Source organism: Mirounga angustirostris, unplaced genomic scaffold, assembly GCF_029215605.1.
Source record: "Mirounga angustirostris isolate CCGP_5_RB_7025 unplaced genomic scaffold, mMirAng1.0.hap1 SCAF_8, whole genome shotgun sequence".
Taxonomy (NCBI): Eukaryota; Metazoa; Chordata; class Mammalia; order Carnivora; family Phocidae; genus Mirounga; species Mirounga angustirostris.
The window spans coordinates 116,462,672-116,534,760 of NW_026991716.1; the positions used below are offsets into that span (position 1 = coordinate 116,462,672).

General features: G+C 42.5%; 1 long non-coding RNA gene across 1 annotated transcript; it reads right to left on the reverse strand.

Moving 5' to 3' along the window:
- Nucleotides 1-22,400: 22,400 nt before the first annotated feature.
- On the reverse strand, nucleotides 22,401-31,629 carry LOC135365504 (uncharacterized). The gene is made up of 3 exons (XR_010413446.1): nucleotides 31,271-31,629; nucleotides 24,610-24,944; nucleotides 22,401-23,639 (listed from the first exon to the last, which is right to left on the reverse strand). It is a non-coding gene; the product is annotated as an uncharacterized LOC135365504 (long non-coding RNA).
- Nucleotides 31,630-72,089: the final 40,460 nt, after the last annotated feature.

Sequence of the window (72,089 nt, forward strand, 5' to 3'; positions counted from 1 at the left end):
AATGTGCTAGTCCATGTTCTGGGTAGGCTTCCCACTTGTTTTGTGCCATCATATGCAAGAATGCAAATACCACAAGAGGCAGAGGAATCTCCTAAGGGAGGCTTTGAAACAGAAACAGGTGCTAACATCTGCCATTAATGTGCATAGAAGGAAACTGAAATCAAATAGATTTTCTTGGAATTTCAGATTGGCTACCTCAAGGTGTGTATGAACTAATTTGGCATTGTTGGAAGACCAACAATATGAAGATCCTAAGGAGGCAAGACCGGCCTTTCATTAATAATGGTGACTCATTAAAAGCAAGATGCTTACTTAAAACATTCCACAAGAATGCTATGGAAACCTCTTCTACATGCTACTCAAAGTTTAATACTTAACCACATCATGGTCCAGTGCCTTCAGGTCTGTCCTGCCCTACAGCATGTACCCAAGTTTCTCATAAATTAATGGGTCATTCATCACACTAGAGCTCACCCAATTCCCTAGAATTCAGGATTTACTGCTAACATTCTCACTCTTCCACAAAATTAATATAGCACTATTAGGACCCAGTGTACTCTGAAAACATCCAGCAATCATAATTCCACATTTAAACATTTGAATCTAAGAAATATTAATTAAAAAGATAAAAGGTAGAGTAAAAGAGACCACTGTATATAGTTCTAATTAATCTATCTTAACTATTTCCCATTTCCAAACACTTGAGATAGTGACTCAAAATAAATCAAGTATTTAGAAGAGTAGGAAAGAAATGACCTTTTAATAAAGACTTGTTTTTTCCAGCAGCTTTTCATAAGCTATCCAATTTAATTCTCCCAAAGACCCTGCAAGGTATGCATTACTATCCTTACTTTACAGGCAATGAAATTGAAGCTCAGGGAAATTACCCCAACTTAAATTTACTAAATGGATATATAAGCACTAAAAGCTACATATAGAATCAGGATTCAAATTCAGGAACACCCAACCCAGAACTTTTCCACTAAACACATATTGCCTTCCTAAAACCAATTGATAGTACCATTATTAGAACCATCAATCAATATTTTCCCTTTCATGTGAATAATAAAATTAAATATACATTACTGACAGTGCTCACTCTTAAAGGAGAAATTTTCAAAAACCAGTAGTTCTACACCTGGCTAATCACCAAAATTACCTGGAGAGCACTTAAAATATTTCCTAGGCCCTATTGCAGAACTACTGAGTCAGAATCTCTGAAGAGGGGCCCAGGAATCTCCATAAGTAGAATGCTCTCAAGACAATTTTCATAATCAGTCAATTAGGGAAACATTGATCCCTACTGCAGTAGAAACAAACTTGGAGACACACACATTATACTTTTTCAAAGTATTATAACATTCTTTGTTTCATCTCATCCTCATAAACACCTGCTGGGCAGGATGTGGGGCAGATATTTTTATCCTCCTTAGATACAAGCAGAAACCAAGTTCAATAAGGGCGGGAAACTTGAATTATCTTCTTCCAACTTCCTAGGTAAAAATGGATCATCTAGAAAAACCAAACTGGGTTTGGATATACAGCATTAAGAATAAAAATGTCACTGTATTTCCCTCCATCTTCTCCTTTCTCTGGGATAATTGGTTGGATAGTGTTAGAGGATGGAAAGTATCCTCACAAAATTCATATGTGGATTTCCTAACCTCAGTACTTCAGGTTATAACCTGATTTGGAAGTAGGGTTCTTGCAGATGTAATTAGTTAAGATGAGGTCAAACTGGAGTAGGGTGGGCCCCTGATCTAATATAACTAGTGTCCTTATAAGAAGGAAAAATTTGGACACACATGGACATACAGAGAATACCATATGAGGATGAAGGCAGAAATTGGGATGACTCTATAAACCAAAGAGATGCTAAAGATTGCCAGCAAACCAACAAAATCAGAGGAAGGAACAGATTCTCCTTCACAATCTCAAAAGGAACCAACCTTGTTGACACCTTGATCTTAGACATCTAGCCTCCAGAACTGTGAGACAATAAATTTTGTAGTTTAAACCACCCAGTTGATGGTACTTTGTTATAGCGCCCCTAGGAAATTAACAGATAGGAAATAACTCCCACCTCCATGAACAGATTTCCAGTTAATATTTCCATTAGAGGAAAAAATCCAATAAATAAGTTTACTTATCAAAATATTTTTGAAAGGCAATTGTGATCGTCATAGTGCTTGGAAGATGTAAGTATCTCTACAATGAATTAACTCAAAGAATAGCTTGCTCAATGTAATTTTTTTCTTATTTGGTGTCTTGAAGAACAATACTAGCAAAAGAATGAAAATGTAGAAAAAGATGTCCTTACATATCCTACCCTTAACATTTTTCTCCCTACTATTTAGTAGAAAAACATCAATGTATAGGTCTCTACCATGGTCAAGGGAGTTGTATAATATAGATAATCATGAACCAAAGCTTCACTCCACTTACCCCCAATGTACCCTGCCACTCCCAGGCTTCTGTGATAACAGGACTCCATGTTTGTTCCTATCTCCCACTCGGGGGTGTAGAAGTAGTTACTCTTTGATTATATAGTAAACATCACATGATGGGTCCCAAAGTCTATGTCGATGTTTCAGAAAGAATTTTGCCTCAAGATACAAATTATTTAATAAAATAAATTGAACCTAACGTATCTTGGTTCAAACAAAAATACTCCAGAGTAAGAGCTGGAGGGGTTTGTCAAATATTTGTCAAGTTCTCTCTCTCTCCCTCAGATAGCTCTGTATGGCTTCTTTGCAACCACACACCCATTGCTTTGGTTGACAAGTCCTTTGGATTGATTTCTCTTCGGATAATAAGCATATTTTCCAGTGTTTAATAAAAATGTTTTGTAAAACCAGCATTTTATGCATACGTGATAATTCACATTATATAACCTATTTTGAAGACACATCTTATGAGCGATTTTTATGATGCAAGTGATTTTTATGATAAGCTATGTAACCAATTAATAACACCTACAGTGTACAAAGATGATGTCAACATAGCTAGTGTTCAGTCGATTATATAACATTTCCAAATACCTGAATGTTTGGCATTATGTTGACCAAATATACATGTGCTTTCTTTTAGTTTGACATATCATAGTCATGTTGTATTTTAAAGGAACCCAATATGAATTACTAAATCAAAAACACAGTTCACCCAATTCAGTGTTTGATCTCAAATGATGACATAGCAGGGAGGCTGCATAGGAGTCTCAGAACCTGGCTTGAAGTACAAACACTCTCATAATATCACTTCAATCCAGAGTACATTCATACTATTTAATGCTTTATACTTACCTGTGTAATGACAGATCAAGCCTAAATTAGGAGAGCATGTAGAAGAAAAAAACAAAAGAAATAATTTGGAATTATGCCACTGATTTAACACACAGTCCACTGAACAAAGTAAAACTTTCCCATGGAAGAACATAGTCCATGTGTATACAAGTGCAGTTAAATCAAACAGAATTACATTTTTGGGTCCTGGCTGATTCACTGCTGCTTATCTACAAAGCCACAGGATGGCAATAGAGAAATTCCTGTTGTGCAACTATTGTCCAAATGGTTTTATGGAAAAAAAATGTGGCCAAATGCTTTGGTTCTAGTCCAATTTGCCTGTGATCTGGTCATATTCAAGTTTTGGGGAAGCCCATGCTCACGCTGACTACAAGTGCATATAACCATAGTCTTTCATGATCTGACTCTCTCTTTTCAGCCTCCATTCCCACCCTGTCAGTAACCCCTCCCTTCCTCCACTCTCTGGCCTTTAAAAATTAAATAAATAATGGGGGATCTACCAGGAACCAGGAACTATTCTGTGTCCTGGAATTATAAGAGAGATAAACAAAAATATCACTTCTCCATAGAGTTTCCATTGTAATGAAGGAACACTGAACCTAGACAAGTAAATGTATAATGCGTGCGGTAAAGATGGCCTTTTGTCCACCAACATTTCCAGAGCAGAGTTGTCACTGGCAGGCAGAGGCCCTGCCCCTACATTTCACAGCCTCCCTTGCATCTGTGCCCACATCACTAACTTTTTCCAATATCATATGAATAGAAGTAATGTGTATCATTTCCAGGACAGGGTTTTTAAGAACCTGCTATGCCTTCTCCACTTATTACTCTTCCCCTGGTTCCTGCTGCACACAGAAGACTCTGAGGTCCTGAAAACAGAGCCTCAAGATGAAAAGATCCAGGCACCTGAATCCCAGGTGAAGGTAAGCCACCCACTATCTAGAATGTTAGCATTGAATTGTTAAGGGAGTGTGTGTGATGCACCTGGAATATAGTAAATTACAGAACTGTTGGGACTAATATTTACAGAGTTTATCATTAATCTAACTATTATAGTATATCAGGTGCCATAACGCTATTGAGAAAAATAATCCACAGATGGAGAATGAGGAAGGCAACAGGGAAAGAATTGTTAATTTAAACAGAGTGATTGAGGAAGACCTCGGTGATAAAGTTGCATGAGCAGAGACTGCAAGTGAGGGAGCAAGTCTAGGGAAGCTCTTGGGAGAAGTTTTTCAGAAAGAAGGAGTAGTGAGAGCAAGGTTCTGAGAGGGGAACATGCCTGCTATGTCCAGGGAACGTGCACGATGTGAGTGTTCAGGATGCCTGAAGTAGAGGAAACCATGGGGTTTCTGGTAGGAGTTGAGGTCAGAAAGGAAACAGGGGGACCAATTGTATAGGGCTTCACAGGACATTATAAGATCTTTGGATGTTATTCTGAATGAGATGGCATGTTATTGGGAAATTTTGAACAGGAGAGTGACAAGATATTATTTACATTGTGCAAGGATCACTCTGGATGTTGAGTGGAGATTATGTTGTGTAGAGGTGGAAGCAGTTAGGAGACTGTTGCAAAAATCCAGGTGAGAGACACTGATGGCTTAGACTAGGTTCATGGCAGTGGAGGTTACAAGAAATGGTCAGATGTTTGGGGATGTGGGGTCAAGAGAGAGTTATTTTTTTAAGATGGGAGCTATTATAATTTATTTCATGTTTTAATGGAGATGATTCAGTAGAGAGGGGGAAATCAATAATAGAGTAAAGGAACAGAAGAATTGATGGAGCCATGATCCCAAAGAGGAGGAAGGACATGGGCAAGGGCAAGGGAGCTAGCTTTTCACAGGACCTGGGTTGGCAGTTCATCCAGAGCAAGAGGAAGGAAACAATCCTACGGGCTCAGATCCTGGCTTCTGAGTAGATGTGATGTGGGAGCATGTGAGACTCTCTTCTGATTATTTCTGTTTTCTCATTGAAACAAAAGGCTAAGTCATCCACTGAGAGTGAGGATGAAAGTGTGCTATTCTGAGGAGAGAGTAAAAGGTGAACAATGGTCATTTGGGAGGGGGTGGAGTGAACGGTTAAGAAAATGTGCTAAGCTACAGGGTATTTACCCCAAAGATACAAATGTAGTGGTCCAAAGGGGCACATGCACCCCAATGTTTATAGCAGCAATGTCCACAATAGCCAAACTATGGAAAGAGCCGAGATGTTCATCAACAGATGAATGGATAAAGAAGATGTGATATATATATGTATATGTGTGTGTGTGTGTGTGTGTATATATATATATATATATATACACACAATGGAATATTATGCAGCCATCAAAAACAATGAAATCTTGCCATTTGCAACGATGTGGATGGAACTAGAGGGTATCATGCTGAGCTAAATAAGTCAATCAGAGAAAGACAAGTATCAAATGATCTCACTGATATGAGGAATTTGAGAAACAAGACAGAGGATCATAGGGGAAGGGAGGGGAAAAATGAAACAAGACAAAACTGGAGAGGGAGACAAACCTTAAGAGACTCTTAATTTCAGGAAACAAACTGAAGGTTGCTGGAGTGGAGGAGGGTGGGAGGGATGGGGTGGCTGAGTGATGGACATTGGGGAGGGTAGGTACTATGGTGATCGCTGTGAATTGTGTAAGACTGATGACTCACAGACCTGTACCCCTGAAACAAATAATACATTATATGTTAATAAAAATTTTTTTTTTAAAAAAAGAAAGAAATTGTGCTAAGACCGCCAGGCTACTCTGAGTGCTCCCTTGAGTTCAGTGATCCCACAGAGTCCCAGAGCCCATGGACATGAGTTTTTCTCCAGCTAAGAGCAGCTGCTCAAGCAGAGGGTGGAGTAGGCAGACTTAGAGCTAACCAAGGTTGAGAGTCATTGAGTCTTTAAGACAAAGTTAGAGAAGGGCAGTGGAGTTGAGGGTTTATACCAGGAAATGATGCTAATGATGGCTCATGGAATTTAGTTCAGACAATTGAGGACACTAGGGGAGTGAGACAGTGAATATCTGTGGAGGTTGATGGATTCCTGCCCCTGGTGTGATCAAAGAATTACTGAGGTCCAGATACTAGAGGCAGCAATTTGGAAGCATCAGAACTGGGTTGGAAGGAGTGTGGTTATTGGCAATGAGGCAGCCATATCAGACTGCTTACCATTCCCATTCCCTGAGGTTCAGGGCATTTCAAACTACCTTTCAATTTGCACTTGCTATGCCTTCTTGTTGGAATAATTCTGAATCTCCTCTTTGGTCCTTACTCATTTTCAGGGCGCAGATCAGATACCTCCTCGTGCAGCTCCTCTGATCCCCCAAGTCATAATTAATTGCCTTAGCCACTGTGCTCACATCATGGGTCTTACCTTCCATATGAAGCTCATCACACTGCATCATCCTATCTGTTTACAAGTCTGACTCCCACAGCTTGTGATCTTGAAGAGGATGGGATAATATTCTACTCACCCCCACATTCCCAAGTGATGGCGAGAGGTTGGCCCTAATCGTTTAATCACCAGGGGCCGCAGGCATGCTTGCCCTACTCTAGTCCATTTTCCAGACTCCAGTCAAAGTGATTTCCTTAAAAGCATAAATCAGACCATGTTATTCCCCCTGCTTAGAACCCTTAATAGACTTTCCAATTGCTCTTAAGATAAAGACCAAATTCTTTCCATGGTGCACGTGGACCTGCGGGACGGAGTTTGAGCTCACCTCTCCGGCTTCGTTGCTCACCATTTTCCCTCTGCCCTTTACACTCCAGCTACCCTGGCTTCTCAGTACTTCCAAAGTGTGCCATGTTGCTTGCTGAAATCAGGGGCTTCTCATGTTCATTTCCCTCAATCTGCCACCTTTTGTACCTTTCAGATGTGAGTTCAAATAGCACCCCCTCGGGGATGTCTTTCCTAACCCCTAGCTCAGTGGGGATGACTTTTACATACTCCCCAAATACCCTGTGCTTTTCTCATAGCACTTGGTGGCATTTGTAATTACATAGTCACGTGGATGGTTATTTAGATTAACATTTGCTCTCATTCTAGTCTGCAAGGCCCATGAAGACAAAAATCACCTGGCTTTGCTCCTTACTGTGTTCATAGCACCTACCACCACTCCAGACACATAAAAGTACTTCATAAATATTTCTTCACTGAATAACTTTATTAAAGTACTAAATCAATGGTTCTGAAGTTTTTCTTAATATTCTGTAAAATATAGCCAATTTGGTTCTCCAAGCACTTAAATTTTCTGTACGAATAGAAAACACAATCAAGGGGTGCCTGGGTGGCTCAGTGGGTTAAGCATCTACCTTCGGTTCAGGTCATGATCCCAGGGTTCATGTCAGGCTCCCTGCTCAGCAGGGAGTCTGCTTCTCCCTTTCCCTCTGCCCCTCACCCTGCTCATGCTCTCTCAAATAAATAAATAAAATCTTTAAAAAAATAACAGAAGAAAACACAAATTCGCACACACACACAACCAGTTGTAATGAGTTTTCACACATCTTTAAAATACATAACCAGACACGAGAGTTCATGGCTTATAATTTATAAGCCATACATAATTATTAAAATGAAGACAATATGTAGGTGGCTATACCAAAGGGCTATTCCCTCTTGAATGAGTTATCAGGAAATCTTGCTGCACTGAATATTTCAGGATATACCCCAAGGTTAGAATCAATGCTCACTGGAGTTTTCCTGCATAAAAATGTCAATATAACGCAAGGCAAGTGTGTGTACATTTGTGTGTGTGTATTTAATTAAGAGCCATTTCCTAAGTCTATTGCATAAAATGGAAAGTGGACTCTAGTTGTCTACTTTCCATATCTTAATGGAATTTTTCAGATCATAAGCACTAGTGTAGTAAGAAAAAAATACATAATGTCTTTAGGGAAAATCCTCATTTGTTCATTTTGTTTCTCTTACACCCTAGAAATATAAATACGATGCAACTAAAATGTGCAAAATAGGCAAAATAATAGGCATCTATAACTAAATCTATTTCTCTTTTTTAAGTTGATTTTCAATGAAGAAAACCAATGAGAATACAAGAATCCCTTAAATCATGTTCTTTTTATTTAAAAAAAATTCCTAGGAACTACTTTGGAGAACTAGTTTAACTTTTATTATAGAAAATTTTAAACAGCAAAGACAGTATAATGAACTCCCTTGACCAACCACCAAGCTTCCATAATTGTCAATCCTCTGCCACTATTTTTCCTCTGAAAAAAAATGTATGGAAGGTGAAATACTGGTAAATTCAAAAAGTTGTTTAAAGTTGCCCGAAACGCCTCCTCATTCTTCATCTCCACCACTAGCACCTCCCTGACCCACCAGCTTTTTGTGAAACAAGATGGACCATGCAGCCATCATCACGTCAGATAGAAGAGGATTTTTCAGGGACCTCTTCAAGAGGGTCCCCTAGTTAGAACATCTTCAAAATAACTCCACTCTTTAGCACAAGACTCATATCAGAAGCATCTTGAGATGACTCTGACATGAATATATTCAAGATCAGTTTTAGAAATTGATGAGCTCCTCACAGTCTGACATAGACATGCTCGTGGCTCATAAGCTCTTGTTGCCCAGGTTGCTCTACAAATCCATGCAAAATGCAGGCCACACGCAGCTGTTAAAACTTACAAATATACTTCCTTTTTATGATGCTGAGTTTGAAGGTAAGTTGGTAATGTTACTTGTTTTTATGTTTAAGGATGATCTCATAATTTATATACTTTGTTTTATATTTTAGGAATTATTCTGAACCCTGGCTATTATACTGATTTTTTAATAGCTTTTGGCCAAGCACATGAAAAATTTGTCTTAACTAATGGAAGACAGAAATGAATATTTGAATCACCTAGCTTTAAAGTAACTCAGGGAGGAGGCGCCTGGGTGGCTCAGTCGGTTAAGCATCAGCCTTCGGCTCAGGCCATGATCCTGGGGTCCTAAGATTGAACCCCACATCAGACTCCCTGCTCAGTGGGAAACCTGATTCTCCCTCCCCCTCACCTGCTCCCCTTGCTTGTGCTCTCTTGCTCTCAAATAAATAAATAAAATCTTTTAAAAAATAAAATAAAATAACTCAGGGAGTAAATATATTTTCTGCATTGTTCCAAGGGTAAAGAGAGGTCATTGGACCTTATTTTGAACTCAGCCTAGCATCCTTATTTTGAACTTGGTCCAGATAAAAATGGTCCTGCTCTGACCTTGAAGTCCACACCAATGGCTGGGCTGTACACCCTGCACTCCAGATCCTAGTGACTAAATCCCTGGCAGGCGCCCAGTCTCCTCACCACTAATGTTGAGTGTTGTGCCTCAGACTCAGCACTCTCACAGCTCCCTGATGCTTTCTTTTGATTAAATGCATCTGCAGAGATGACCTGCACTGATACCCACTTACCCGTACCTTCATTTGAGCTGTTAGAGCCTTTCAAGCTCAAGGTGCTCCTGTCCTTATCCATTAGAAATTACTGATTTGGTATTCACTTTCTTGAGTTGCTACTGAAAATTTCTTCTTATTTAAATCCTTACTACAACACACAACTGAGCTTTCAACACCTCTTGAAGTCTCTCCAGACTTTGCAGATATACCCCAAGCACCTGCGTCTTGGATAACATGAGGCTTAGAAAGTCCCAAGCCCTAGAGAGGGTCCTTCCAACATCTGCTTGTTTATTCATCCATTACTGGGAATATGTGCAAGGCACGAGATGCTCACTGTTCTCCACTTGACTCTCTAGCAGCAACACGACCTCTTTGCCATAGACTTTCTCGTGGCCTTCTGAGTGAGGCTGAGGCCATGCTGCTTTGTCCGGAAGATAACCTTTCAAGTGGCTAGCTGTTGCCATTTCCACAGCTGTCCAGAAACGACACCTAATGTGGCAGGTGTCCCTCCAAGCATTCCCCAGGAATGTCAGCCCCCCACCGCCACCCTAACCTTGCAATCTCCCCTCTCAGAGCATCAAATCCGCTTGGTCCTAATGGACTGGGGCACATTCTTTATCTCCCTGAACCTCTGGAAGTGAACACATTTTCCAATATACATGGGAGGGCAGAGTGTGATGATTCAAACAGCCAGTGTGGATGGAGTGCCCCCCATGGTCTAGAGGTGCGGTCGGGCTGCCTTCCTTCCAGGAACGCAGGTCCTGGTGGGAGGGGGGCACCAACCAGGGATCGGGAGTGGATTCTGAGTAACACTGTTCTTTATCTTTTCTCAAGACTGCAAAGAACACAATAAGCACACTGAACTCTCTATCTGGAATGTGAGCCAAAGAGCAACCACAGAACTTTGTCCTCTTCCAGGTTTTGACTCCCTCCCAGCCACAGAAGTCATTGTCCCCAAACCTCTTGGTCCCCGTTGAGGGAAAGAACCAGGCAAGGCGGCAGGTTGCTGGTTTTCTGGAGCTCTGAGTCCTGGCTGAAACAATCTCTGTCACCTGAAGTGTTCCCTCTAGCTCACACGCTTAGAAAGCATTGCCAAGTACATATAGATTTCTTGGATGATTTTCAATTACTAAGAGAAGGTACCAATTGTTAAAGAAAACTAAAAAATACCCAAAATGACTGTGAAATCTTTTCATTCCCCGCTCTTTAGGTAATTTGTTCTGATTGCCACTATTTCAAAAGACAAGATTACACACCAGGGAGGCAGAAAGATAAAAAAGGGAAATCTGTTCCCCCGCTGAGGCCCTATCAGAGCTCAGCTCGTGTTTGGAAGCAAAGGCAAATTTTTTTCCGCCCTAATGAAACCTTGTTAACTCTGAACACTGCAGCTGAACTGATCTACTGAGAGGACTTGCTGGGTCATTGGGAGGTTATTAGGTTATCAGAGGTCACTGCCATTCTTGGGTTTCTTCTTAAAGGAAGAGAACTTAAATATTTACTAAAAATTATTCTCCTTTTGGTATATAAGGAGAGTGGGAGAACAAAATTGAGGCCCATCATCTTTTTCAGATAAAAATCCATATCACCCACCTTTGTAAGATACAGACTAGAACATGTGAGTTTTCAAACCTTGATTCTCACCCCCCCACACACCCCATTTTGCCAATTCTAATAGTCAGGAATTGTCTTGTCTTACTAGGAGAGTGTTTTAACTATTTTTTGTGGGTCAGGGTATGCTATTTTATTTACAATGAATACAGTCACCATAAGAAACAGCAGACAAATGACCTTCAAGACTCGCCAGAAAGAGTAGTGAACGCTTCTGGGTGTTAAAATTTTCTGGGCTCCACTAAGGGTAAGCAGGAGGCAGAGACATGGAGCTGAATACTTCCTCTGGATTGGGGGAAGGAAGGGGCACAATTACAGCATTTGATCTCCCACCATATTCTCGCCTTGGAGTTGAATTCCCATACAACTGAAAACATCTGAAGCAAACACAGAGCAAGCACGGCTTTCTAGACCCCCGTTCCAAGAGTAGGCAAGAGAAATAGCTCAAACACAACAGCTGGGAGTTCCATGTCATCCATTTATTCAGTGATCCTGGACATTTTAGCAGGGCTTTCAGAATTCATGTGTCATATATAATAAGAGCCTACATAAGAAAATGTAGTGCAGAGCTGACCTGGAGGACAAGTACATAGTTCTAGAACGTCAGCCTCTCAAAAGGAATGATAACAGAAAAAATAAGATTCCCCCTCCCCACCCCCCAAGAAGCTTATGCTTAGATATCAGACAGGAAAAGTAAAGGATAGAACTGTACAGCCTCTAAGATTCTTTCTAGGTCTATAATTCTTTGAGTACAGACCTAAGATTTAACATGAGATTCTTGTTTAGGCCCAGGAAGTATACCAATTCACACAGGCGTGCCACTGTGCATTTGATATAGTATGTAATTATCTAAATGAGATTTGGCTCAATAAAAATATTTGTGTAAAAAGAGCGTGCTTACATAGAAGGCATCTCTAAAGTTTGAATTTTAAAAATAAACAACTGATCCAAAAAGTCATTGAAGAGGCTTCAGAAATCACCAGTCTGGGATTTCTTTGTTTTACAAATGAAGACTCCTTGGAAAACTCAGAGGTTCCTTGCCTCCAGGTCTCTTAGTGAGGGGCAGAGAAGGAACCAGATCCCAGGCCAAGCCCCAGCTCTGGCCTCTGCAGTGTAGGGCCTCGAGGGGGACAAGTTGCTTTTCCCTAATGAGGAAACAGCGTCATCTAGTGGCAATTTATCAAAGTCATCTAAATGAGCTCTGATTCAACCCTCCTATCCTGCTCACCCATTTCTGCTGTTCCTGGCTGCCCAAGACAACACTTTGGGACATTTTCCCTTCCCTAGATTTTCCAAAGCCCAAGCGTTTCTCAGCAGGACACTTCCTACAACCCCCTTGCTCATTTGTATTTCTCAGGCTTCTCATGCCAAGCTTTCAACAGGCATCAGGAATCCTTCACCTCAGGTACCATCCCCAGGTGATGTCCTTTGAGTGTTTCCTGATTCAAGTGTTCAGCAAAATAACACTCTTACCCATGATTTCAGGCCTTCTGCCAATTGATGTGTTTAATCAGAGAAATTTCCTCCTTTCTTCCGAAGATCTGGGTTATGCATTTCATTCAGGCGTGCTGATAAAACACTTGCTTTTCCCCTCCTACTGACAGATAAAGGACTTTTTTGTTGCCTTTGAAATAGTTCTGGGTATTGCTCAGGACAGTTCTGTGAATAAGCATGTAGACTAGTTTCAGTCAAGTACATCTATTCATTCATCTTTCATGTTCTCAACCATTTACTAATCTCTTAACAGATTCCAGAGGCCAGACATGTCCCCTGACCTCAGGACCCTACCTTTGGAGGTGAAAAATAAAATATATCAACAAATAATTGCCCTGTATGACAAATGCTGTATTATTAGTAAGCTCAAAGGGAAGGGGAAAATCATTCTGCTGAGGCTAGCACGAGGAATGGCAGAGCAAAAGTGCAGAGTCAGGAAAGTACATGGTATAATAAAGGGTCAGCAAAGAGTCTACCATATTCACAAAAAAGAGCCCAAGAAGAAAAATGGGAAGTGATGTGACAAAGCAGTTAAGAATTAGAACACAAAGATGCTTAGATGCTATCCTCGGGAGCGGGGGCTTTATATGCAATGAGATACCATCACATTATGTGCCACAACAAAAAGACTGTTTTGAGATCTCCAAGAAACAAAGTCCTTTATTTATTCCAGCCATTTTGAAGTTTCCTAAAATGGCACGCTCACTGAAGAGCTGGTGTAACTGAGACTCTGGATGAGAATTATTTGTCATGTTAGGGCAAAAACTCAGACCTATTGAATCTCAATCCATTTTTTTTTAATAAAGAGCTAATCAAAAGCATGAGATACTTATTAGGAAAATAAAATAATTTTAAATTAGAAACTTTCTGGGGTTTCTTCCAATTTCGTTCTTGTAGAAATCCTCTGAAAGCACATTTAAATATTCACAATGTTTCCTTCTAATCATATCATCTTCATTCACCATGTGCTGGCTTTATAAATGAAAAACTAATTTGATAGGCATTCTATTTTGAAACAGTCATAAGAGAAATAGAAACTTTTCAGACTAAAGATGTGATAAAGGAGAACAAGGCAAATGTAAACCACCACGAGCTAAAGAATAAAAGACGGAGAAAGGTCATCTTAAGCATCAGAGAAGCACCGCTGTGTAAAGATTTCTAGAAAAGTCTATTTCCCTTGGCTTTGTGAAGACACCCGTCCCATTGGTGTTAGAGGAAAAGATAGAATGCCAGTAAGTATCATTACAAGACAATCTTGGCAACCAATTCTAAGTTGGTAATTAAGAGGTCAACGTTTCTTTTCAAGAATTTTGTTTCTGAACTAGCACCAAGGTTTTCTGTTTTGCTTATACAAATAGTCGATCTACCTACTGAAATCTTGACTCAAAAGATAACCCCGCTAATCCTGCTATTGTTTCTTTTATCAACTATGCTCATTGAAGTGTCAGGTCTTACAAAGCTCTTCTCCATTTTCCCGACCTTTACGATAGATAATAGGAGATATGTGTCTGAGCTGACATTCTTCTCCAAATGAATGCCACACATTTCACATAGAGCTAAAAGCTCAAGTCATATGATACAGTGCATTGGCCAATGCTGTTACCATAGTATTTTATGTTGAGGCAGACATTCCATTCATCAAATGAACACCCAGTGGGACTGCCATGCTTCAGAAGCTGCCAGACCACAAAGAATAACTGGACTTACTCAGCTTCTCCTTGGCCCAGCTCAAGAGTCAACTTGTAGATTTGGGCGTGTCATTTCTAAATTCCCCTCCCAGAAAAGTAGTATCCAAGTGGACCACAAGGAGGTGAGAATAACCTACAGCCAGGCTGCCTCCCAGCTTCCCACTCTACTAGGACCAGCTCCCTTGGCACTCTGCCCCTCTCAGAGCTGCCTCAGAGGCCTGAAGCCGGGAATATGTAGACGTCGGCCTGTGGCCATGTTGGCTCACCTCCGTCAGTTGTAAACAGAGCCAGACCACGGAAGCCTCAGCTGTAGAATTTCTTCTCCATACTTGGGCTTCCAAGAGAGGGTATCTGCTCTATGGTTTTCACTGCCTAACAAATAAGAAATGAAAACTGTAAACATTCAAAAGAGAATGTGGGACTGAGGGTAGTGAGATTCTGTGTCTGTTGATAGCCCTGGCCCTACATGATAGCACATGACAAGGCAGAGCCTCCACACCTCAAGGGTGGCTGTGACAGGATGGGTGTCATTGCTAAGTAGAATAGTTCACATTCACTGGGACAGCCTTTTGTGAGAAACATTTGTGGGAAATGAGTTCAACTGAACAACTGTAAAAAAAAAAAAAAAAAATCCAAACGTAAATGGACATCTACCACGACCCTAGCACTGTGATCAATGTCTTGTTCTCAAACTTAGAGGTCGTATACAGCAAAAAAAAAAAAAAAAAAAAAAAGGAATCTGGCCTAGAGTCTGAATCTACTGATCTACTCCAGAAGACTTGGTGTTTATAAACAGACTAGGAGAAAGGGGTAGAGGGAACCAGAGTCCTTAGGGCACAGAAACAAAGGGATGAATTCCAGAAATTATTAGATGTCTTTGATTGACCTCAGCAGGATGGCCATTCTAGAACAGCTGACATTCCACCTGTCTGCCATTATATGGCCTGCTTACCTATACAAAATATGGCCCCAAAACACTACTCAATCAAGTCTGATAGCATATTTCTCAGGGGTAATCTGGAAGGGGATTGTAGTATCTCAGCTATCTGCAAATTATAGATTTTATAGATTACCACCTGATTTTATAAATAAATTTTATAGGAATACAACCACACCCACCATTTACATATTCTCTCTATGGCTGCTTTTGTTCTATAACATCAGAACTAAGTAGTTGCCAGAAAGAAAGTATGGCCCATAAAGCCTAAGATATTAATTATCTGGCTCTTTTTGGAAAGTTTGCCAACCCCTACAATGGCTGACAGACTATGTGAACCAAGTTTATGAAATGTTAGGAAGGCATTCTCAAGTACATCATGGCCCTTCAGACCAGGAGGTCCTATGCCAAACATTAGGCATTGAAGACTCTCAAGGGCAAGCAACCTCACAAGCTGCATGTTTGCTTTAAGAGATGGAGCGCATGATGAACCCCCTCCATGAGCTGGCACTCACATATTTGTGGAAGGCATCAATATCAGACTCAGAAGAGTATATCCACTAGCAGAAAATCCAGCCAGAGTATAGTGTCATTTCACAATAGCACTTGGGACAACCAGTCAATTTTTCTTCCTCTACAACTTATGAGAGACATGCTTGACCAGGATACCCTGGCATGATAATTTCAGTGAGGGTGGAAGCTGCCTGGAGACAGAAGCATCGTTGATGACAGAGGCAAGGATATGGGACATTGGAGGGATAAGACAGAAGCATGGGCTGCTCGTGATTAAATCCTGCAACATAGTTTCCCCACAGACCACTGGTTTCCTCACACAGGAGGTAATGGGGTCCATGGCTACCAGCAGGTAGAAACAAAGTCTGACCAGACTTTGGTCAATGATGCTACTATTGTTTCAATGCAATGGGACACACCTCTTCCTGACACTAAGAACTGGGGTATGACCAGGGCAGGAACCATGGAAGTGGGGGAAACTCCAAGGGCTAAGCAATGAAAAAGGGACCCTTACCCAGCAGAGACTGGCCACCCAGCATAGCAAGGGGTCCCTATTTTGGGTGTCAGAAGGCTGTGGGCACTTGTAGCCAGCAAGAAAACCCCTTGTAAGAGGAGAAGGAGCAGGGAATCACCATGCCAAGAGGGAGAAAGGGGGTCAGGAAAAAGGGGTCATCACGTTCTCATTATGTGAGCTTTGGAAAAGCTGGGAAGAAGGGGGCATTGGACCACTCTCTCCGAAGTTTTCAGGAGGTCTTCCCAGGGCTTTACTTATGGTCCCAGTTTGCATTCAATTTTTATTTCAAGGCTTCATGCCATGGTAATGCATCTGTGCATCCCTGATGGAGCCTGCAGCTGGTATGGTTAGCCATCTCTTGTCAAGGTGAGCCACGGCATTTTGTAGTATTGGAAGCAGCTGGCTGCCCTGTAACTGTTAGGTGCTGGTAAGCCCCTGGCAGCATGAGTTCTATCTTCCTCTCTGGCTCCAGCACAGAAGGGTGGGGATTACATGCCTTGGGTTCCCTTGAGCTTAGAGTACTCAGCTACGCGCAGAACCAGCCAGGTTGAAGGGACTCCAGGCAAGGAATGCTACAACAGCTGCCACAGCCCCAGGCAGTAAATTATGATAAATTCACACAACTGGTGATTCAGGGATTGAACATCTGAACTTCCCTCCTGGACAAGCAAGAGTCCAGCTTGCCAGACACAGGCTATGTAGGGCCAGCAGTGACTTGGTCCTGACCCACAAATCATAGAGCTAAGGAAGACCAGGGCCAAACCAAACACCAAGCAGGCAGTCCATGTGAAACAGCAATTGAAATGGCCAAGGTAGAAACGTGATCCTTAAACATTCAAGGCAAGAGGTTAGAAATCAGACACCAGACGCTGGAAGATAGAGCTAGGAGAGCCTTCCAACCTCTGGGGCAAACCTGTGGCCTTCTCCATAGATGAATGGGCAGGCTCTTAGGGGCAGGGCAAGCCAGATATCTGGGTGAATCATGATCTGCTAATCCTACCTGACATCCTGGGTGTTAGTAGTAAAACTAGTTTCCAGGAGAGGCTGTTATGTGATTTTGGAGAAAATTCTGGACTGTGAATTGGGCTATCTGAGACCTTTCCATACTTACCAGGGACTCTGCATGTCTCACTAAACAAAGAACTTCTGAACCCCGTCTTCATGGTTTCTGACACAGAGATTCAGCCTCATGGGGAAGCTTCACAGAAGATGCAGTCAAGAGTGTCTAAAGGTCAGCTGGAGTGAGCTCCTTGGAGACTTGCTTTTTATTACTGAGCTGTAAGGTTTTATATGTGCATCCAAGGTTCAGATTCTGTTGGTGAAAGATTCAACATACTTTCTTTGCAAAAGGAGTCAGAAAACCTCCCTCTGCCTGTGCCCTCTTGGGGGATTAGGTCCCCCAACTTCCAATCTGTGGTCTCTTCCAGGATTAATATCCTGTGATTATTCATAAATCAATCTGTAGGTTATGATGGAGCATGCTGGCAAAAGCCAGGCCCATATGGGCTTGTACAATTCCCCTAAAATCAATTATTAATGAAGTCTTTGGCTGGCAGATGTTGTATACAAGGACTGGTCTGGTGCCCACAATGTAATCTTCTGTTCCCATGAACAAATCAAGGCTATTGTGATCAATAAAGCCTTGTTAAACATTAGTAAGGGAGTGGGCAAAATGGTGCAGAGTTAATAACCTATTACCCATGCTACTGTTCTTCCCTTGATCCAAAATGCCCCTTTCTTCCTCTGTTGGATCTTGCTTGTAGCACTTGCTTGCACTAAATATACCCTTACCTCTAAAATTAGGCACTATTCATTTATTTATGTTAAAATTCAAAGTTATTTCACATTGATTTCCCGAATAAGCTCCAGTTTTGTTACCAGAGTAGTAATTAGGAGTTTAACCAGCTCAAAAAAACTGGAAAACTTGGTGTTTTAGATGGAACCTACATGTTAACTAGAGTGTTTATTGGCTCATCACGAAAGCAATTCGTTGAACAAGAGTATCGTGCATTTCGTTATCTGTTTAGTCAGAAAAATCATTGTCCACTAATGGAAGAAAAAATTCTCTGGTTAGTCGGTCTGTATTCGGTCTCACAGACTACTGAGGGTTAACTCGGACCAGCCTTCTTAGTAGACTCTCATTCTTCAGGACTCCACAATCCAAATGTGTGGTTACTTGAATTCTGTTCAAGATGCAAGGTGAACTTAGTATATGCAAACGTCCCGGTGACATAAAAAGTAGCCAACCAATAGAGAGAGGTTCCCTGTGTCGGGCCTTGGTCTAACGGCTCTACAGATACGTCTTGTTGAATCCTTACCACAACCCTATGAGATGCATTCTACTACCCCCCATCTTATACATGTGGAAATTGAGAAGTTAAGTACCTTGTCTCCTAAATAGTAAACCCAGCCAGCCTAGTTCTAGAGCCCCAGAACTTAGACAACGCCTTCCTAATGTACATTTTTTTTTAAGATTTTATTTATTTATTTGACAGAGAGAGAGCAGGAGAGCACAGGTAGGGGAAGCAGCAGAGGGAGAGGGAGAAGCAAGCTCCCTGCTGAGCAGGGAGCCCGATGCGGGACTCTATCCCAGGACCCTGGGATCATGACCTGAGCCGAAGGCAGTCGCTTAACCAACTGAGCCACCCAGGTGCCCCCAGATCAGGGTTTTAATAACATCATCTGTGATAGAAATCAGCTCCAAAAAATTTAGAAACCAGTGGCTTTCTTTTTTTTTTTTTTTAAGATTTTATTTATTTATTTGACAGAGAGAGAGAGCGAGAGCAGGAACACAAGCAGGGGGAGTAGGAGAGGGAGAAGCAGACTCCCTGCTAAGCAGGGAGCCTGATGCGGGGCTCGATCCCAGGGCCCTGGGATCATGACCTGAGCCGAAGGCAGACGCTTAACCGACTGAGCCACCCAGGCTCCCTAATGTATATTTTCACTTTGTTTTTGTAAAGTGCCTATTATAAACGAATCTTTACACATTTAGAGGCCCAGAGATTTTGTGTTATCTAACAGACTCAGACTATCTTTGTGCTGAAAGTCTCCACATAGAGCATCCTGTCCAGTCGCCACCACATCGCCACCCCCCCAGAGGGAGCAGCTGCCCTCTCTCTGCTCATCCCCAGGGATGGGAACTCACTAGATCCTTCAGCACTCCTACTTCCAAGAGCTCGGATCATTAGAAGGGGCTTCCTTTCCTTAAGCTGAAATATACTTTTTTTTATAATTCTACCTGTTGGGCAGAACTCCACTCTCTGAAGCCACAGTGAAGACACGTAACCCCTTGCTCACAGTACCCTTCAAATATTTACAAGAGCAGTTACACACCATCCTAAATTTTATCCTTCCTGGCCCCTTGCTCATCACGCAAGTGCCACTATTTCGAGATCCAATTATCCTGGTCATTCTTCAATGGGCTTTCTAAGTTTGGGGCCAATCTCATTTGAAAGGTAGGGCCTACAAACAAAGACAGTTGTCAGAAGCCCTAAAGGGGCCTCCAGGATTGCCCTACATCTATAGGACGCTTCCCGATGTGCACTTAGAGGCCTGCCCTGCAAAACTGCTAGGCTCCTCCCCACCCTCCTCCCCCTCCCCCCACCCTCCTCACTCACATCTGAGGGGTAACCCACCTCCAGTCCAGAGGGAACCTTTCTTCATATTAAGCTCACATCAAATCAAACTTCCCCAATTGTATATATTTTTAAGCTGTCTTTTTAAACACAATGTAGGATTTAATATTTATCACTAATGAATGGATCCTTCTCTAAGTCCACAGAAAGAGATCCACAGAGACAAAGACAGGGTGATATTACTGTGTTCAGTCCACCCACAGATCGTTTCTATGGACAGTAAAAAATTCAAATGGCCTGTTAATTAGTTCACAGATACAATGAGATATTTTAGAAGGGATAAAGTAAAAAATGCAGTATTAACACAGACCTAAACTGGACCCTAAAATATAAAAAAGGCCAACTGAAGTGAAAGGTCTGGCAGCTTTCAGAGCCTGGGGCTCTTTTCCTATATGGTTTCCCTTGTGGAAAAGTGATCAGTTAGAGGCTATAATTTTAGACATTTGTGGACACAAGAGTCAGCCCAAATGTTAGAGAGGCCACCCCGAAGTTTGTGGTCTGTGGGGTCACAGTTGTGTCATATGTAACACTGTTTCCAAGAATAACAGGTTGAATGTGGGAAAACTCATTAATTGATCTGCTCATGAGGGCTAAAATTCTAACCAAAAAGCAAGACAGAAAACTAGGCTTATAGACAATAAAGTATTCCTCCATGACAGTAGTACCAATGAACTTACAACTCAAAAGGAAGAAAACAATTTTTCATATTTTAGACAATTGTTCTTTATGTTTCATAAACTTTGTTTACATAATTCATAGCTACATAATCAAGATCCCACACACAAACGACAATGGATTTTATCTGTGCATACCAAAGGGGTTTAAAATATTTGAAGTAGTGTATTTTAAGATGTGGTTTTTTTTTTTCCTTCTAAATCTTTTCATATTCTTTATATCACAAAACAGATTTCAAGTTTAAAAATCAACAAAGAAAAAAAATGGAGCATAGATTTTTTTATTATGTTATGTTAATCACCATACATTACATCATTAGTTTTTGATGGAGCATAGATTTTAAATAATAAAGAATAAACTGCCTACCATTTAGAACAACAACCCCCTTTTCCTCTCCCCCTTCCCCCCCCCCCGCCTTTTTTTTTGGCCGCAGGATAGAACTGGCTTGTTGCAAAGCCAAGAGCTAACACTAAATTATGGTGTTAGTGGTTTTTATTAGATATTTTGAACTTTAGTGAGACAATATGAAATGTGAAAGATACATTACAGAAAAGATCTTACTACTGTGTAGACCATTCTAGGTATCAAAGGCATCTAGGTATCTAGCTGACCTTAGATGCCTGTAACTCCTACTATCCCCGAACAAGAGGGAAACTGAGTCAAATACAATTGCCTTTCCAAGGACACTTAAGAGGTTTGTGGAGAAATTATAATGTGCATCTATTATTTTCTGACACCTCATTGTCTTTCTTCAAGGACATTTTGAATAAGGAGTTAATAAAGCTTAACATTCCCTTGTTGAAATAATGAAAGGAACAAGATCACCACCACTGCTGAGCTGATAATCAGGAATGAGTGGTGGGACAGGAGAGAGGCAGCTTTTCCCATGTGTCCCACAGTGATATCGACTAAGACATCAATCTCCTTGGCAAAGATGGACAACCTCTGTTTTCTGTTTCCCTGGGGCACGACGGCATCAGTGTCTACGCCATCCCACTGGTCACAGTAATAAAAAGGAAGAAAAATGAGAGTAGTACTTAACACACATGATTTATTATAATCATTTAATACAGTGCTCATAAATGTAGCTGGAAAAAAGGAAAACTGTCTTGCTATTATCTAGAGAATTTAATGATCATCACATGGAGGAAAAGATGTACTGAAAATTCATGGTATTTAACAAAAGGGATAGAAGCAGAGCACTTTTCCCTAGAACAGTCTGTCCGTGGGCAGAGAAAGAAAGAAAGAAAGAAAGAAAGAAAGAAAGAAAGAAAGAAAGAAAGAAAGAAAGAAAGAAAGAAAGAAAGAAAGAAAGAAACAAGGAAGGAAGGAAAGAAAGAAAGAAAGAAAGAAGAAAAAGAAAGAAAGAAGAAAAAGAAAGAAAGAAAGAAAGAAAGAAAGAAAGAAAGAAAGAAAGAAAGAAGGAAGGAAGGAAGGAAGGAAGGAAGGAAAGAAAGAAAGAAAGAAAGAAAGAAAGAAAGAAAGAAAGAAACAAGGAAGGAAGGAAGGAAGGAAAGAAAGAAAGAAAGAAAGAAAGAAAGAAAGAAAGAAAGAAAGAAACAAGGAAGGAAGGAAGGAAAGAAAGAAAGAAAGAAAGAAAGAAAGAAAGAAAGAAAGAAAGAAAGAAACAAGGAAGGAAGGAAGGAAGGAAAGAAAGAAAGAAAGAAAGAAAGAAAGAAGAAAGAAAAAATATATATATAAATTTTCTTTCTTATATATATCTCTCTCTCTCTCAGGAAAACAGCACATAACAGATAATACACATATATAAACAGACATAAACATATATCAGAAAAACAGCAATGCATATATGTTTGTACTTTCTATTTAAGGTTATCCAGCTTTCTACTCTCACTTGTTCTGTCAACCTTCCCTCAACATCTATACCTACTAACTCCACAGGAGCATTTCATTTTAGATACATTTAAGTATCTGAACACTGTCCTAAAGACGCAAGTCAGAAGTAGATTACAAATGCAGCTAGCAAAGCTCTTATTTCCAAAAAAAAATTCGTGGACCCAAAAGTGGTAATATATATATACATATATGTGTGTGTGTGTGTCCTAGTCATCTCTTCATATTTAACAAATACATCTCCTTGAGATGAGTGACCTATGAGAAGTTTTGTTTGCTGTCCAAATGATTTAGGGCCCAGGAAGGAATGCCGTCGGGGGAGTTCTTGGCAGGGGTTTCTGAGTACAAAACACAAAAGCACACAATAGGAGTCGGAAAATATTTGGAAAACTCAAAAACAACAGCTTGTGTTCATTCTCGGCGGACCCGTCACTCTTCACCTGCCCGAGACGGAAGGCGGAAGGCAGCGAGGCTCCCGGGACAGGTGGTTTCCTCCAAATCCACTGTTAAGGGGAACCTGGACCATGGCGGGTGAGATGTCTGTTTATCAGGAAACAGAAATCGGTGGCGGTGAAAGCGATCTCATCTGCAGTTAAAGAGCAATCGGGCACAATATACCAGATTTACCAATTTGCGTCTGCTGACGTCATCCACATCTCCCAAGATCGGAACAAACAGGACACAGAACAAACAGAACCGCGCAAAGAAACACCCTGTAACGCAGGACGGCAGCCACGCACGTAGAGTTAACAAAACATATCGCAGGGGTTACTGACATTTAGACTAGTGATTTCAGAGGTAATAAAGCTCCAGAGCTCTTTGGGAAATTCGCACTGTAAGCCCGGTGCTGGAACAAATAAGCGTAGAGGTGCTGTGGTCCGCTGAGCAGAGAGCTGGCCCAGAACTCGGCCTGCTCAGGACTCTCTTGTTCGCAGCGGAGGCGTCGGGGGCCCTAAGACGGAGGAACGTGGGTCAAAGAGCCATTGGTTTAGAGAGATTGACCTGGTCAAAAGGATGGTTGAAACATATGCCTACAACATATGCAAAAAAATAAATAAATAAAATTAAAGAAGGTTTTAAGGGAATGATTTTAGGCAATTAAATGAGTACTTAAAAAAAAAAAAAAATTCTCCAGCCTACAATTGTCTCTGGATCATTATTACTCATGAAGAAATAAAACCACGTGCCCCAAGCTCAGTTAATGGCACCAACCTCCAGTTTTCTTCCACATCTCTATGCTGGGCCCACATTTCTTCGCTACCATGTTCTGTTTGTTCTACCCTGGAGTGTCTCCCAGACCCACCCCTTCTCCATTGACCCAGCAGCTGTCCCAACTCAGGCCCTCATCAGTTCTCCCCCCAGATTCTAAGGTGCCCATTCTACAAGCCAACAACCTTGATCCCTCACTCACTTGCTTACACTCGCTCCTCGAGCGCTCCGGTGTTTAGGGAGTCAAGCCCACACTGCTCGGAGTAGCCCAGATCCGTCTGCACTGGACCCTGGCTATCTCTCCAGGTCTCCCTCCGCTTGGAGAGAGCCTTCTCCCCCCGCACTCCATGAACCCTTTGTATTCATGCTCTGGGTGCTTTAAATGCCCTTCAGTCAAGGCATTTCCACAACCTCAAGTCATTCTCCTTCCTCCCTTATCTGCTCCGAGTCTACACATCCTTCAAGACTCAGCTCCTATGTCCTCTTGTAAAGTGTCCTCAAATGTAGTAGAAACTTCCTTCTTCATGCTATTTACACGTTACATAAAAGCCCTTTCATAGCATATATCTCATTGTATTTAATCCTCTATTAACCAGTTTGCTTCACTCCCCTATCCTGTGTAGCTCTTCAAGGATAGGAGATATTTTTCTTCACCTTTTCATCCCAAGAGTTAAGCTGGGGCTTAGCAGCACTCAATACATGTTCAAAGGCGAAATGAATGAGAGAATGAATGAATACAGGTGCTGGAGAAATCCAGGCACGGAGTTTACCGGGTAAAAAGTAAAGACTTACATCAATTCACTTTAGTGCAGCTGATGGGTAAGTTCAGCCCTGACCCTGGTTCCACACTTGGTTCATTCATGTGCGTACGCATTCAGTTAACAAACATTGGTTGAGTGTCTGCATGTTTCAGGTGCTGTACCAGGCCCGGGAGTTCCACAGATAAAATCTGCTTGCGACTCTCAAGGAATTTAGAGCCCAGAGGAGGTGCCAGATGGGTGAAACATCAGCACCATAAAGAGCCGTGGGAGCTACAGTGGGGAAGAGGCAGCAAGTTGGAGGCCGAAGAAGGGCACAAGTATCCCGCCGGGGAGGCTTCCTTGTGGAAGTGCAGCCTGGGGAGCAGCCTGAAAGGTAGCATGAGGACAAGTCAGAGGAAGGCGTAGCCAACCAAGGGAGACGGCTCATGTCAACGCCATGCAGGTGAACAAGTGGGAGACAGTTAAGAGAAATGGACATCATTTAAGGAAAAATTATTACAAACCCAGGTACTAGAAGTCAGGCCTGTATTCAAATTTCAATACTCTACCTGTGTGACCTTGGGAGCACTACACCTGCTGCAAAAGGGAAGTAATGATAGTATCCCCCTGATAGGAGTGTTGTGAACATTAAGCACAGTTAAGTGAAAAGTAAGTGAATTAGTATTTGGAAGGTCCTTGGCACAGTATCTAGAACACAATGACGGTTGATTGCAGGAACTACAGCACAAAGGCATAGTCCAAGACGTGTCTACATAGGCAGGCCTGGCTCCCCTGCAGGAGCATCTACATCATGTCATGGAGAGTGGACTTCAACCTGTAGTCACTGATAGAGAGTCATAGAAGAACTTTAAGTAATAAAGTGCAAAATAATCAGATCTGCATTCCAAGCTCTCATCCTGTGTGAAGGACGTAGTTATAAGTAGCACAGGATGATTGACAAGAGCTGGACCGAGACAGCAGCTGGGGGATGGCGGGGCGGCTGTTACAGATGTAGGACAGCAGGACTTGGTCCCCTGCAGTTGGTGGGGACACAAAGGAGAAGGTTGAAGATGACCCTTCGATTTCCAGCAGAAGTGACTGAAGAAAGGAAACCTGTAGCCAAGAAAGGAAGCACAGGAAGCAGAACCAATTGGAGGGGAAATAAGAGTTTCATCTGAGATGAAGAGTTTCTCAGGCTCTGGGAAGCAGAGCCGCGATGGGCTACTAGAAGATGAATGTGGTGCAGGCTGCGCTCAGATGTGGGAAGCGATGGCATATTATTTACTGTGACTTGAAGCTAAGGAAAGAGATCTGTTCATCTGGGAGAGCAAATAAAGTCTGAAGAGAGGAGAAATGAAGGAAAAGAAGAGGAACTTTCAAAGGACAGGCCAAGGAGAAAAGGGACAGAGAAATTACTAAGTCTTTCGGTGACTAAGTCATGGGGACAAATATCTTACGAATAAATCCTCTTAAGAAGAGACTTCAAGTCAATTTCAAAGATGACTAGAAGAAATACATTCTGTAGCTCCATAGCCAGTTATATTGAGAAAAGACCTTAGAAGGATGATTGTTTTGGGGTCAGCCATAAAATGGCTTTTAAATTGTCATAGTATCAGAGAATAGATCTGAATAGGGCAAATTTTAGCCCTCATTTTAAGAGTGAGGGTAGCCATGTTTCATGTAGAGATCCTGAGATAATTCTAGAAATAAACCGAATGCCCTAAACTATTTTATTAATATACTTCTATATTTATATCTTACTAATATACTTCATTTAGCTAGTGATCAAAGAAAGTGGTGGAGTATTGAAATGGTTCAAATAGGTGAAGTATATGAAGAATGTTGACCTCTAGAGTATTTTAAACAGGGGATAACCATAAATATTCAAGTTATGGGGGGACAATGAAGAAGGAAAAATTGGGTTCATCAGTGGGTAGATCATAAGAAAGAGCAATATATATAAAATATTCCAGAAAAATTTTTTCATATTCTCTCACATAGAAGCTAAATATGATTGAATCAACATGTTCTGTTGCATTAAAGATGTCCTAGGACTATAAACACACATGATATGTAATAAATAAGTGATGATTTTTATTGCACATTTGTATGTTAAAGTGGTCTGCAGATTTTAATTCTGACTTATGCTGGCCGCCCACTTCTCCATCCTCCCTTCCAAAGAGTCACTCTCCTATCATATCCCCCAATTTTATTGTCTATTGCCTTTACATATTTACACTATGAAGTTATCGGCTCATTTATTTGTTTCTATTTCTTTTTCCCCTCCCGTAAGAATAAAAGCTTCATGAAATGGAAGGAATTTGTCAATTTTGTCCACCATTGTATTCCCATCTGTTAGCAAACTACCTAATGCATAGTAGGAACTCAATAAAGGTGCGTTGAGGGCGCCTGGGTGGCTCAGTTGGTTGAGCGACTGCCTTCGGCTCAGGTCATGATCCTGGAATCCCGGGATCGAGTCCTGCATCGGGCTCCCTGCTCGGCGGGGAGTCTGCTTCTCCCTCTGACCCTCCTCCCTCTCATGCTCTCTGTCTCTCATTCTCTCTGTCTCAAATAAATAAATAAAATCTTAAAAAAAAAAAAAAAGGTGCGTTGAAAGAAATGAATAAGGAGGGTTCTTTTAATTCAGTTGTTATCAAAGAGGACTTCCCTGACCACTCTATCTCACATACCACCCCTCAACACTCCCAGTATCTTTGCCTACTTAATTTTTCTCTTAGCATTCATCATCTGATATATTTTGTATTTCTTTGTTGGTTTTTGTCCATCTCCCTCTGATTAGCTCACCGGCAGCAGGCTGTTATGTTCCCCTGTGCACGTATCCCCCATTTCAGAACAGTGCCTGGCATGGAGAAAGCTCTCGAAAGAAGTATATAAATAAGTGAATATAAATTCATATCTGGATGACACATTGTAACTATGATATACATTGAGTTCTTTCCAAATGTGTATATTCTTTTTCTCCCACCCTGTGATTAAAGTAATGTCATTATCATCTCCATTCTATTAATTCTATGACATACACATCCCTTTGACATTGTAAGTCTGGTGACACTTGGGTCCAGTGTCCTTTTCCCCTTGTCCCATGCTCTGCCCTTGCCCTCTCCTCTCCCCCGCACCCCCACTCAAGCACCCACGGCATCGTGCTATCTCCCATCTCCCAGAACTTTAGGTCCAGGCAGGAGCCGCTACCCTGGATTTTGCATTCTTCCGTCATAATTTACCTCTCCATTTCTCAGGGTAATGACAACTATGATAAGCAACGGTGTGTTCCCTACACTAAAGTCACCCCATAATTTAATCCCCATGACAACCCTATAGAGTAGCGTATTAGCATCACCCTCATTATAAGCGAGGAAACAACAAGCCCCAGTAACTTGGATAATTTGTAGAGATAATACGATTTTTTGAAGGCCCCGTTGCTAACCCTCCATGTCCTTTCCACCATCCCAATTGCCAATTGTCAAAGACAAACTAAGGTGGCTGTAGCTGGGGATGGCTTAGGGTGCTCTTTCTCTTGAGGTGCTGGGAAGGGAAATGCTCATTTCACATGGCATTGCTGGAAACCCAATACCTCAATGCAAAGGAGTGTGTCTCTAATGGTGCGATCTGTGGGCACCTTGGCAGATTTGTGAGAGACACAATCTTGAGCAGGGACACATGTAAGGCAGCTTCCTTGTAATCTCTCTGTGTGAGAAACCACCTTACAGCCATCTTGACGGGCCCGGCAGAAAATAGAGCAGAAGGCAGGTGTTGTGATGCTCTACGTCCCTGGCTGAGCCAGATTATCCTCCAGGCACACGAGAGTCTCGTTAGAATAGACTGGCCAGTGTGAGCCCTGAGCACTTCCCACGTTATGGAAGATTTCTATATTTCAGTGAAATCCAGCCCCACACTCTGAAGCCATCAGTCCTACTTCTACTTTATTCATGGAAGGTCTTGTTTTGTTGGAACATCATTTTTCAATAAGGCCTAAGCAAAGAAGACTAAAGGAACAATCCAAATATTAGTGGGTACTAGACCTTGCTTGTCTCCTCTCAAATTAAGGCTCTGTCTGCACAAGAATTACCCAAAGGGTCATTCTTTTGTGGGTTTTTTTTGAAGATTTTATTTATTTATTTGACAGAGAGAAACACAGTGAGAGAGGGATCACAAGCAGGGGAAGTGGGAGAGGGAGAAGCAGGCTTCCCACAGAGCAGGGAGCCCGATGCAGGGCTCGACCCCAGGACCCTGGGATCATGACCTGAGCCGAAGGCAGGCGCTTAACGACTGAGCCACCCAGGTGCCCACCAAAGAGTCATTCTTAACCAGCTCTTTAATGTCACATGGGTGCAAACTCCTTCCAAAAAAAAAAAAAAAAACTAGACATAACTTCTGGAATAACATTATACAAGCACTGTATGGTCAGAAGCTCTTTGAAGTATCACAACACACTTATGAGGTAAGTTCTGTTTTCTTAATCCTTCATTTTACAGATGATGAAACTAAGCCCAGAGAGATTAAGCAACTCGCCCAAGGTCACACAGCTAATGGACACCAAGGCCAGGATTTGAATCTAGGTAGTCCGATGACATCAGAATTCTAAATCTTAACCCCACTACACTTAACATTATACACATATTATTGATGCTAAGTGGTTAGTAAGCATTTTGCCTTACGTTTATTATTTATTTTATAGCTTTTATTCCTAACTGCCCCATGCATGGATTTTATTTATTGGTGAGAATTCCGGGAAGATGGGAAGGGAGAAGACAGAATATGAAGCAACTAAGTAAATTTCCCAGCTTGACAGCTCTTGGATTTCAGATAAGAACTTGCACAATCCCATATGTTTCAAAATACCGAGTGTCTTATCGCCTGAGCTGCCGGCTTTCCATATTACCAACAAGCCTACTTTTAAAATGTGTTTGTTTTAAAGTGGCCACTGAAGAGGAAATCTCCTGAATGAGTTCTAGATAAAGCTCAAGGTCACTCAGCTCTGCAGAGACATAAGGTGGCTGCACTGGGAACAGATTCAGAGGAAAATGGTCAGATGAATTCACACACTTTGAACAGGAAATACGCTTGAATGATGAGAGAGGGAAGAGTCAGCTTTCTTCCCTGGAGAGGCCTTGAATGACAATTCTAGCCTCAGCCCCATCCTGAAGGCAGAGAACAAGACATACTTGGGACTCTGAGAATGTGAACATCTAAAACGGATGGGGCTAGTTGATACCGACTTGTGCGTTCAGCCGGGCAGTTTCTTGATCCATCTTTAGGACCCCCTTCTAAGCACCCAGTGCCATGCTCGGAGTCAAACACTCCATGGTGAGCAAAGAGGAATTGCCCTCCTATAGTTTACCATTTTGGGTTGTTGACAGAATTTAACCAAATAATCTCACACATGAATATATCATATCATCACAAATGCAAACAAGTGCTATGAGGCAAAGAAACTGGACTGTGAGAAAATGGAAAAAAGGCCTCTTGGAAAAAATGACACTTTACTAGAAACATGAGCAGATGTTGACCCCAGGGGGTTGGACTTCCAGGCAGAGGGAAGAGCATGTACAAAAGTCCTGTGGTAGCAAGCCCACCACTGGCCCAGAAGCATCTTTGTGCAAGTTAGAAAAAAGGTACTTCTCCTCAAGACCCTTTGCTTCTTTGAAAAGTTGTCATAATTTGCTAATTTTGCTAGAACAAGATTTTTTACTGTCACCTTTCAGAGACCCTGTTTATCCAATTCTACAATATCTGGACTATTAATGGCACAACCACTTGCTGCCCAACAGTATAGTGACTAGTCGTACTTGGCTCCCGAGCACTCAAAATGTGGCTAGTCTAAGGTGAGATGTGCTCTAGGTATGAAATACACTCTGGATTTCAAAGATTTAGTGTGAGAAAATACAGAATGCCTCAAGTCACCTTATGTTTATTAATTGCATGTTGAAATTGCACCGTTTAAATATATCGGGTCAGGTGAAGTATGTTACTACTTCTGCTTGCTTCTTTTTACAGTTTTTAATGAGGCTACAAGACAATTTAAAATTACACGTGTGGCTCATGTTTGTGGCTCGCATGACATCTCTAGTGGACAACGCTGACACACCCTTTGGTGGAGTGTCCTGTGTGCTACCTGGCAAACCATACTGTGTGCCCCGCGTGGCAGGAAAGGACACGATGAGCACGGGGCAGTGAAAGGAGGTCAGAGTCATTGTCCGGCAGAGGGCAAAGGGCAGAGCTGTGTAAGATAAGACAGAGGCCAGGTCACACCAAGTCCTGTCTTCTAAGCCTGGAAAGTTCAATAAGGTTCATCCTTCACTTCCTGTTTATGGATGCCTCCCTTGCTTTGAAGTTTGTCTAATCAGTGATTTATTTTAAAAGCATTTATGGAGCACCTACTGTGTGCTGGGAGCTATCCATACAAAGGTGAACAAGATAATCTCTACTGAGAAGGAGCCCACCATCTGTGGGAGATGCAGGCAAGCGAGCGCATCATTCAGGGGAGTGGGAAAAGTCCTGAAGACTCTGAGCCCTCATGCAAAATAATTGCACGCTGTTGACAATGAGCAGCTGGGTAACAGACTGTGGAGAACTCAGCAGAGACCTGCACAGCCCTCCTGAGAAAAGGCCTCCGTGTGTGCCTTCCCGCTGGGGGGCTCTCCCTCCGCAGGACAGCATGCTGGACGCATGTCACCTGGGAAAATGGAACTTACCTCGCCACTGGTCCTGGACGCCGCTCAGTGTCCTTGGGTGGATGCTTCATTTCAGTAGGAGGCATGCGCAATTCTCTGCAGCATTCTGGATCCGTATGATTTATGGCTCTTACTGTACCTTCTAATCAGAGGAGAAACCAAACCAGTAACTTTGAGGATTCAGCAGAAATGTGCTAGTGAAGTCTTCGCTTGAGGACACTGAGGACTGATGGTGGGTAAACCAAAGAGGAGGAATCCCGGAGACCCAAGCCTAAGGGATGTGGAGCCTGGAGCCAATCTCTTGTCCCCACTGCCACTCGTATTAGAATGAATTCAAAGAGCAGTCCTGAATAATAATAACAATCTCAACCATATGAACTCTATAATAGACGCTGTGCTAAGTCACATGCATTTATTATCTCATTTTACCCTTATGAAATGGGTGGAAATGTACCTGTTTGACAAGCGGGAAAATGGATCTAGATGGCACAGAAGGGCTGGGTGCAGAAGAGAAGGGTTTCTCTGTAGCCCCAGAGAGAAGGATTGTCGTGCACCTGCTGCACATATATGAATGTCTCGGGCCTTATAAAGCATCACCGGCAGATCCCTTGCTTCCTGCAGGCTTCCACCCGGACAGGCTGTAAGAGCAGGGTGCTTAGGAATGGGGAGGAATGAACAGGGAGGCTGGGAAGGAGGTATCCCCTCATCCTGATGCAGGCAGGTGTGACTTCCTTCACCCATGAGAGGGAATTTGTTAAAACGGGAAGGAGACCAGACTCGGAACTAGACCAGTATGCTGGATTCTCAGGGCTTGTACTCACTTTTTAGCAGTTTCAATACAGTCCTGTCAGCTCTCTGAAAATGGTTCCTAATCCATAAAATGCAGAGTTAACATCGATTAGCCCTAATCCCCCTACTACCTTGAACAATCTGTAATCCATGAACAAGTACAGCTGAACCGGGGCTTCTCGAGAGGCTGTGAAACAAACAAGCTGTGGTTCTGGACTCAGGCTCCGTCTCTCGAACAATGCATCTCTGGTTTCGATCTTTAAATATTCTTGACTCTTGAAACGCATTTTCCTTTTGTTAAACTTTCTCACTAAGAAATTAATGATAAATTATATGGAAAGATTCTTTTCAGAGATACGCAAAACTGGCTTAAGAATGAGCAACATTGAGCTCTGGACCCAGCTAAGGCCCAGTGATCTTGAACAGACACCTGTCACTTTTCCCTGTGTGTCAAATGGGAACCATACTGAACCCACTGAAGTAATGAAGGAAGCACACTCCGAAGCACATGAGGGTTGAGACAAATATTCAGCATACTTTAAATGCTTTAAGTGCTAATGGATCGGACTGAAATATCTAGATTTAATATGAGTTGGGGGCATGGTACATGCCTTGTGCTGGCTCTTCTCTAAGTGCTTTGCCCTTGCCAGGCCATTTAAACCCCACACTACCACCATAGTATAGGGTGTGGTGATTGTCCCGTCTTACACTCAAGGAGCAGCACAGAGAAGCTCAATAAAACTGTCCAAGGGAGGGGCGCCTGGGTGGCTCAGTTGGTTAAGCAACTGCCTTCGGCTCAGGTCATGATCCTGGAGTCCTGGGATCGAGTCCCGCATCGGGCTCCCCGCTCAGCGGGGAGTCTGCTTCTCCCTCTGACCCTCCTCCTTCTCATGCTCTCTCTCTCAAATAAATAAAATCTTTAAAAAAAAAAAAAACTGTCCAAGGGCACCCGGCCACTAAGTGGTCAGACCGGACAATGGGCTCTTACCCACTACTCTATCTCGTCTCTCAGTCCACATGGCCTAGAGCTCTGGATGTTAAGTATGTTCCTACGTTTCACTTGTTAAGCAAAAAAAAAAAAAAAGATTCTAAAGATAAATTAGAACACTGGAAATTAAATTATATTTCTTTAAGTATTCGATCCAATGGAAAGTAGCTAGATCTTTATTTCTATGTATTATTGACTTAAAGTTGGGATCCTTTTAAGATATCCAAGGTGACTCATTTTTCTTTCATTCAGAGATCAGTATGTCTGATTTTTTTTAATTTTATTTTATTATGTTATGTTAATCACCATACATTACATCATTAGTTTTTGATGTAGTGTTCCATGATTTTTAAAAGCATAAAGCAGGACGGAAAATTGTTTTGAAGCTTATTTCTTACCAAAGACCCAAAGCGGATGGTGTTACTTGCACACATTAACCCTCAAGGTCAAGTGCATTGAGACAGCTTGCCAGTATTGCAACAGAAATGAGCGCCAAGCTGCCTCCATCCCACCCACTGAGAGCATCTGGAGAGGCAGAGGTGTGTCTGCACAAACCAATCTGCAGCAAGAGACGCCTGTGTGCCCAGCTCTGAACGAATAGTGGCCGGGGTGGGCTGACGTTAACTGTGGGGGTGGCACGTCAGCCAGGTGGGCTAATCTGTTGAGGCAGATGATCTTTGCTGTGGGCCGAGCCTGTGCCAACATTTCAAGTGGGCCACCCTGAGCTCCTGCACTCACGTAGCCTCACCAGATTTTTGTTTTGGTACGGTTTGCGTTGGGTTGTTTTTGTTTGGTTGGTTTTTTGTTTTTGTTTTTTTAGTATTCTACAGTAACCTCGCTAGAATCCAGACAGGAGCGCAGCCCTGGAGTCCAGATGCAGACTCTAGAGCCAGACTGCCTAGTAGGGAGCCTAGCTCTGCCGTGCCCCAGCTGTGCGACCTTGACCAAGTCACCCAACCTCCCTGTGCCTCAGTGCCCTCATCTGTAAAATGTGGGGAATGATAGCACCCAGCTGGGTGGGGTGCATTGAGGATGAACAGGGTGAAGAACAATGGCTGGGGCACGGTGAACACCAGCTGCAGGCCCTGTCACCGCCAATGACACTTTTCATCAGTCCTCATCTTAAGATGATAGACTGTAGGAGCACCTCGGTGGCTCAGTCGGTTCAGCGTCTGACTCTTGGCTTCAGCTCAGGTCATGATCTCAGGATCTTGAGATCCAGCCCCATGTTGTCACGCTCTGCACTCAGCAGGGAATCTGCTTGAGATTCTCTCCTTCTGTCCCTCTCCTACTCTCTAAAATAAATAAATAAATCTTTAAAAAAATAGAAAAGGTGACGCACTGTACGCTAATTTTTTTGAGATATAATTTACGTAACATAAAATTCACCATTTCAAAGTATATTTCTGTGTTGTGCAACCATCCCCACTGTTTAATCCAAGGTGTTTTTAATTTGCAAAAGAAACCCTCCCCAAAGCAGTCACTCCCCATCCCCCTTCCCATCTTCCCACACCAAGGAATCCACTTTCTGGCTCTGTGGAGTTGCCTATTCAGGAAATTTCATATAAATGGAATCTTAAAATATGTGGCCTTTGGCAAAGATGATTTTATAAAAGAAGCCTTTACACTTCGGAAGGGAAATAAGAGGATCCCACCACCATCCCTCCCCAAAATAATAACGTGTCAGCTGCATCTGCTTGCAGTAACAGCTTCTCAGCAGGCTGTGGGGAGGGGGCTCAGCTTGATGTGGGGATCTGAAATGGTTTAGGCTTGAAGCTCATTTTCCATCCCACATCTCACGCCAGAGACACAAGGCAGCAACCCATTTCATTGTGCTGTCCCCCTTCTTTCCTAGTCTGTCTGCCAAGATCTGCAGAGTTCCCCTGATGACTCCATCTTATTACCAACCCACTTTCTCCCCTGACAGGAGGCCCACTCCTCCAGACCTGACCTGGAGGAGCAGCTTATGATAGCTTCGTAAGATGACCAACTGTTCCTCAAGCTCACAGAAATCCAGGCTGAGAACCCGCATGGGCTTAAATACATGGCAGCAGTTCTTGCTTTAAAATATACTGAGGCCGGAGACGCCTGGGTGGCTCAGTAGGTTAAGCAGCCAACTCTTGATTTCGGCTCAGGGTCTTGGGATTGAGTCCTGAGCCGGGCTCTGCACTCAGTGGAGAGTCTGCTTGAGATTCATTCCCTCTCTCTCAAAAAGTAAATAAATCTTTTTTTAAAAAATAAAATATCCTGAGGCTGTCCTTTGGCTTGAGGGGTGCCATTTAATCGCTTATGAGGAAGAAAACTTCAGCATTGCTCTTAGAAATAAATGATACAGAATAAAGGATGTCCCATTCCCATTTCCAGTTTGAGAAGAAAACAAAGGTACATTTCATTAGTGTCTCAAATCCTTGAGGTCTTATGGCAGAGACTCCCAAGATGGAGGGAGGACGTGGATGTGCATGTCCAGCCTCGGGTTCACAGAGGAGGGCGGCATCCACCTCTGGGCTCTCCCAGTCTAACGGGGACTGGTGGGGCTACTTGTGTTTCTTTGTCCCGCTCTTCTTCAAATATAAAACACTGATGACCCCGTGACCCCGCCAGCTCTAAGAATCAACCAAAGTTTCTCTCACTAATTAATTAATGTGAGAATGTCACAACCACATGAAGTCTCTGTGCTAAGCACTTTGTCGTGGTCAGACTGAAGTCCAAGGAAGGAAAGATTAAGTGGTAACTTCTGGTCTGCCGAGCTCCTGCTCATCAGATCCGACTTTGAGAATTGAATAATAGAGTCCAGAATGCCACTGGTTCGGTCAGACGAGGATATGATTGAAATGGAAAGTGTTTTTTTAATGTCACGATGGGAATACAGAACAAAGATGTATGTATCACCCTTGCTCTTGGATTGTTGGCACCCCGGCCACGTTCTAACATCTTTTTAGGAAAACCAACATCCTTCTGAAGGCTGTAAGCTCCAAGCCCACTAACAGTCAAGCCGCAGAAAGGAGCACAGAACACAAACTGTGGAACTCCACCCCAGTCACAGAGAGCTGATTATAAAACGGCCCTTGTAGTGTCAGGCCCGTGGCTACAGGTCACTCGCCTGCCTTTTCCTATTGGCTGACTTGGAAAAGGTTCCTTTGTTACCTGAGTGGACTCTGCCTTGTATACCAGTGGCCAAGAGCACCATGGCCCGTGTGGTTTCTCTGATGACGTGATTCCTCAGGCCGACTGCAATTTCTTTCTTCTAGATCAGCCCTTTTTATCAAAGGACCCAGTGATGATCTCTGCACATTCATTCCTTTCCAACACCAAGCCTATCAATAGCAGTGAGGTCACATTACACTCTGGCCCCGGCCGAAAAGGACTAAGAAGCCTGCTGAATGTACTGCACCCACTTCTAAAGCTGGGACTTGCCCAGCTTTAACTTTAACTTTCTCTAGAGCCCAGACTCCAAAGCACTCTGTAAACGTTCGGGAACAGATCTGAAAATCACACATGTGTTTAAACTGCCTTTGGGGATTAAATGCAACTTGCATTTCCAGTTTATAAACGGTGACTTAGATCAATAGAACTCATAAACTAAAAGCAGCCCTAATCCATTTGGGCCTCTTTTCTATCCCCAGATTTTCACATGATTTTGTTTCCCAGTCCATTTGAGCAAAACAAGATAGATCAGCTTTCACCGTAGTCAAAATATTTTTCATGAGCTGACAAGAAATTCTCCTCGTGAGGCAGATGAGAGGGTGTCCATGATGTCAAAACAAGGTCAAGCAACCTTGAAGGTCAACAAATGGTTCTCGGCGGGTTGATTTGAACATCTCTCCTCTTTAATTGTAACAAACACAATTTTTAGTCTTCTAAGAATTGTCTTACTGCAACTGCCCAAAATTGAAAATCTCACTCCCTTTGCTTACGGTCCTAAGTTTCCTTCTCTTGGAGGAGCCCAGGTGGGCTGTGTCAGAGTGACCGTTGTCAGAGGAGAAGGAATTCGAGTCAGAGAAGACTTCACTCCGGGTCTGAAGTCAGTCCGTCAACAATATTTATTGAACCTCCACCGACTGACACCCAATTTGCCATCTGCAGGGAGGCTGCTGTGGTTGCTGCTGGGAAAACAAAACACAAAGGTTCTCCTTGAATCCCGCAAGGACACGGCTTGTGGGTGGGTGTTGCTGCTTACCCTGGAGCAGGTGGTGGGATTTTATGTAAAGCCGGCTCCTTTTTTCAAGGAATCAGGATAATCATTTTTTACTGAGTATCAGATAATTGTCAACAATCCTACAGTAAAGGTCAACAGAGGAAAAGCGCGAAGCACCAAATTGCCTCTTAATGGGGTGTCCATGACTCTGCTATTCTCAGTACTTAGAAACTCCTTAATCAATTTTCTCCCTCTTGGGGGGGTGGGGTGGAAGGCCTCTGTTAATGTTACTTGCAAGCACTGGAGTGATTTAATTTCATTATTTTAAGAGTATTTCCAAGAGGGGTAGCATTTATAATTTGAAACTAAGCTAAATGCTTGCATGCATGTTTTTCTGCTGAGATCACAGATGTTGCCATTTGTTTTTTAAAGCAAAGAATGCACTGAAAAATGGACAACCAACCAGGCATCTAAAGATTTTTTCTTTTTTTAATTCGAGAGAGAGAGAGAAAACACAAGCAGGGAGAGGGAAAGAAGCAGACTCCCTGCTGAGCTTGGAGCCCAATGCAGGGCTTGATCTCACAACCCTAAGATCACCACCTGAGCCAACACCAAGAGTCAGACACTTAACCGACTGAGCCACCCAGGAGCTCCACAACCAGGCTTCTAACACAAAATGACACTTGATAGATCCATTAGGCCAGGCTTTCTCAGCCTTGGGACTATTGTCATTTGGGGCCAGAGAGTTCTTTGACAAGAACTCCCTTGTGCACTGTGGGCTACTTAGCAGCATCCTTGCCTCTCTCTCCTAGATGCCAGTTGTGACAGACAGAAGTGTCTCTAGACATTGCCACATACACTCGAAATCCCTCCTGGTTGACACCCACTGATTTAGATGAAAAGATGTTTGGAGATTTTCTTGTTGTTTGTTGGGAGGGAGGTGGGAGGGTGTAGAAATTTAACCTGCTAAAGGATCTGAAACCCATTTCTAGTAATCAAAACATTTTCAATTCTAGAAACAAAGGAAAAGTGAGATTTGTACAGAAAGCTAGGAGTTTCTAAGCCAGAGCCTCTGTTAACACAACACAGTCTTGTTCTGCAAGCTTCTAAGGAACAATTGACTTATCTGAAAGAATGAAATAAATTGTACTTATCCTTCTCTTGATACCGTGTTTCCTATACTCAGTAATCAACTGAATAGTAATTAAAGCCAAATTCTAGACCAAATAATAAAGCTGGTCCAGTTTTTTGCTTTTGGTATTCTAGAACATATTGCTGACAGAAATGAGAAAGACTAAATCATTAATTTCTTGGGCTTCTGCTCTAATCCCACAAAGCTGATGGCTGGTTTGTGACTTTCTGAATATATCTGTACCCCTCATAAAATGTATGATTGTGTTTCATTTTGTGTGTTATAGATATAACAGGTAAGATTCTATATCCAAGGGTTTTGGCAGATCAAATGTTCTCTTTATATCACCTTGTGATCCTTCCCTCCCATCCCAGCACAGGCACACATTTTTCTGAGATTTATTAATCTAGCTTTGATTTGCTGTAACTATTAGTTCTTTCCTATGACAGCAGTTCTTTTTTTTTTTTTTAAAGATTTTATTTATTTATTTGACAGAGAGAGACACAGCGAGAGAGGGAACACAAACGGGGGGTGGGAGAGGGAGAAGCAGACTCCCCGCCGAGCAGGGAGCCCGATGCGGGACTCGATCCCAGGACCCCAGGATCATGACCTGAGCCGAAGGCAGACGCTTAACCGACTGAGCCACCCAGGTTTTTTCTTTTAAAAAAAAAATCAGGGAATCTCTCCTTTACCAACCCTTTAGACAGAAACCTAACTTGGGAAATAAGACTCTTCTCTCCCTCTTCCCCTGGAAGCTATTCTTGCAGTGTTTGAAACTACTGACAGAGAGAAGAGAATTAAACTTTTGAATCTACAGTTATTATAGACAACACAAAGTGCAGTACTGTAAGCAAGGTTCATGAGGATTTTAAGGTCAAAAGGACTACCTTTATATGTGGCAAGTTCTCAATTAGCTTCAGAAAAAATCATAGATTCTAAGATAGACATAGGCTAACATTATAAGGAAGAACAATTCTCTTAGGTTCTTAAAAGAGCAAAAACGACTGCAGTGAAAATTCTGTTTATTGTACAGAGCTATTATTCCATGTGCTTCAGTTAGAAGTCCTCATTAAATATCAGTTCTCTGCTGTGAGAAGCCACCTCTCAATTCAAAACCTCACAGGAACTACACTGAATTCCTATCTTGCTAATCCATGGCCCATCTACCTAGTTTTTAGTAGCTCTCCAGCCCCCCACCTCCTCAATCACCCAGGCCACGTACTGTGCTTTGGAATTCTCTACAGAGGCTCTATCTGATGGGAATTTCCACCTCCTAGTCTCCATCAAGTCAACTGCCATGTTGTTCTGTTTTATTTTTAATTTAACTTCAAATTCACCTGATGTCTATCCTGAGAATTTCTCTCTGTAAAGAGCTCTACCTCCTTTTAGGGCACTTGGACTTTCTGCATTGAGCTGAACTAAATCATTGCCTTGCCTTTTTATTCTCCTCAAGTTGTTCCAATGAGTAGGTGAGTCACAGGGTCACCCCTAAAGGACAAATTCCCCAAGGACAAGACCCTATTTTTTCTCCTTCATTCCCTACCTTTTGGCTATAAGACATACAATAACTTTTCAAATAATGCTTGCTAAAATAGAATTGCATATATAGTTACAAAAACAAATAAACAATGGATTATTATGATCCCAGTCATAAACAGGCCAGTCATGGGAATAATAACTCACTCAGTTGAGAATAGAGTATTTATGGTTAATTTTACATAACAACCTGACTAAGCCACAGGGTGTCCAGATGTTTGGCCAAACATTATTCTGGATGTTTCTGTGAGGATCTTTTAGGATGAGATTAACATTCAAATCCGTATGCTGAGTAAAGCCAATTAGACTTTATAATGTGCGTGAGCCTCATCCAATCAGCTGAAGATCTCACTAGAACAAAAGTCTGACCCTGCTCCAAGTATGAGAGAATTCTCCTGCCTGATGGACTTTATAAACTTGGACATCAGCTCTGCAGATTTTGGACTTGACAGTCTCCATAATAGCATAAGCCAACTCGTTACAATTAATTAATTAATTAGAATATGAATGTGAACCTGTTGGTCTGTTTGTCTGGAGAGCCCTGAGTAAATGAAGAAGAGTTACTAACTATTACTGGACCCTATGTGAGCGTGATAGATAGGTCTGTCAACTTAACTCAGTCCCTGAAAAAAGAGCAACAGAAACAATGTATGAGCAACTTCAGCTTTTTAGCCCAAGAGGGACTACCAACATCATAGGAGGAAAATGACACACAGGTCTACGGGTCACCATAGCCACAGGGGCAGAAATGGACTTGGCTTTGTGGGACTTGAAGCTCAGATCATGTGTGCTGGGGGGAGGGAGGCTTTTTTAAGAAAAAGAATCTGAGGGCGACTGGGTGGCTCAATCGTTAAGCGTCTGCCTTCGGCTCAGGTCATGATCCCGGGGTCCTGGGATCAAGTCCCACATCGGGCTCTCCCTGCTCAGCGGGAAGCCTGCTTCTCCCTCTCCCACTCCCCCTGCTTGTGTTCCTGTTCTCGCTGTCTCTCTCTGTCATATAAATAAATAAAATCTTTAAAAAAAAAAAAAGAATCTGAAATAATAAAATTCTTCATAAATATATAAATTCAGGTGGACACATTATTTGGGGACTTTCCACAGGCTTGGAAAGAGCTCATCTAAGGGACAGACCCTGAAGTTTAAGTTTCATTTACTTTATGGTAAATCCATTTCTGCACAGGAAAATTGAGCTGGATGACCCAGAATCCTCCACCTAAAGATTCTGGCTCAGTGCTTACCCAGCTTCAAAGTTGAGGAAGAAAGAAAAACAGAAGGGAGAATGAGAGCCACTGACAAATTTTGACAACTAACTTTTGAAATTATTTCCAGACTGAAATGAAGTAGCAGATGCCCTCCTAAAATAAAAACAAGTCACAAGTAAAAAAGATATATACATTTTTACAAAGAAAAAAAATCCCCTAAATAAATAAAATATGGTTCGTAGATACAAATAAAATGGCAACTGCTTACAATCCTGGCAGATTGTCAATTTCTAGTCAAATGAATGCTAGGGGTATAGACAGTGACTTCATCTCAAATCTGAGACAAGGGCACTAAAATTGGCTCACTTCAAAGTTGCTCAAGCAAATATAACCATTCACATGCTGTATGTGTTGATAAATTCAAGCTGTGGGGGTAAAGAATGCTAGTTTCTTGTTTTTAATGCTTACAATGAAAATAATGGGATTGTTTTCTGGAAAGTCCTAAGGGCTAATAAATGTTATGTTTATACCATGAAAAGACAGTTTAAAAGTTTTGTTTACCTGAGGCTGGGAATTCATTCTGGTGAAAATTGACCCTACCTCTTCAAGAAACAGCATGCTTCCATCCAAATTTCTTCTGAATTTAACACAGGTTATTTCAACTGTGATGGGGAAATAGCTATTTTGTTCTCTGCTGTGGCCATATAGCTTCTTATAGATTCCATTTCTTCATTTTGATCCTCAGAATCTTAATTTATGAATGAAGGATTCACGACTACCAAAACTAGTCACAGATCTTGCCTTTATTACTTCCAAAGATAAGGTGTTCTGGGGCGGGTAAAGACAACATGGCTTATTCCAAGGGACCTCGTTTCTCTGTTCTTGCTGATGAGCTAGTACAGAATGGAAGATTGCCAGGTCCTCTTCTCATCAGCTTTGACCAGCACAACCACCATCACCAAAAGAAGAGCAGGCAAGCCCTACTTCTCTCCATGGGAATGTAAAAATGGTGGGCGCTACGTTGGGAAAGGTGATACCATTGAGGAGTGAGGTGTTTATCTTTGTTATAAACCGCCCTGGGATAAACCTAAACGATGGAAGGCTGGCCACGTTTCTGTGCTCCTTACACACTTCAGATGTTCTTTTCACTTGTTCACCATCCCAGAGCCTAAAGGAAAAAGAGCAAGTGTGCAGACCCAGAGCTTCAGGAACAGGAAGGAAGGACTGAAGGAAAATACAAGTGAACTTTAGCGCAGTGATTACAAAGCCATTAGAAATGATGACATATCGCCCCTTAGAACGTCCCCTCACTTCAGTGTCATTACAAGTCCTTTGCTTGAACCAGCCCTTCCCCTGCCTCGGAATAATGTGTATGGTGGACTTATAAAGTAATGACCTTGTTCCATACACCCCACAGACTGTGTGTATATGTGTGCATGCACGTGCATGTGTGTATACATGCATACAGATGTATATATCCACACACATACATACAGCATATGCCATCGATTCCCATTATTAATGGTAATTTTGTTCTATAAAATCACCGCAAATGCCAAATTTGTAAATACCGAAGCATTGCTCCAAAGGAGAAATACAGGGTATACAAGGTTAAATTCCTGCAAGCTTCTGGTCACTTTTTCATCAACAGATCAACAGATCAATATATAACATTGTTATATATTGTTGTTGACTCATTAACATTGAACTCACAGCCAACAGCACTATAACTCACAACTGAATAAAGCTTATCGAACACATGTATCTTCTCTGAAAGGCACATCAGCCTTCCTGTGCTTGGAAACATTAGCACTTTAGCACTAAGTTTGGGGGCTGTTTTAAACAGCAAAATCATCAACAAAAAGCACAAAAACATGGCAATAAACAGAGAGTGCAAAGGACACTTGTTTATAGTATGGGAGCTAAAACAGAAGGCAGAACGTTGCCTTTGTTCACCCTCAGTTGGGATGTGAACAATGAGCCACTCAAATTTGTCACCCCTCCATGCATGTCCGTATATGACAATGAAAGCACTGTTACTATCAATTTTGGGGTTACAAATAAATTTTAGTGAATAGGTGAACTCACAAATATAGTATCTGAGAAAAATGAGGGTTACCTGTGTCTGTGTGTATTCATAAAATTGGTGTAATTACCTTATAGTTTTACTATGATTCAATCAATATTTATTGATACCTATGATTGGCTACCAGGTTCTGTGGTGGATGCTCAGAGTACAAAAAAATATATAACTTACAATAGCTTTCCTTAAGGAGTGCATAGATTATTGGGAATCAAACACTTATATATAAAATGATAAAGCCAGAAGAAAGCCAGTGTTGACTGAGTGATGGAGATAATGCATGTTATAAAAAGTTATACAGACTTTATTCCTGTTACGGATATTTCATTAATTATTTTCTATATAGTCTTTGTAGGGAAAATAAATTAAGAGTTTAGATCTGTACCATCCAATTATGGTAGGTACTAGCCACATGTGGCTATTTAAATTAAAATTGAATTAAATTAAAATAAATTAAATTAAATATTCAGTTCTTCAGTCTCACTAGCCACATGTCAAGTGCTTAAGAGTGACATGTGGTGAGTGATTACCGTATTGTACGGTGTAGCTACATAACATTTTCATCAACACAGAAAGTTCTGTTGGACAGTGCTCATTCAGATTTTCTAATTTATACGTGTGGAAAACCAATGAGGGAATCCCCAAAGGCAGAAAATTTCCCATTTGGAATTATTAAAACTATAAATTATATAGAATATTTTAGGGTTTACCCTTACACAATGTGAAAAGGAGAGTTTTAAGCTTATCATTTCTTGTACGTCGGTAATATTTTATGGTGGCAGCCCAGAAACATTGTGAACTTTCTACGAAGTCTTCAGATAACAGTAATATAAGCAATTTCCTGACACTGAGTGCTCAATGAGGGCTTATTACATATCAAAAATGAACATATTCCATGTTTCTGTCTCCCTCATTTGTTAGTTAATTCTCTCAGAGAGGCATGAAAGTTCACATGTACTGTATGAATCCTGGAGAATGAAGCAGAAGACACATGTTTAATCACAATTCCATCAGTTCCTCACTATATAAACTTCACCACACAACAATCAAGAACTTGGGATAGAATTGTGCTTTATTCACTTCTATGAATTTCCCCCAGAAACTTCCAAATGTCTTCCCACCTACTCTGGGTCTCCCAAACTTGGTAGCTTCTCCAACACAGATTCCCCAGGCTATCAGCATAGGAAAGGCCACCATTTTGTGAGGGCACGAGGACAGTCCCCTCAAGGCCTCAGCACTCAGACTTTAACCAGGAATAAGACACAGATTCACTCCATTTTCACAGCTGCAAATAGAAAAGAGCATTCCATAACATGTCAGTGCCCATCCCACCTTTTCATTTCCAATTCTCCCCTCATTCCCACACCAGCTTCAGAGATATTTCTCCTGTCTGGGGGAGACAGGGGAAAAGAAACAATGGTTCACTTCCAATATCTTTCTATCTTGCACTTGGACCTTTAGCTTTTAAGTTTAGAAGATCAAGAACTTGCTGTCGCTGTTCTCAAGTACAATCCCGACAACTTCCCCAAATCCCCCAAACGCAGTGAGGTATGGGCAAAAGAAGAAAAGAGCATCGAGGTTGATTTCTCAAGTTTATTATCCCACCACAGACATCAGCCTATAGAGTGAAAGTTTTTTAAACAGATTAGTTTTCAGTCTTACTTGAACCAGGATATCAGGTTGTCCCAATTCCTGAGCAATTTCCTATCCCATTATCATCAGTAGTCAGAAAGGATATAAAGAAGGAACTAACCTAGAGCCAGAAATGCCTATTTGATCAGATCAACATGACAAATATGGCCATGGTCTATAGTTCAACCTTGGATACTTCTTTCATGCCCTGATCTACATCATACTTCTTTTTAAAAAATTACTTCGTTGAGTCCTGAACTTCTAAATTTACTTTCAGAGACTGCTTGAGGAAAGACGCTAGAGAAATGGAGTTTATACTCCTGAAACCTGTAAGAAATATCGCCTTCCACCCCGTGCCTTAAAAAATAATCTGACACACCAAGAGGCTGAATTTTTTTCTTAATCTCCATTATTCAAGAGATGTTACCAACCTCTGATAGATTTAGTTTTTAGAAAGGAATAATGCAGATTTCATATGTGATTAAATTAAAGCATGCTAAGAGACTCAGGGAAACTGCCTCAACTAGCAGTAAGAATTTAACAACTGCTCTAGAAACAAGCGTTCTTCAAAAGAAAGAATAAAAATTTTTAAACTAAGTCCTGAGTGTAAACTTTCTGAGTATGCAATTTTTTGTTCTGAAAAATGCTTTTAGCACAACTAGCGTTTTTCCAGTAACAGAACACAGCTGTACAGTTAGTTGTAAGCCCTCACCTAGGCCATAAAAAGTGATTTTCATTCAAAAATAGGAGACAACAAATTCAGTAAGCAAATTTAAAATATGATAGTAGCAACCTTTTCATTTTACTGGTTTCTGGTAAGACGATTCACTCCAAGGATGAATTCCATCTCCAGGTATTATATATATCGTGTCGGAAACAACAGATTGAGATGTGATCAGTAGTTTCAGTGAGGAGATAGTCTGATTCTTCATTTTCCTCACTTGTAAATTACAGATGGGCAGAGTTCATTTCGGGTGACAATCTGGCAAAGGAGGAAAAGCTGCTGTCTCACCAAATTTGATTTTGTGTGTCTGTGTCTGTGTGCGTGTGTGCTGCTAAGCAGGTAGACTAGAAGGACATTTTCATGTGCTTCTTTTTTGCTTAGACTCCGCCCATGCGGTATTGGGTTTACAACCTTTGAGGTCTCTGAGCCTGCAGTGACCACTACGTGCAGGAGAAAGATCTCAGGTGCGCACAGGTCTCTTCCAGAGGCTCCTGGGAATACATATCATTTCTACTTCTGTGTTACTGGAGTCCATTACACTTGGCATCCTTTGGAGTATGATCTTAATGCCTACCATGGACGATTTTCTCTTAAAGAATGTATAAAACATTATAGTAACAAGGCAGACATTTTAGGGGGTGATTTTTTTTTTTTTTTAAGATTTTGTTTATTTGACAGAGAGAGAGAGAGCACAAGCCGGGGGAGCAGCAGAGGGAGAGGGAGAAGCAGGCTTCCCGCTGAGCAGGGAGCCCGATGCAGGACTTGATCCCAGGACCCTGGGAGCATGACCTGATCCGAAGGCAGATGCTTAACCGATTGAGCCACCCAGGTGGTACTTTGGGGTGACTTTATACTGATACAAGTCTCTCATATTTACCTAGCATATCTACCTAGTGTACATACCTGGAGTATTTGACTCTCTTCCTCTGTAGGACAAAATTATTTTGAGTACAAATATGAAATGAAATGGGGCGCCTGGGTGGCTCAGTTGGTTAAGCCACTGCCTTAGGCTCAGGTCATGATCCTGGAGTCCCGGGATCGAGTCCCGCATCGCATCGGACTCTCTGCTCGGCAGGGAGTCTGCTTCTCCCTCTGACCCTCCCCCTTCTCATGCGCGCGTGCTCTCTCTCTCTCTCTCATTCTCTCTCTCAAATAAATAAATAAATAAAATCTTTAAAAAAATATGAAATGAAATAAATAATAGTAATAATAGTCAGAAAATAAATCCAGAGAGTTAAAAATGTCTTTTATTGAATTTTGTATATATAATCATGCCAATAAAAATTAAAGAAGTGATTTGAATAAAGCTGAAGCATCCATAGAAGTTAAAATTTTACTTCTAAATCATACCATTAATGTTTTATTTTCTTCATTTTTTCATTTGGTTGTGAACAATTAACAATTAAGAAGAAGAAGAAAGGGGTGCCTGGGTGGCTCAGTCAGTTAAGCGGCTGCCTTCGGCTCAGGTCGTGATCCCAGGGTCCTGGGATCGAGTCCCACATTGGGCTCCTTGCTTGGCAGACACCCTGCTTCTCCCTCTCCCTCTGCCTGCCATTCCCCCTACTTGTTCTCTCTCTCTCTGACAAAAAAAAATAAATAAATAAAATCTTAAAAAATAAATAAATAAAAATTTAAAAAGAAGAAGAAAATTCTCTATTTTAAAGCTATTAGTCAAATTCAGAAAACTATATCATGTAGGATGAAATGTGTACTAACCAAACAAAAACAATATACCCCGCAGGCAGCACTGTTTGCTGTTTCTCATTTAAACGCAAATAAATACAAAGTGGTGACAAAGCATAAAGAATTGAAACAATTCAAATTCTGCTTCTCCCTCTTCATAACCTCTGTACCTCATTGTTTATTTCAAATCTACTACTTCAGTGCAAGGAATGTGTAGTACTGGGGGGTTGGAGACACAAACTTTGTCAGGAGCGAGCTCCAACAAATCCAAACTACTGTGAACTTCATCTAGAAAAAGCATGTGTGGGGCGCCTGGGTGGCTCAGTCGGTTAGGCGACTGCCTTCGGCTCAGGTCATGATCCTGGAGTCCTGGGATCGAGTCCCGCATCGGGCTCCCTGCTCGGCGGGAAGCCTGCTTCTCCCTCTCCCACTCCCCCTGCTTGTGTTCCCTCTCTCGCTGTGTCTCTTTCTGTCAAATAAATAAAATCCTTAAAAAAAAAAAAAATAGAAAAAGCATGTGTGCTAAACCCACCTATGTTGGGGGCCAATGAGATCCCTGGAAATCCTCCAAATTAATTTCCATGTACAATATAATGTTTATTAAAGGACAAGTAATAAATACTTGTGAATTTAGAGCTAATATATGTATATATTATTAAAACTTAGTAGTAAGCATAAAAATTGTTTGAAACTTAAACCAACAACAGATTTTTTTCCAAGGAGCATTTCATCACTGACATTGTTTAGAATTGCTAGCACATGGTGATGATAAAAAGCAGGCTGACCTATCGTCAGTTTTATTACTGTTTTTAAATTCTCTATACACAATGCACTTCCATATTGCTGCACAGAGAGCTGATTGCTCCTAGCAGCCCACACTCAGAACGCCACCGGCCGCAACTAACGGATTTAAAACAGCATGTAACTACAGAAACTGAATTTGCACACAAGTTCAAAAATACTGGAATAAATTCCCAAAGGGATAAATTCCCACTGGATTTTTACAGTTTCATTTAATGATATAACATGTAGGGGATCATGGCAGGCACTTCAAGAGGTTTGGAATTAACTGAAAATTTAGCTAGTTTTCCATAATAACTTACAGTACTCCTTTCATCCCAGAATTTCTCTGAACGCTTTTGAAACCTATTTATATTTTCATCACGGCCCCCATTAGAGGGTTAGAAGTACTGTACCTTTATATCTGCTATTTATTTACTACTTCTACTTTTTGTTCTCGTTAGACATTATTCTTTCAAGCTTTAACGGCAATCTTGTGGGTTCTGGATTCCAACATTCAGTTATGTAATCTTGGTCACATTTCAGGAGTATATTCAGAGAATATACCATGTGCCTGGTATATTCAGGAGTATATTCAGTATATTAGCTCCCAGATCTAAAATTATTTTTAGATAATTTTTTCACCTCTACCTCACATTGCTAATTAGACATAAAACTGAACTGAGAAAGGAGAAAAGCCAGCCCCCAGCCATAACTCAGGTTTATTTGCAAAAACACGCCAACACATTCAATAGTTTAGAGACTGTGACGATGTACCAGGACCCCAGAATCACGAGGCTGCTTCCAATTAGCATTTTAAACCTGGAATGGTTGAACAGCAGTTGTCCCCTCCACCGAAAACACAAACACACCTGTGCTTCCTATTTATGTTCACCTGCTAACTAATTAATACCCTCATTTGTCGCATACTGACTTTCCCGACAAACAACTTTACTATGTCTAATATTTTAACCTATTACGTTCCCACTGTAATACCAAAGTGTTTGTCCCAATCTGTCTATAGCTGGATATAAACAATGGGAGGCTGGAGCCAGCTTGTACAAGCTCCCAAGAGCTGATGCTTAAGGAACATCTCTCCCCAATTTACATTCAGTGATGTCACTCTGGTGGTTTGAAATCGGCCATGGTGGAAGTATTTACACCACAGAAAATGACAAATGCCACAAATCAGGACCCCCCTTCACCAAGAGAGCTAGTTTTTAATTTTTTTTAAAGATTTGTATTTATTTATTTGAGAGAGAATGAGAGAGCGAGCACATGAGAGGGGGGAGGGTCAGAGGGAGGAGCAGACTCCCTGCCGAGCAGGGAGCCCGATGCGGGACTCGATCCCGGGACTCCAGGATCACGATCTGAGCCGAAGGCAGTCGCTTAACCAACTGAGCCACCCAGGCGCCCCGAGAGCTAGTTTTTAAACACTTACCAGCATACCCCTGGAGATATATATATATATATGTTTGTTTGTTTGTTTTGTTTTGTTTTGTTTTATTACATCTGTTAATGTCACAGAGGGAACCTCATCCCTACTCCTTCCTAGCCTGGCTTGCATGTGCCTGGGAAGCCACAAGAACGCATGTGCATGAATGATTAAAAAGGTACAAGAGTTCACTGAGAGATGAGCGATGGTGACCTAGACTCTATTCCCTCTCCATAAAGTAGCAGAAGGAGAAAGGATACCAAAGTTTTCCAGAATACATGCTATTGCTTTAGTTAGCTAGTATAAGAAAGCAAATGTCCTCTGAGCCATGAGTGTGGATAAGTGAGGATCCTATTGGCATATTCAAAGGTTTAACTGAGAGAACAGTTTAATAAAGACTATTTGCAAAGTGGCAGGTAGCATTAAAAGAAATGATGAGGAATGATGAAGCAGCAGAAGGATGGGAGCAATTACTACTCCTAAGCCTGAAGGAAAAAGGGAGGAGGTAAGTCTTCCTGGAACCAACACAGGCAGAGAACTGGGACAAGGCCCGCAGGGACCTGGGGAGATAAATACCAGACCTCTCTCTATGCCTCCCTCCCTCCCTCCCTATTCATGGTTCCCATTGGCCACACCAACCAGAAAGCAGAGGGCAAGAGTTCAGGTGACAGGGTCCACTGAGGTCATGTCCTAGGGTTAGAGCAGGGCACCCAAAAGCAGAGGATAAAGCTGGGGAATGGATACGAAGGTAAATAACCCTCCCGGGCTCCTAGGCTCTCCTTTCGCTTCATTCTGCCTTCCCTCCTCTACCTCCCTGTCGTCCCCAAACAAGTAGGGAAGACAATCGCTTAGCTATGCTCTCACATGCTTTTAAAAAAATAAAAAGATGTTTTTTTTTTTTCATTCTGATGAAAAGAAGTACCCTGAGAGAGAAAGAAGGGGTTTGGAAGAGCTTAGCCTACCATGGCTGTAATTCCAAACAGAACTCCAATCGCAAAGCATTTTTCACATTTTACTTAGAAAAGCCATATAGATTTAAAAGTGAAGAGTAGAAGGACGGTGTCCATGGTGTCAACTCTGGAACCATCCTCAACAGGTGAAAGGTAGCTAAGACAGACCCTTCTTTGACACAGAGGAGCAGTGCTGTTCCAACCATTTTGCAGAGCTTGACAAAGGGACGATTAGGCCAGAATCTGAATCTCTCTGCCTGAATGTGTGAAGGACGTTTTCTTTACTCCCGCTCTCCACGGACTTACGGATGAGCCATTGCAGCTTCCACGTCCCTCCTCCAGGTGCAGAGATAAAGAAGATGCATTTTACGATCATAAAAACCGTTCCCATGTGCTAGCCCTAACACTCAGTAAATGCTTGGTAAAATTGTAACAGCAACCAACTCGGGCGAAAGAATCTCCAGACTACGCAGGCGCTCCCACTCACGCCCTTGGGTCGTGTCTTCATCGGCTGAGGCCACTCACAGTCCTACAGGCTAAGGGCTTCAACAACAGAAATGTATTTCCTCGCTGTTCTGGAAGCTGGAAGCCCAAGATCAAGGCAGGGTTGGTTTCTTCTGAAGCCTCTCCCCTTGGTTTGTGGGGGGCCGCCTTGTCCCTGTGTCTGCCCATGGCCTTCCCTCTGTACGAGGCTGTGCCCTGATCTCTTCCTATGAGGACACTAGTCAGATTAGATTAGAACCCACCCTCACGGCCTCTTTTTAACTTAATCACCTGTTTAAGATTTTTTTTTTTTTATTTGAGACAGAGAGAATGAGAGAGAGAGAGCACATGAGAGGGGGGAGGGTCAGAGGCAGAAGCAGACTCCCCGCCGAGCAGGGAGCCCGATGCGGGACTCGATCCCCGGACTCCAGGATCATGACCTGAGCCAAAGGCAGTCGCTCAACCAACTGAGCCACCCAGGCGCCCTGGGTTTATTTCTTTTTTAAAAAAAGATTTTATTTATTTATTTGAGAGAGAGAGTGAGCACAAGAGAGGGGAGCAGGAGAGGGAGGAGCAGACTCCCCGCCGAGCAGGGAGCCCGATGCGGGACTCGATCCCGGGACTCCAGGATCATGACCTGAGCCGAAGGCAGTCGCTTAACCAACTGAGCCACCCAGGCGCCCTTAATCACCTGTTTAAAGATCCTGTCTCCAAATACAGTCACAGTCTGAGGTACTGGGGATTAGGACTTCAACATATGAATTTGGAGGGGGACGTAATCAGCCCCTAAGCTGATTGATTGATTGATTTCCTTTCTCCCACCCCATGTGTGCCGCAGCCTCCTCCAGCGAGGAAATTTTTGCCCTGGTCACCCACTCAAAATGAATCATTCTTTGGTTCCTGTCTTTCAGTCCACGCTTTCTACTTTCAAGCATCATAGGCAAATTATCCAACAAGTTAGAAACTGCAATTTGATTTTTTCAATTTGTACGTATTATCAATCTCCCAGGTAACAGAAACCTTCTGAAGACAATGCTGTTAGTGAAATTTAAAAAAAAAAAAAGGGACTAGCATGGCAAGAATCTTTAAAGCTGGAAATGGGAATGTATGAGGGACAGTGAAGATTTGCACTTGGCTTCCAGTAAAGACAAGCATGGATGGTCCCAGTGCAGGACCTGGTACCTGGTGAACTCTGAAGCCTCCTCACTTCTCTCCTGCATGAGGGGAGATGTCCGTAGACCCGCCCACCATCCCGGATAGTCAGGCTCTAGCGACTGAGAAGGGTGAGAGAAGCACCCGCACGGCACACCAGCCTGTTTGGGAGCCCTGGTCTGCTGCTGGGTGATGTCCATGGCCAAGCAGGGCTCCCATGGGTCTCAGTCACGTTTCCGGTTCCTCCGTGTTTGGGCTCTGCATGTGCCCAGCTGTCCTGGGGTCCTTATGGTTTTCCTTAGCCATAAGAGCTTCAAATGCAAGAACTGCATATTTAACCTCCTGAAGGGTGAAGAGAAAAATCAAGCATGGTCTTTTAATAATTTAAATGTTATGATTATGATAAAGACTGTGATGTGTAGTGTAATCCTGGTTGGTAACAGTGAGGTCTCCCGAGACTTGCCTTTCTTTAGGCTCAAAGTCATTCATTCATCCCTAAACTGAAAATATACCACCCCTACTTACCAACACACTCACATTTTCTTGTACACACACACACACACACGTACCTTGTGTTAACCCTGATTCCCCCTATGACTACACTCCCTAGTGCCCTTTATTCTAACTGCCTGGTTTCCAAAATAAAACTGGGAGTCACCCTAAATCCATCCCTCCCCCACTCCATCAGCATTGGGCAGTTACCATTGCTGTGGTCTACGTCCTTTCCAACCCTGAAGCCCATCCACTTCTCTCCCCACCGCCAGCACCCGGCACTGTGCGATTTAATCACCCAAATCACTGCCTTGTCTCTTCCCTCAAGGTACAGACCTGACTTCACATAATCTCTGTGCCTTAGGCCCTGACAACATAGTGCCTGGCACCTAGCAGGTCTTCAATCATGTTTGCTAAATGGATGATTTTCTGATACAACCTCTTCATGCATTTGCAAGAACATATGGCCTCCCAGGTGGTAGGACAAATGGAGGACAGGAGTGATTTAAACCCACCTCCCTCCCAACATGATCTAATGCCAGAAATCTCCACTTGCAGAATAGACATAACTCCTGAGCTAAAGCATTATGTTCCCAGGAGGCCTGTGTTTAAAAATCAAATACGTCCCCTAAGACAAGAATTATCACATCATATCAATTTATTTGGTCAATCAGCGAGGTTCTGAATGGGACACAAGACAAATGAGTTTTGACAGCTGTTTAGGTCAAGTGAGATCCATGGCATAAGACGTTACCCCATGCAGGGACTGGATCTGAAGGAAAATCACCAAAATAAAATGTAGCGTTTAGGCTTTGCCTCTAGAATTAGATACATCATAAGAGAGAAAAGCCAATCGTTCATGTTTGAGTGAGAAACAGAGGAGCTGTACTTCCGGTCTCGGGCATCGCTTCCACCAACAGCGATAATTCTCATTCTAGACATGAATCTAATAAAATCATGGGTCTGGATTTCCTGGAATTTTTCTGACTCTGAATATGGACTTGTTCCCCAAACTTTCCGTGTTCCCCGTGCCCTCCTGAAAGGGTCGTTTCGGTGATGTCAGTGGAGGGAACGCACGGAGATGGTGCCCCCTCACTGCCCCGGACGGGACAGCCGAGCTGGGTCAAGATTTAGCCTCAGCCAGAGAAGAGAGCGCGGAATTCACCTTTTAATTTATGGCCTGAGTCAAAATAGGATGAAACGAGAATTAATACAATAATCCAGTTGGCCACATCTTATTTCTAAAAGTGCCCTAAACCACTGTAAATCATCTCAGGATCTACCAGATCTCGCTGGTGATTAGAGTTCCTGCAAGTTCACTGGGCTTCCTCCCCCTTCCCTCCCCCTCCCTCTCCTTCCCCCCATTCTTTCCCCACTGCTCCCCCTCCCTCTGCTCCCCCAACTCCTTCTCCCTCCCTCCCTCTCCTCCCTCCTCCCCCTCCCTCTGCTCTCCCAACTCCATCCCCCTTCCTCTGGCCCCCCCATCCCTCCTCCCTCTCTCCCACTCCTCCCCCTCGCTGGCTCCCTCTCTCTCTCCCTCCCTCCCTCTCCTCCCATTCTTGTTTTCTTTCCCTTCCTTCTTTCCCTACCTTCCTTCCTTCCCTCCCTTCCTTCCCTTCTGTTCCTCCTTCCCTCCCTTCCTTCTTACCTTCTTTTCCTTCTTCATTTCCTTCCATCCTTCATTTATTCAACAAATGCTTGTTGAGGGCTTACCTCAGGTCAGATGCTACAAAGAAGAACGAGAGAAATAATTGTACAAAATCTGTTACACACACACACACTCACTCACACTGGCTCACACACTCTCCTATTTGGGGACTGCCCCTGGCCGCTTCTCGGACTGAAATCAATGCGGACTGTTGTCCCACTGCCCTAGGGGCACCGCATACCTGCGGTCAGGTGGCATTCTAACCTCCACCACGGGATGGGACTGCCAAGACAACTGGGAGGACATCTGAGTTTGACTCCTGACTTTGCCTTTGATTTGACAAATGACCTTGACCAGGGATCTGGGCTAGAAGATCCGCACTGAAGAAAGGAAGGGTGGACTTAGATGCCTACCCAAGTTCCTCAACTGACTACAAGATCTGAAAGATCCTCGGTGTGTGAAGGGCTCAGGGATCACCAGGAACGGGGTCTTCCAAGGTCAGAAATGGGAAAATGAAAGCCATAAAAAAAAAAAAAAAAAAAAAGAAAGCCATAAAAAAATAAGTAGGTAAAGACCTGGCTCTTTGAAACCCTTGCCTATCAAGGAATATATAACAAATGTAAGCAAGTCTTATTTCCAGTAGCATAAAATATTCAAACTTCTTTTCTGGGTCAGGCCTTTGCAGGAGCAAAGTGAATGAGCCGGAGGCTAGAGGGCGGATCATGAAAAATTTCCGCAGAGAAGCAGCGCCACCTGCTGCCGTTAAGTGGTGCTGCACTTGGTAAATATAAATCACCAATCTCCAGTGTGGGGCTTCCCTGAATATGGAATTAGGGGCATCAATTTTAATCAGAAGCTGAGCTTTTAAACTTTGACAAGACCACCAGGCTGTGGAAAGATTTCTCCACAGGTTAATTTTAGCCATGGTTTAGATTTACTTTTGCATCAAACTCTTCAGCCATGCCACATATCTTTCTTTATAAATCAGCCTTGATGATATGTACTCATATAAGCCACTTAATCAAAATCTGTTATTCCGAGTACATGGCTAGGCTCAAAGATCTAAAGTGTCCTTTAGTTCAGACTCCATTAATCAATCAACCAACCAGTCAGATCTCCAAATCTCCCTCCAGCTCTAAAATTCAGCCTCCTGGAGAAAATCGTGTATCTGTTGAGTTCTATCGAACATGGGACATTTCATATACTGAGAGATAGAGAGACATGTAAGACACATTCCTGACCTGTCATTGTGGAGAATTGACATGAAAATATACACAAGTAAATAGCAATTATAACAAGTAAATAATCATGATGGTCAACAAAGAAAATATGTCCCAGGGTAGAATGGACCATAGTTGCTTTGTGAGCCAGGGCTTTGGGCAGGCAGCCAGAGAGGCTTTTATAGAGGAAAACTGTCTTGAGCTGCAGCTGCAGAATTACTAGGATTTGGATAAATTCAGGGATGATGGAAAAAATGCGCAAGCACAAACCATGGAGGCAGAAAACATGTTAAAAGTTTCTGGCTAAAAAGAAAAGGAAAAACCGTGAAATGCCAGATACTTGAGAAATACCAGGAAGATTAACTTAACCTGAGTAAGACTTTTCAGAATAGAATGAGATAAGGCAGGAAAGGGAAATTGAGACATGATTAGATATTTCGTAAATGCGAGGATAGGGAGTTTGAGCTTGTTCCTGTAAGCAACCGAAAAGCACTGTAGATTTCTGGGAAAGAAAATAAAACGATCCAAAGTGTGTTTTAAGAAGACTCACCTAGCAATCAGATACAGGATGGAATGATTCTAAGATGTGAAAAGATGCCCTGAATGTGTAAAAAACACAGAGCTGAAGAAGGAGGGTTTTCAAGGTCACAGATGTGTACCTAAAAGCAGAAAAGGAATCTAGCTCTGTGATAGTTTTCTGTATCAAGGAATACATAATAACTTAAAATTATTCTGAATATCAAACCCAGAGGATGCCCACTATATGGTAAAGAGAAGAAAAGAAGTCACACGCACACCAAAAAAAAAAAAAAAAAAAGCCAAAAAGGAGCTACTGTAGAGGGAAAAGGATCCCGACCCAAAGCCTAAGACAAGCAATAGCAATGTTAAGTCTCCGGAAATATCTAGAAGGATAAGAACTGGAAAAGAACTGGTTAAACATGGTTACACATTGTAGATAAAGCATAAATAATGAATGAATGAACTGATCTGTTACTTGTTTAATATTTTGTCATTATTCGGGTTTGGGCAGGAAAGAAGCTTGGAAACTATCTCCCTCTTGACGCAGTCACAATTTGTGCTACATCCTCCCAAATAGCTTTCCAACTTCAGGGTTGTGTCCAGTGACCGGAGCTCACTCCCACGCTAGGTGGACCATCCAGAGATTTCTGTGAACACTCAGACGCAGGTATTGGATCTCACTCCCATGCCTCCCAATGCCTGTTCTTTTCCCTAAGGCTAGATATAACCACAATCATTCCAGATAGTCTATTTTGCCAATGTCTTTCTAGAACACTGAGCACACTGCTCTAGAAATGCCCTAAAAATCAGAGCGCCAAACAGGAGAGTAACATCTCCCTGCTTCAGTCCACAGAGCAGAGCCTGTGGTACACTGAGCTGGGGTCTGCGATGGACTCACGGCTGGGATTCTTTTTATTAGCTCCCCCAAATGAGCAAGGTCACCTTAGTCCTGTACTTGGGCCCTTGACTGTACTAAACCTACAGCATATGCTCTTATGTTATTCCCTATAGTTTTTTTTCCTTTTAGACAGCATTTCAGCTCAGACCTAGCACTGGATTTGGTACCTGGTAAATATTTAATAAATATTTAATGTTCCAATTTAGAATTTTAAGTTTGGCTGCTTTGCTATTCCACCAATCACTAACTTTTTTCATTTCTTCCCCTTACATTCTATCTCCCCATAAAAATCTGAGTTTGTTTAGGGCAACGATTATGTCTTAGCATGCCCATTTCACCAAAACCTGGCACAGCAATTGACATGAGCTAATGAATTCATTTTTAAAATAGTAGTGCAAATTCGTGATGGATTAGACAACATATTATAAAATGAATGTTCTATTTCCATTAGAAATATTATCTCAGAGATGTATTTTTATGGTGCTACTAAAATGACAGCAGGTAGATTTTCTTCTTGTTTCTATTACTTATTAAAACCATACCTGTACTTAAGAGTCAATTAACTTGTATCTCCATACAATGGAATATGATTCAACAGTTTAAAAAAAGGACAAACTACAGATATGTGCTGTGCCATGGACGAGCTCCAGAAATACTATGCTTAGTGAAAAAAAGCCAGACAAAAGAGACCACATGTTATGTGATTCTATTTATACAAAATATCCAGAAAAGGCAAAGCTATGAAGACAAAAAATAGATTCATGGTGGTTTGGGAGCGGGGGTGGGGCAGAGTAGGGGGACAGTGGAGATTAGCAATAAATGTATATATTGGGGTGACAAAAACATTTTAAAACAGACCCATGGCGCAGATTGCACAACTTGGTAAATTTACTAAAAAATAACTTGAAAGGGGTGAATATACCATATGCAAAATATTCCATGACAATATTTTTTAAGTCAGTTTAGGTCTCTAAAAGTTTTTCAACATTCTTAAGGCTGCATGAAGTTCCAAGCAGACATGAACATCTTTTATGGGCAAGGTGGTTTTTGAATGCAGAGAGCACAGAGGCATTTGAGGAGCACAGTACCCCCTAAATAAATCATTAATGGACCCTCTATTATATCTAGATTGAAATTTCCAACCAGCATCTGCAACACTGTAAAGATTTTGTCTCCACAAGACGCTAGTAAAATGTGCTCTGGGTTGGGGGCGCCTGGGTTGTTCAGTCGTTAAGCGTCTGCCTTCAGCTCAAGTAATGATACCGGGGTCCTGGGATCCAGTCCCACGTCGAGCCCCGCATCTGGGTCCCTGCTCAGCAGGGAGCCTGCTTCTCCCTCTCCCACTCCCCTGGCTTGTGTTCCCTCTCTTGCTGTGTCTCTATCAAATAAATAAATAAAATCTTAAAAAAAAAATGCTAGTTAATACAGTGGGTCCCCAGGACATGAGAGATATAGCGTTCTAATTTTGATTAAAGGTAAGTACAACATTTACAAAAACAAGAACACCATTATAAAACTAGATCTCTTATTCTGTCCAAAGTGACTACTTCTTAGCATAATTCTTACTTGTACTTGTTGTATGCTTGAAAGACTTTCTTCCCACTCTGAGTTCCGTTATAAGGACTCCCTTCTGTTATGCTTTGTGTGTGTCCTGTCCCTCAGGAGAGACAGACATGTTTCAGGAAGGGAAAACTGGGGAGGAAAAGCCCAAATCATCATGCCACCGACGTAAATAAACTTAGGGTGTTCACACTGCTTGGTTGCCTTTTCCGTTTTTCACATTATACCACAAACATCTCTCCTTGAATCAGAACTCGTGTTTTGTTTCGACAGTAGCTCTCCCACCTAGAATTCACACCATTTTGCTATTCTGGATGGAGAGGGGTGTGAGGTGCTGGGATCCCCCCCCCCCCTCAGGCAGCCCGAGATCAAGGCATAAGACCCCTGAGCTCCGCGGAACACAGTTGGAAGGATGATGATCACAACATCCGCATTCGTGGCTGAGTAGCATTTTATTTATGGATGAACGGTGACTTTTCAAACGTATTTCCTCTGTAGGGCATAGAGTTTATGCCCAGTTTTCATTATTTTAAATAAGATTGTAGTAAGCAGCATGTAGCTAAATCATTATGCGTATTCAGGATATTTTCTGAAATAAATTCCTAAAAGTGTTACTGCTGGCTCAAATATATGCATCTATGTATACAGATTGAAAAATTACACTCTAAAAACTTTGTACTGGTGAACTCTTAGCAGCAGACTATGCGAGTGTTTGCTTCCTTAGCCATTGGAGAGTCTTTTTTAAAATTCCTCTCAAAAACTAAACTGAGCTAAACTAAACTAAACTAAACTAAACTAAACTAAAATAAAATAAAATAAAATAAAATAAAATAAAATAAAATAAAAACCCCTGTCAATTTGAAAGGTGGAGAATTATATTCAGTGTTCAAATTTACAACTATTCGAATACTCATGAGGCTGGATAATTTTTCTATATTCAGTAGCCATGTGTGTTGCTATGTTGTCCTATCTTTAACTCTTGGTTTTTTTTTTAATTTTTTTTTTCTCAAAATCTTTGAGAAGAAAGCTTGAGCTCACTTTCTGCTCTCCTGGAGCTCAGTCTCAAAGTAGAGTTTGTTTGTTTGTTTGTTTGTTTGTTTGTTTGTTTGTTTTTTAAACATTTTATTTATTTATTTGAGAGAGAGCAAAAGTGAGAGAGATCACGGAGGGAGAGGGAGAAGCAGACTCCTCACTGAGCAGGGAGCCCAATGTGGGGCTCGATCCCAGGACCCTGGGATCGTGACCTGAGCCAAAGGCAGGTATTTAACCGACTGAGCCACCCAGGTGCCCCTTAGAGTCGAGTTTGGAGCCCAACTACTGGCCATCAAAGCAGACCGCAGGGTTGTAATTCAGGTCAGAGGCAGTTCTGGATCATTCTCCATCACTTTCAAGCAGTTGACGGGCTCCTGAAGCAGTCAAATTTCTTGGATACAGATAGCCCTTGGATACATAATTTCATAGAAAACTTCAAGGAGTTCTCTATGCCATTTCTGAAGCTCAGAGATCTTGGAGGCTGTAATCAGGTAAGTACCTCCCTATTAAACCAAGTGTCACTCTTGCAATAGAACTTTGCAAGATACATTTAAATCACAATGAAGTCTTGTGTAAAGTTAAAGAGGAGTCGAGAATGTGGCAGCCAGGCTCACCTCTGAGCAGTCCTCAGGATTCCCTTATCACTGACTACTCAATTTCCTTCCCTCCCTCCTTCCCTTTTTCCTTCTTTCATTCCTTTTTTCCTTCTTTCCTTCCTTCTTTCCTTCCTTTCTTCCTTCTTTCCTTCCTTCCTTCCTTCCTTCCTTCCTTCCTTCCTTCCTTCCTTCCTTCCTTCTTTGCCTCCTCCCCACCCTCCTTCCCCCCTTTCTTTCTGCCTTTAGCCTCCTTGGGAATACCTGTACAAGGTATTGTGGGATTTCAAAATAAGAAAGTAAGACAATAAGCTCTGTTCCAAAGGTGTGCATAGGACATGCATTCAGAAAATAATTTAAAAATTAGCTCTTTCCTTTTGAAAGAAAAATCTTTCAATGTTTTGATACTTGTACTTTCTACAACCTAGTAAAAAGATACTCAAAAGTGAAATATTAATGTTTAAATTTTTGTATACACAAAGTTAACAAATGTTTGCTTTAAAAACTTAAGCAATATAAAACAAAGAGTAAAAGTGGCCCCGTGCATGCACAATAACATGGAAAAAAGACACATATGCCCCATTCCCCAGAGTAAGCATGAGTGTGCCCCTGCAAACATGTTTCCATGTACTCACACATCTGTAACATCTATGTAGCAAAATGCTGCATGAGCCTTCTCCTTTAGTCTTGACATCTCAGCTAAATCTCCAAAGCTAAGGCCAGTCGTCTCAACAAAGCCACATATTGTAAATAGTGTTGAGGACCTGCCCCAACTCCCTTCAACTTTGTAGAGTTGGCCAAACTGGTCCTTCTACCCTTACCCCACCACTCCATCCATCCTCCAGGAGCAGAAGGTCAGGCTCATGGCAGGAGAAAGGGAGTCGTCATCTGGGTAGTCAAGTGTAAGCCTGGGGAAAGATCTTTTGGCAGGAACAGGGATATTGGCCTCCAGTCCCCACCCCAATCCATATAAGGGGGATTCCGTGAGCACCAGTCCTAGGGAAGGAGCGTGTCAACTTGAATGCTTACTCAACCATGGGACTGCATGAAAAAGCTTGTTCGGAGTCCCTTAGCCTATGAGCACACAAAGCCGGGAACCTGCTTTTCACCTCTTACCTACTGCTGAGAGGCCACTAAGCCTGCCGGTGATGGCAGAGCAAGGAGAGAGGACAGAGCAGAGCAAGGGGCCCACCACCGTCAGCACAGCAGTGAGATGTGATCTGAGTCCTGGGGATTAGGAAAATACCGGTGCAAATATTGAAACACCATCATTTAACGGGTTGGCAAAAATTTTTTTTTAATTCAGAAAATTTTGTATTGACAACAGTCGGTGGGAAAGGGCATTCTCAGCCATTATATCTAGGACTGCAAATTTAAATATCTTCTTTAGAGAAAAATTGGTAGAATCTATCAAAATCTTAAAGACATGATGCCTTTTCACCTGGTAACTCCACTTCCAGCAGTCTATCTTACAAAAACAACCACAATATTCTTCCAAGGCTGTTGGGAGACTGAAGATATCCAGACAAGGACTTGCACTAAGGGAATGGCAGTGGGGATGAAGAGGAGGTGGGCATGAGAGATAGCTAATAGGTAGAATTAACAGGATTTAGAGGCTGTCGTGGATTGCATTTTGTCCCTCAGAGAGATACATTGAAGTCCCAAGTACCCATGAATGTGACCTTATTGGGAAATAAAGTCTTCGTAGATGTAGTCAAGTTTAGGTAAGGTCACATTAGTTATGGTGAGTCCTAAATCCAGTATGACTGGTGTCTCATAGAAGAGGAGAAGAGACAGAGGCAGAGGAGAATGTCACGTGATGACGGAGACAGAGGTTAGAGTGTTGCGTCTACGAACCAAGAGATGCCGAGATTATCAGAAACTAAGAGGAAGGCATGGAACAGATTCTTCCCTAAACCTTCAGACAGAACACGGGCCTGGAGATATCTTGATTCTGGACCCCTTCAGATTCTGTAAGAGAATAAATTGCTGTTGGTTTAAGCAACAACGTTTATGGTCATTTAAGGCAGCCCGAGAAGCTAATAGAGGCCAGTTGATGTAAGTGGTCCAGAGGACGGAGGAATCAAATGTGACTTAGACGTTTCAGGTTTTGGCCAGTGGGTAAATGCTGGTGCTGTGAACTGAGGTAATGGGTGTAGAACACATACAAGCAGGAGCAGCTGGGTCGGGGCATGGCGTGCGTAATGGGGTCGGTGTTTTCCACGGTAAATCATCGCCCCAGGGCCCACCTACCTGGATATATCTGGTCAGCATTTAGAATGAAAAGGCGAGGAGATCAAAAATAGCCTGAAGGTATAGGTGAGTGAGTCTGGAGAAATGTCAAATTTGTTTGAAAAACATCTGTATTCAGACTGGAACCAACACGGGGAGTTCTGGGAACCAGGTCCATTTCTTACCCAGCCTCAAGCTGACTCTCTAGGGCTGATGTGGGTCTGCTCTGGCTCTCTGGGTGCGCGTGGAAGCCAGACAGCCAGCACCCCAGAGTGTGTGGAATGTCCTGCGGGAAGAGCAAGTGAGTGGCAAGATGGGGGTGAGCCTGCCCTTAATGAGTGGGACAGCCCCCGCCAGGGTGCTCACACCTCAGAGCCTCCATTTCTCACTGTGAAGCTGCAATGGGAGATCCGTAAAGGAATGTGAGAACTGAAGTAAGCTCAGTCAGTTCAAGCAGTTTATTTTACAGAGAAGGAAAATCAGACACAGAGAAGTTAAGTGATTTATTCAAGGTCACAAACAACTGGGTTTCAGAGCTAGAACTGGAAAGTGCTCTTTTCATTGCACATTTCTAAGGTCTCTTTCAGCCTTTAGATCCTATGCTTATAAAAGCAATTTATAAATAGAATGGGGTGATAGAAGTTTCTAAATAGCACCACACAGCAAACATGGCTATTTAAAGAGAGAACGAATTAGAATTCATCAATCTCACAATTCCAAGGTCCCATGTGAATTTTGTGCATTGGAGCAAACCCCGTGTGGCAGATCATTTGAACGCAGGAGGTCAGGCAGGTAGATAGCTTCTTCGGTTCTTCAAGAACATTCAAGAACACTGTCAAAATCCTTTCATTACAAACATTTGCATGTTGGATTTTCACCGATGTTCCCTGTCACACAGCAAGTGGGTTGGCTGAAAATTTTCCCTAACATGCCCCCACCCCAGCTCAAAAAGGAAAATGTAGCAATAGCAGCCTTGCCCTAAAGTAAATACCTAGAAATTGTGGAAAATAGCAATGGGCTGCTTTGCCAGGTGATGTATTCCCGGAAAATGAGCATCCCTCCGGTCAAACTACAGCAGGCTCCAGGGTCTGAGCTGGACTTTGAACGTGCCTGACAAATGAAGGGGAGGGACTAGACAGGACGTGCCTGAGGGTAATGCACCTGCAACTGCCACCTCCAGATGTGATCATAGACCAAGGTCAGATGCTGCTGGAAGCCGCCAGCTGTAGGGCAGGAAGCTTATTCCTGGACAGAGGAAGGCAGTATTCTCCCTCTCCCCTCTCCCACTTCTCTTCCTCTCTTCCTCTTTTCTTTCCCTCAGGCCGTCCAGTTTCCCCCTCCTCTGCCTTTTCTTTGTCTTCATTCTTCTCTTTCTGCTCCTCTTTCTATCTCTTTCATAGTTTGCCCTTTATCATACCTCTTTCCCTGAATCCTCAACCCCAGCTCTGGTCTACTACTGGATACATGGAAATGAAGTCACTTTAAATCAATACAAGTCAATCATTTCAATGCCTTAAAAAGACCAGTCCCATAGTAATGAGTGGGGTCTGTCCTTTCCTCCTAAAAGGCTATAGTGAGTCTAGATGGTCATGAGCTGGCTACCAGAAGATCACCAGCGCAAGGAGACACCAGGTTCCATAAAGGCAGCACCATCTTGGTTCCCTGGTTCTGCAGATGTCCAAGTATCAAAATCATCCGAATTTAGTAACAGAAATTCCCAACTCTATTCCCAGTTGAGATGGTAAACTGAGCGTTGTAAGGAAGCATCCCTTCTACTTCCAACACATAGAATGGGTAGAAATACCAGATTAAAAAATATATATCGATATCGATATAGATACATCACAGCCAAATTCAAAAGAAGGAAAATCTTTGCAACAAGACCTTTGAGGACATAGCTGTGAGAAGGTATTGAAGCCAGGCTGTACTCAGGTGTGTTGGGAGGAGATATGTTCCAGAGGACTGAAGTTCTAGAGGTGAATCCCCAAGCCCTACTCAGCAGGTGGTTAGAACTAGGCTCCTTACAGACAGCCAAGGGTGAAAAAGCCAAGTGCCTGTTGGGTGCCCAGAACACTCTACCCAAAAGTTTTAAGGTAACTACCAGCATTTCTTCCAATAACCTTTAAAGTTGATCAAGTTATAACTCTAATGGACTGTCTCTGAAGGTTTTCATCTAGAGAAATGACAGAACCAGAGGAATCTTGCAACCAAACCTGCTTTAATCCTATTTTTTTGCATCTCAGTTTAGAAAATAAGCAGTTGACATAGAAATAGATGATTGGCTTCTAATGTCAAATCTTTGGAATTTGGCCTGAAATCAGTCATCCTTTTATTTGCCCAAACCCTGTACTAGACATAGGTCATATGTATCCAACAGGCACCCCTTGTTGGTTTTTATGGACATAAATAAGAGCTCCATTGTTGGCAGGCCATTTAGAGACTCCCAGCTGGAAACACTGGCTGCTTCATTGGTTAAGGATATGTCTGAGCCCTTCACTGAGGGCAATGAAATATTAATGGAGGAGCATCCCAGAAGGGTGATCCAGGCTCATTTAGATTCTGTAGCATGTATAGAAACAGCTGTCCTGCTCACCTTTTTATTCTAACCCTTGCCTTCCATCTTCGAGAGCCACCTCCAGAATACTTACTAACCTAAGAAAGTGGTGGTCTCCACCTCTCATCCAGATCACAGAAATATGGATTTACAAAGGGCTTTTCTTTCCCTCACATAGTAAGTCTGTCGTCTGTGTAGAATCTTATAAGCTCACAAAAATATTTTCATAGGACAACCCAGTTCCTACGTGATAGGTAACGGGGCCAGGGTTTTTATCCACCAATGAGAAAAGAGGCTCAGGAGGTTTGGTGACCTGTTCAAGGTTACACAGAAGAACTGGAACTTGAGTCCAGCTTTCTGGTCCCTACACCAGGTGCCCAGGTGGCCTTTCCTTCCAAAGACCATGACCTTCCACTCTCCCTGTCTTGACACTGGATGACATTGGCTATCTTGCACTCTTTTTTTTTTTTATTGTGACAAAATATACAAACCATAAAATGTATCATTTTAACCATTTTTAAGTGTGCAGTTCAGCAGCATGAACTATATTCACATTGTTGTGCACCATCACCACCATCCACCTCCAGAATTTTTTCCCACCCAAACTGAAATTCTGTCCCCATTAAACAATAATTCCTCATTTCCCCTTCCCCCCAGCCCCTGGCAACCACAAATCTACTTTCTGTCTCTATAAATTAGACATAGGACGTCATATAAGTAGAATCACACACTATTCACCCTTCTGCATCTGGCTTATGTCACTTAGCAGAATGTTTCCAAGGCTTATCCATATTGTTGCATGTATCAGAATTTCAATCATTTTTAAGGCTGAATAATAGTCCATTGTATGTAAACACCACATTTGGTTCACACGTTCATCTGTTGATAGTTCCCTGAACTTTTACTTCCTTCTTTGGGAAACAGCACTGTGATTTTCCTTTGAGAAATTTCCTCTTCCCATTGGGTAAAGTCTGCAGGAAGCTTGAAGATGCTCTGGCCGGGGGCACCTGGGCAACTCAGTCAAGTGTCCAACTCTTGATTTCTGCTCAGGTCATGATCCCAAGGTTGTGAGATCAAGCCCCAGGTTGGCTCCACACTGGGCATGGAACCTGCTTAAGATTCTCCCTCTCCCTCCCTCTAAAAAAAAAAAAAAAAAAGATGCTCTGGGCTGGGAACAACTAGCAAGCAGCTGCTCTCTCCTAGAATTGAAACCCAAGCAATATGACAAATAAAATAAAAATGGAATGGTTTTTTAAAACATAGCTATCACCAAGCAAAACTAAGTAGTAGTTTTGGCTACATAGAAATGTTTGTTTGTATTTATTCCCAAGCCCTGGCTTCCAGCTTCCCTTCTGATTATGTGATTTACACAACAGCCGATACTAGATTCTGCTGCTAGAAATCAAAGAACCCTAACATTCATCGAAACCAAATAAACGGTACACCACTTCCACAGCCTCCATTCTGGCTATGGGTGTGAGTTATTTTCCCCTAAAAGAATGTGTTCAGGGTTTATTTTTATATTATTTATTTACATAGATTTGTGTCGACAGGCTACAGAGTGTAGGGGGTAGGGAGAAGGAATAACAGGCTAGGGGTTTTCTGCCATGTTTTTGCCCAATAGATGAACTTGAGTTTCCTTCAGGAATCGACTGATTTTCATTTTTGCCTGGGCCTATTGTGTAAGGACTTGATCGTCAGTATTCAGAGGTGTTATAACTCCCTCCAGTCTGGTGTCCCCAGATGCCCTGGGGGGCATTGATATGTGTTTACAGAATGATCTCTTTTCATCAATGCTCTACAATACCAAATACGACAGTCATGCTCCCGTTTTTGCCTACCAAAAAACTCCTATTTCTCTCAAAATATCTATTCACTCAATAAATAATTGTTGAACACCTGAAATATACCAGACACTGGGGTTGCTAGGGTCTAGGGATCCAGCAGCTAACAGGACAGACATACTCTCTGTCCTTGTGAAGCTCACCTTCTCGTGGGAGAGAGACCAAAGGTAATGTACTAATCAAGCAAAACTCTGTAAAATGCTAACTCAGCTAAGCACTCTGAGAAATTCTGAAGGAGGATGTCACCTAGTCAGGGTTGCAGATAAGGCTTTGGGGGGGGGCGGTGGTGATTGAAATGAGTTTCAGAAGATGTGTAGAATAAATAGGGGCTGCCTAAGTGGAACAGCAGGGGGCTGAGGGTTTGGGCAGAAGAATAGGCAGCACAGGCAAAAGTTCTACCTTTGGAAACATCCTGGCATCTCTGTCTCAGAAAATGGCAGTTCTTCCATTCTTATTTTACCTAATAGTTTTCATATGGATTTTTTTTAATGCTTTAATGTACCCTATTGAATGTTGAGTTCACAACAGCCGTGTTAGACTGGTTTTGGCTGGGTCCCAGCTTCTGAAGCCCATTTCTCCATCCACTTCCTTCCCATCTTCCACGCATGCGCCATCCACTGGAACCTTAGCTAAACAGGCCCAGCCCCTCTGGGAAGAGCATCTTCTAGGCTGAAAAATAAGGGATTAAAGGAGCTTCTGGCTCAAGTCAACGGGTTGGGTTGTTTCACCCTGACCTTATGTCTCAGTTCTGATAACCAGGTCACTGAGATAAGACTCTGTTTTGCCTGCAGGCCTGGTGACTGCTCCCCTTCTGGGTAACCTTCCTGCTGCCCTCAGCACTGTCTGGCATGAGGGTTCTGTCTTGTTTTTTCCTATCTCCCTGTTGGGAATCAGAGGCCTTCTTGGGAATTCCAGGAGGCCCTCTCTGTCTATAACAACATGCCCTGAGGCCACTCCCTGCTCGCCAGAGTTTGGGAACTTCTACTCTGCATTTCCAAAGATAACAGGTGAGCCCAGGTGGGACAGGTGCCTTTCGGCTTCCAGGTGCTTGCAGTGACTTCCCCCTGGTGGTCATTGCCACACCGTGCTCTCACTTCCTAGCCCAGTGGTCCTGGGAATCTGGCCCTTCAGCACTAGCCCCACTCCTTTTGGGGACACGCAGTGCAGGGTCCTGGCTCTCTCTAGTCTCCTGCAGTTAACCAGGCCATGCCCCAGTCATACCAGACCGCAGACTGAACCACAGCCGGGCCACCACCCTGCCCTCTAATCCAGAGCTCTTCATACTCCATCCACATCCTATAACTAGTAAATAAAACTATCTATGTTAACTTGGACTTGTGAACTCTGACTCATATGTAAAAACTAACTTGTGATTAGCCAAGGATTTTCTTTTCATTACTTGCGGAGCACTGTTATCGTCACTATGCATTTCCTTGGCTGGTCAAGAAGCATTTGTAACGACGCCATCTTTAGCTTGTCATTCACACTGTCTACAGACTGATGGAGACCATGAGCCATAAACCAAGAGGCCAGGATCCATGATGATTAGATCAGTGTGTACAAACAGATCCCAAATCGCACGCACACACGTCCCCTCCCTGAGGTGGGGCCAGGATTCCAGTGGGGAAGATTATAGATTGCTGTAGTTCTTCGCTCAGCACTCAGGGCATGGGTCTCCTGCCCCGGGCTCTCCCACCCCAGGATACTCAAGGCGGCAGGGAGGGAAACAGCATCGAGTCTTCCCAGCACGGAGCAGCCCTGTGGAAGGAAACCCTTAGCTCACAAGGAGCTCCTATTTCCACCCTGCCCCCCATTTTAGCAATCCTTGTTCCCAGAGAGCACGTCAGTGTGTGTTACTCATACATAGGGTTGACACTAAGGATGACTAGCCAAACTGGACTTTTCCCCTGTCCCTGCTCCCTGGCACAACTTGAAGAGGAGACGAGTGTTTCCTAACATGTCCCCCTTGCCTGCCACCTGACCAGAACAACCATTTCCTTGAAAACTGCACAGGTTGCAGGGAGGCCAAGCTCCGAAAATGCGCCAGGGAACATTAACTGTCACCCCACCTCGCATGATGTCTCAGAATCTGTAACCTAATACACATCCCCATAATCTTAACACTTCACCTTGCTTAGCAATCCTCGGTGACAGAGATGCCTGCACAGATCGCCAGGGAGCCCATGATAGGAGCTCTGAGGACAGGCTGTTCTGACCGTATCTGAGAAACACCTAAGGATGGGGGAGGTGGAGGGAGGTGAGGTGGGGAATGTTTGATGATGCAGATATATTAAAAAAAAAAAAAAATTCAGAGTTAGCACATTAATAAAACATACCCAAAAATAAAAAGAAGAAGGAGGGGGAAGGATAAGGAGGAAGAGGTGAGAAAGGAATGCCAATGAGACCAAGCAAGGAGCCCCCTCCTCTGCCCTCTGGGGTGAAGGGCTCACGTGGGCCTTACACTCACCATGACAGTTGTCATTGCAAGCCCTCAACCTGGTTCCACAGAGTTTAATAATGTTTTCTTTTTAAATGATCAACCCCCATCTGCTCCACTTTGGCCAGCAGATGTCACCAGGATGGGCAAAGCTCCGGACACAAATAAAGATGGGAGTTGTGGTCCTGGTTCCCCCCACGGAGACCGAATGCAGCTCATGAATGTCATTCTGACTGGGGAGGATTGGGGGCTGGGGATAGCTAGTCTAAATTCCGGTTTCCCTTTAGCTTAAAGCTGCTTGCCTGTTGCTTCAGCAGTGCCCAGACCTGGGTGAAGGACTCCCTCTGAGCCACCGAGGGTGCCATCAGTCTGTCCAAGGCAGCATTTCCATCCACCAGAAGGCACACAGCACTGACAGCCCAGGGTGTCTGCAAAGGCCCGAATAGGATCAAACAGGATTTAGGCACAGTGTGCCCCCAGATCTGGCCGGTTCAAATATGGGCAGTGTTTCAGCACTCAAACAGTGGGCGGTAGCTTTAGAAATATTTGCACTTTGAAATTCCAGGCTGACATTTTTAAGGTAAACCCTGCTGGAGAAATGTAACAGTTTGCCAACATAGGCTCGAAAGGATTGAAGACATTGTTAAAAGAAAGGAAGTGTTTCTTACAAAACATTTGCTTTCAGGGATGTGATTATTTAATCCAGGAAAGCTATGCTCCTTTAAAATCAAGCCAAGAATACATACCTGAATGGGGAAACTCCATGCTATAAAATAAAAATCTAAGAGGGCAACCAAAGGTTAACAGGAGATCAGAAATTCCTGGAAGAAAGAAAGTAAAGCTGTGAAATTCATCGTGAACCATAGCTCCACCGAAGAGAGTGAGTGATACCAAATTAAACAGAGATTAGCAGGACCAGGATGCATTGCTTCTGTTATCCTCCCTAATGCGCTTGGCTTCTTTAACGCACTGGACGTGGCTCACTCACAACAACCTCATGCTCCACAGAGACACAAGATGTATCCGTTTAGAAGCAATTCTCTTTTGTAAGTGCTAGAAAGCTCACCCATGCCTGAAGAATGGAGTCATCCTCCAGAAAAGGGCAACATCATCACAATAATGTTTTATTAAAAGTGCCTCCATGCTCAAAAATACATTTCCTTTCCTAGATTCCAGTCTGCCTCTTTCCCACCAGTCCATGGAACTCTGTGCTCTTCCGGACCGACATTTTCCCACGAGGAAAATACCAACTCGTGATAGTTTCTACCTTGCGTTATATGTTATTTATTTATCCGAGTTTGTGTTATGTAATTTTCCTTCCATTCTTCAGTTGTTCTTCTCTCATGCTCCCTCACTTGGAAGCTCTGGGAAGGGACACGCTAAGAATCTGCTTTTCTTTTGTGCTCCATTGTATTATCCTACAAATACTATGGACATTTGAAATACTCATTGGATATTCTACGTATCACACATTAAAAATGAAATGCTTTAGGAAATCTTTGCTCTGAGTTATTATTGAGCAGATTCCTTTCAGATACAATACTTTGAGGAAAATACAAAAAATGTCCATTTCCATTCTACACTCATGACCTGAACTTCCTGTCCACTTTATCATGACAGACTAATAAGAGTTGGTAGAGTCCTGGTGGGTTAGTGCCATCCTTTTCTATAGACCTTCTTAATATGATAACACCACCCACTGGAACTCGCCTTTTTCATTTCTTCTCTAGAATAAGCCTGGAACCCCAAAGTGGGGAATTTATCCTAGCACTTCCATTTATCCCCATTCATACATTGCTCTGTGAGTATATAGAGTCTTGAGGATCCTCCTGGAGCTTAGAAACCCCAGTTACCCACAGTATCTCATCACTTTTCCTCCAGCTGGGCATGTTTTTCTCCCCAATTTTTTCTCACTCAAGCACAACATCCAAATACTCACTTAGACTGTCATGGTTATTTTTTTCTTTCTTTAAGAGGTGGGAAATATATGAAATAAAGGGGATCAGGATATGCCACCCTCTTGCCATAGTCACGGGCGTGCGTAGATTCAAGGAAGGAAGCATAGACTTCGAGGTGGGCAGGATTCTGAGATGATCCCACTTAGTCAATCAAACATGAACCTAGGTACTGCCATGAAGGGACTTTGGAGAAGTAATTAAGGTTTCTAATGTGTTGACCTTAAGATAGGGAGATTATGATTATGGTGGACCTGACATAATCACATAAGCTCTTTAAAAGCAGTTTTTTCGGGCTGGTCATAGAGGAGGAAGTCAGAGATCTGAAGCACAAGAAGATTTTGACATGCCATTGCGGCTTGAAGATGAGGGGCATGTGGCCAGGACTGTCAGTGGCCACTAGGAGACGAGAGCCACCAAGAAAAAGGGGACCTCTGTCCTCCAGCTGCAAAGAAGTGAGTTTTTCCAAGAACAAAGAAAAAAAAATGTGAACAGATTCCCCCCAGAGTCTCCAGATTAAAGTCAGCTGGCTGATACCTTGATCTCAGCCTTGCGAGACACTTCCTAGAGACCCCAGTCACACGTGCAGAGCTGTGAGCTAATAAAGGGGTGCTGTTTTAAGCTTCAAAAAAAAAAATACTACTTTGGTATAATGATTATTTTGGACTGAATGCACTTGAGAAAAAGCAGACACAGGAAGTGTTCTCTGCCCTCCTCTCATCCACCTAAAAGCTGACCATAAATTCCCCTTTTGAAGGTGTCCCCTGCCCTTGCCCATCCCAGGAAGACAAGAGCAATCCTTATCACTGGAAACGGACACAGGACCTAGGCAAGTCTCCATAAATGAACTTTACTAAATACCCTCATCTAACATTAGTTTTCCCCGTTTGTTTACTTTCCCACAATTTATCAGCCCTTGAAGCCCAAACCCCCTTTCCTGCATTTAGTCTCTTCTTCACAAGGTGTTACCCTTTATTTGAATGGTATATAATTCCCCAACCCCAAGTCTAACAGCTATTTTGGGTTTTCATTTGGGGGGGCAGGGGAGCCCCCATGCATGTAAAATTAAAAATAAAATCTGTAGGGGTGCCTGGGTGGCTCAGTCATTAAGCATCTGCCTTCGGCTCAGGTCATGGTCCCAGGGTCCTGGGA